Raw genomic sequence first — 72,089 nt, forward strand, 5'->3', positions numbered from 1 at the left:
AGAAAACCTTGGACCTGTCTTCTTTTTTGAACCTGTGATATTCATTTAACAGCCATAAACACACAACACAAGTGTGAGCTGTTAGTGTGCAAAACTTTCCACTACCTACAATCCAGGTATCTGACCACATCACTACATAGTAATAGCTAATCCATCCACCCATTCTCCATTTTTTCATCTGCTTATCTGGGGCCAGGTCACCGGGGCAGCAGATCAAGCAAAGCACCCCAGACATCCCTCTCCCCAGCAACGCTTTCCAGCTCCTCCTGGGGGACCCCAAGGTGTTCCCTGGCCAGATGAGATATGTAATCCCTCCAGTGTGTTCTGGGTCTGGCGCCAGTGTTACGTGCCCGGAACACCTCTATTGGGAGGCGCCCAGGAAGCATCCTGATCAGAAGCCTGAACCACCTCAAATGACCCCTTTCGACGCGAAGGAGCAGCGGCTCTACTCCAAGCTCCCTCTGGATGTCCGAGCTCCTAACCCTACCTCTAAGGCTGAGCCCAGCTACCCCATGGAGGAAACTCATTTCGGCCACTTGCGATCTCATTCTTTTGGTCACTACCCAGAGCTCATGACCATAGGTAAGAGCTGTGACGTAGATGGACCAGAATCGAAAGCTTTGCCTTCCAGCTCAGCTCCCTCTTCATCACAACGATCCGGTGCAGCGCCTGCATTATTGCAGATCGCCGATCCATCTCACGCTTCATTCTATTCTCACTCATGAACAAGACCCCGAGATACTTGAACTTCCTCTGCTTGAGGCAGTAACTCTCTCCCAACCTGGAGAGGGCAATCCACCAGTTTCCGGCAGAGGACCATGATCTCAGATTTGGAGATGCTGACTCTGATCCCAACCACTTAACACTCGACTGCAAACCACCCCAGTGCATGCTGGAGGTCATGGTGTGATGACGACAACAGAAACACATCATCTGCAAAAAGCAGTGAGATTCTGAGGTCCCCAAAACGGACCCCTTCTTCCCCCTGGCTTCGCCTTGTGATCCTGACCATGAAAATCACAAACAGGATCGGTGACAAGGGACAACCTTGGTGGAGGCCAGCACCCACCGAGTATGTGGACGCAGCTCTCACTTTGGTCATACAGGGACGGGATGGGTCATAGCAGCGAGCCTGGTACCCCGTAATCGTGTAGTACCCCCCACAAGACTCCCCAAGGGGCGCATTCGTAAGCCTTCTCCAAGTCAACAAAGCACATGTAAACTGGATGGGCAAACTCCCAAGACCCCTCCAGCAGCCTCATATGGGGAAAGAGCAGGTCCACTATTCCAAGGCCAGGAAGGAATCCACATTGCTCCTCCTCCAATCAGTCGGAGCCTCCTGTCCAGCACCCTGGAGTAAACTTTTCCCAGGAGGCTGAGCAGTGTGACACCCCGATAATACGAGCACACCCTCTGGTTTCCTTTTTTGAACTCACTATTACTAATGCTAATCATGCATCCTTAACTAACAGAACACACAATTGAAAGTTTACAGCACAAAAATAACTCTAGTGATGTAAACTGTCTACTGGTAATCTTCTGTCATCATTAGAGCCACTTACTGTATATGAACAAAAGTAAAATATTCAGTGAATGATTATTAATACTTTTTCTCCGTTTTCCCCCATGTCAGTATTGTAATGTACATAATGTACATTCTAAGTTCATGACTTTTTAGACGTAGCTTAAAGTGTCATTTCTATTGAAAAACAATAAAGAAAATGACATCATACCTGTTTATGTACTATTTTTATATGTATGTACTATTATATATTTATACTGTTTCAGTCTGGAGAACCAAAGACAGTGGCTGTGTCTGAAATCACTCACTACTCACTCCCTAAATAGTGAGTAGGGGGGAGTGAATGAGTGAATGATTTGGGACACAGACAGTGTCATGAGTCAGTGAAGGCCTCTTGTGCTGTGTGGATCCATGTGTGTAATTGCTGCCATCTAGTGGAGAAACAAGTGCAGTACAAACTACAGATTTCATTTATTCCACTGAAAGTGACTACTCATATCCTCAATATTACACGACATGATTGGGTGTAAGGCGGATCAGAAATTGATCATGCTGTAGGATGAAATAAAATCACAATGAACACAATGAAATATTACACAGCTTAGTCACCTGTTACACAACAGCCTGAGCCAAAGGGACACAAGTTTGGCTTTGACTACAATGACAACACACTTAATACCTCTGAAGTCACAACAACAAATCTGTAACATCACAGCCTGTGTGAGGTGTTAACTGATGATTATTACAGCACAGCACGTGTTGCACTAATGAAACACTGAGTAAAGAAAACTTGTATTGCTGCTGGAATAAAATGTGTACGATTGATCTAATCCATTTCTTTGCCTAAATCAGCTGTCTGGTATTAAAACAAACAACATACTGTCATTTAACACAGTCTCTTTTCATATATGCAATGTATTAAATCATATTTTCATATCCACAAATGTGCACTGTTACAGGGTGATAGTACAGCATTCTCAGTGTAATTATTACAGTACATTACACCAGAAATTATTAATGATAAAATCAACTCTCACTCACTGTTAATTGCTTTAGTGCAAATGTTGTTACAGTACAGTTTAACCAAATATTACCCACTTTCTGGTGAGGTTTTTTTTGCTATGTAATATTAAATAATATACAAATATTGCAGTTATGTCACCAAACTGAATTAATAACTTATAAGGAAATCACACTATGTACATATGCTCACTTGCTAGCAAGCTCACATTAATAAACGCATGAACAGAGACACAAAACGAAACATGAAATGCATATTTGCGATAAAATAGGTCTTCTGTCTACATTACAAGACATATACGCTACAAAATAGTTTCTTCTCCATGTATGCACTGCAACGTACAACACAGAAGTGTCACATACTGAAAGTATCAAGAAACATAAGTCGGTATAAAGAAAGAGCCAGCTCCTCCATTGTGCATGTTTGTGCATACATGTGTGGCTCAGTGTCAGCACGGCCCAGCAGGGGGCAGTGTTGTCTGTTACATTACATCACAAAGTCGGGGGACTGTCGCTCACACTCCGTCTCTCTGAGATTCTTAAATGCTTCCTATATATTGCACTACAGTCTGATCAGGAGGGTCGTACAGAGGAGAGGAAGTGGAATCGTTGATCTGCTGCATTCATCTGGTGTCAGTTACGACAGGCTACAGATACTCTTCTTCTTTTACATACAGGATCTCATGGGCTGAGCTGGGAACCTGAAAGAAATAGAGATTTAAAGAAAAGACTGGTGGCTGAGGGCCGGACATATTTCCATGCTGACATTTTATTTAATATTAATATCTTAAATAAATGAAAACTATTGTGTCTGTCTGGCTGGGAGGTGTTTACAAAAACTGCATTTCAGGACACCAATGCTTCACATAGTTAAAGCTACGGATGATAACTTTCATGAAAATAACTTTTTGTCAAATCTGCTGAAACTGTCACTACATCCACACAGTAGAACATGAGACAGATAATGAGTGAGAAAAAAACATGTTCTTCCTCGTCATAGTGCTTCTAATGACACCTGCTAGAACCTACTGCAGCTTAAGGAACATGACCAATAAGAGCCAAGGAGTCTCTGATGCGGCTGTCAATCATTGCATATAAATTTCAGTCAAACTTTAAAACTAGGCTGCACTGATCAAATATGAATGAGAGCCATATTTTAGTGTACTGTTTCAGTTTTCAAATGAGGTTTGCTCCAGCTAGTGAGCTGTGTTTTCAACATGGCGGCCAAGTCATGAACTTTCTCATTTTACAGCTAAACAGTACACTAAACACTTCTGGAAACACTTGAGGTGAGATATAAGGAATGCTGTAACACAGTTTTGATTCATATTGATCAGCGCTGCCTAGTTGGACAGTTTGACCACAGTTTACCAGCAGTCATGACTGACATGATTAACAGCTGCTTCAGAGAACCCTTGACTCTGATTGGTTGATTTTTTGTTTATCTGCAGAGGATTCTTGCAAATGCCATTTCAAACACTACAATGAATATGAAGAAACTCTTTTTAACAGATTATCTGTCACATGGACTTCTGTGTGGATATAGTTATAGTTTCAACAAATATGACAAAAAGTAATTTTCATAAAAGTTACCAACTAGAGCTTTGAAGGTACTTTTCAACATTAGTGTGTCAGGAGTAAAAAAAAAACAGTACTTCACAATATGCAAACACTCAAACAAAACTCAGTGGAGACCGGGAAGATTTAACTGAAAAAACAAAACAAAATCATTGAGACATATTCTCAGTTTCTTTCCTTTGAAGAAATACATGACACACATATAATGTGACTGGATAAATGAAACTTGGATTATACTGTTGAAGCTCTGTGAGAGTTTGTAAAATGATGTTTTGGTACAGTTTGGCAGTTGTTAAACACAGTTGCCTATGACTTCAGTTTATCAAGAATTTTCTGCATTTTTTGGATTCTTCGTCTGTGTTGAGGCAGGAAAGAAAAACAGTTTTCTTCACAAATTCAGTGCAACACAGAGTAATTGATATAAATATAGTCACTTGGGGGTCAGAGTATTCCTTTACTAAGTGGCCATGATATAAGAATTGAAAGCACTCCGAGGTCTCCTGGTTAAGAAATATTGTACTGGCCATTATTAGATATGAAGCACCTTATAGCATATACTCACTTTTATCAGGCTGCAGATTGTCCACCAGGTGAAGCTGTTCAGTCATTCTCTGATCATTTTCTTTTTAATTTTGTTGCCACCTACTGGTGAGCAAAGTGCCATAACCACTGCTGCAAGTTCAAAGCTGCAGGATTGTTGTGGCTACTGTTTTCTTTGTGTGTATGTTTCAAAATTTAACATTCAGAATATTTAGCCCTGAAAATGCTCTTGGTATTTTCTCAGTCTGTTTCTCACTATGTGCGACAGGGTCCAACATAAACAGAAACAATTTTCTGCCAAAGTGAGATTTCTCTGTTTTTTTGTCTGTGCTCTTCTCACTGTTTTGACTGATGAGAATATGAACATCTGCAGTTTCTTGGCGACTGAGCAAACTCAATCTTCTAATGAGTTTTTAAACAATATGCAGCTGATGTCAGGAACAGCCAAGTTTATAGTTCAGATGTTTAAAAGACAGAAGTTAGTCTAAACTATCGTACTCATTTTCTTTAAATTGTTTCATCAAATCTTTTGCTTGTTGAAATGGAATTTCTCCTCACTGCTACTGTTGCTTTTCTTGCCGACAGGTGGTGCAGGTTGAACTTAAACAGCAGGTCCAGAACTGCAGGCCTGACACTGTAGGACTGCTGACACTGCAGCTCTGTCACTGAATAGTAGTGTTTGGGCCTGGTTTCAAGTGCTTTGCACTAATGACACTGTGTCCTTTTTTTCTTCTGTTGAGACACTGTCGCGTACAGTATCACTTACCTAATGTTGTTCATCATAGGCAGCTTTATTTGCATCAGCTGCACTAGTCTTTAAAGCTACAGTTGGTAAGTTCGGTAAAAATATATTTTTGTCGCATTTGCTGAAAGTGTACACGAGACGGATAATCATATTCCTCTGCCTCCTCATAGTGCTCTTAACTGCATCTCAAGAATCCACTGTCTGACCAAACACAACCAATCAGAGTCAAGGAGTCTCTAACACAGCCATCAATCATGTCTATCCCTGCTCGTGTACTGCTGTCAAACTGTCAAACTAGCTGTAAAATGAGGAAGTTTGTGATCCATCCGCCACGTTGAAAACAGTCAAGCCCAAACTCTGCACCACCCACAGGCTGGAGCAAACTTTCTCATTTTACAGCTAAACAGTACACTGAAATATGTTTCTAAAAACATTTGAGGTGAAAAACACGCAATGCAGTTACAGAATCTTGATTCATATTTGACATCACAGGCAGTGATCAACATGACTGACAAGATTGACAGCTATGTTAGAGACTCCTTGGCTCTGATTGGTTGCAAATGTCATTAGAAACAACACAAAGAGGAGGGGCAGCCTGATTTTTTTTCAGAGATTAACTGTTTCATGAATCACTGTTGGTATATTTTGACAGTTTTGGCAAATACCATAAAAAGTTATTTTTATAAAACTTACCAACTGTAGCTTTAAAGACTGGTGCAGCTGATACAAATAAAGCTGTGTGGCTTATGGTGTAAATTAAGTAATTATCACTGTTGCAATGGTGTCTCAACAGGAGAAAACAAGGACACAGTGTCATTAATGCAAAGCACTTGAAACCAGGCCCAAACACTATTATTCAGTGACAGAGCCGCAGTGTCAGCAGTGTCCAGACCTGCAGTTCTGGACCTGCTGTTTCAGTCCAACCTGCACCACCTGTCGTCAAGAAAAGCAACAGTAGCAGAGAGTAGAAACTCTGATTTGTGGTGTCAGCACGCAAAAGATCTGATGAAACAATTAAAAGAAAGTGAGTAGAGTGGCTAAGAGTAGTTTAGTTCTGTCTTTTAAACATCTGAACAATAAACTTGGCTGTTACTGACCGCAACTGTATATTGTTAAAATACTCAACAGGAGAGTTCATACATGGTGACATGGTGTCTGCCATACCTCCTAATCACCCCCTCCAGTTCTCTCTACCTTTGCCACATCGGAATTATATAGCCAATAGCTGGTATCCTTTCCAGGAGACTTTAAGTGGGCTGAGGTTTGGTGCATAGGCAGCCCTGACTGTAATTATACACTGTTACATTTACAGTTGAATTTAGCACAAGTGTACCTGGTTAACTCCTCCCACCACTAGGAGGCGGTCTCTGATGACAATGGAGGAGGTGGAGCATCGGGGAAAGGTCATTGGAGCCAACCTCTCCCACTTCTTCTTCTGAGGATGAAAGGCCTCCACTGTGTCCAGTGCAGACGGCTCATGACCTTGAGAATGTATTCACATATTCAAGAGGTATCAGACACAAAGGTAGTCAGGATTCCCTATTGTTTTACTGCTGTATACTGGCATACAGGGAAGTTCTTAGGAGACTTTCATATTTCACAGGAAATCTTAACAACATAAATGCACCAGGATATACAGTACAGGCCAAAAGTTTGGACACACCTTCTCATTCAATGCGTTTTCTGTATTTTCATGACTATTTACATTGTAGATTCTCACTGAAGGCATCAAAACTATGAATGAACACATGTGGAGTTATGTACTTAACAAAAAAAGGTGAAATAACTGAAAACATGTTTTATATTCTAGTTTCTTCAAAATAGCCACCCTTTGCTCTGATTACTGCTTTGCACACTCTTGGCATTCTCTCCATGAGCTTCAAGAGGTAGTCACCTGAAATGGTTTCCACTTCACAGGTGTGCCTTATCAGGGTTAATTAGTGGAATTTCTTGCTTTATCAATGGGGTTGGGACCATCAGTTGTGTTGTGCAGAAGTCAGGTTAATACACAGCCAACAGCCCTGTTGGACAACTGTTAAAATTCATATTATGGCAAGAACCAATCAGCTAACTAAAGAAAAACCAGTGGCCATCATTACTTTAAGAAATGAAGGTCAATCAGTCCGGAAAATTGCAAAAACTTTAAATGTGTCCCCAAGTGGAGTCGCAAAAACCATCAAGCGCTACAACGAAACTGGCACACATGAGGACCGACCCAGGAAAGGAAGACCAAGAGTCACCTCTGCTTCTGAGGATAAGTTCATCCGAGTCACCAGCCTCAGAAATGGCAAGTTAACAGCAGCTCAGATCAGAGACCAGATGAATGCCACACAGAGTTCTAGCAGCAGACCCATCTCTAGAACAACTGTTAAGAGGAGACTGCGCCAATCAGGCCTTCATGGTCAAATAGCTGCTAGGAAACCACTGCTAAGGAGAGGCAACAAGCAGAAGAGATTTGTTTGGGCCAAAAAACACAAGGAATGGACATTAGACCAGTGGAAATCTGTGCTTTGGTCTGATGAGTCCAAATTTGAGATCTTTGGTTCCAACCGCCGTGTCTTTGTGAGACGCAGAAAAGGTGAACGGATGGATTCCACATGCCTGGTTCCCACTGTGAAGCATGGAGGAGGAGGTGTGATGGTGTGGGGGTGTTTTGCTGGTGACACTGTTGGGGATTTATTCAAAATTGAAGGCACACTGAACCAGCATGGCTACCACAGCATCCTGCAGCGACATGCCATCCCATCCGGTTTGCGTTTAGTTGGATGATCATTTATTTTTCAACAGGACAATGACCCCAAACACACCTCCAGGCTGTGTAAGGGCTATTTGACCAAGAAGGAGAGTGATGGAGTGCTGCGGCAGATGACCTGGCCTCCACAGTCACCGGACCTGAACCCAATTGAGATGGTTTGGGGTGAGCTGGACCGCAGAGTGAAGGCAAAGGGGCCAACAAGTGCTAAACACCTCTGGGAACTCCTTCAAGACTGTTGGAAAACCATTTCAGGTGACTACCTCTTGAAGCTCATGGAGAGAATGCCAAGAGTGTGCAAAGCAGTAATCAGAGCAAAGGGTGGCTATTTTGAAGAAACTAGAATATAAAACATGTTTTCAGTTATTTCACCTTTTTTTGTTAAGTACATAACTCCACATGTGTTCATTCATAGTTTTGATGCCTTCAGTGAGAATCTACAATGTAAATAGTCATGAAAATAAAGAAAACGCATTGAATGAGAAGGTGTGTACAAACTTTTGGCCTGTACTGTAAATAACTGATTTTGTCAGAATTTTATTAAAACAATAAATGCAACAGGTTGCTTTAATTTTATAAGCATGAGCTGGACAAATACCATGATCTCACTGGATTTTTTCTTTGTCACAGGCGTTGAACTTGCTGACAAACACACTGAGTCATATCAAGACTTATAAGTAGGTTATTTTATCCCATAGGATTGTTCGGCCATGAGTTATGTAACATGGATGCCGTAAAATTCACAATGTATCCCTCTCACCAAGTCCTCCTGCGACTATCATCCGTCCACGCAGGAAAGCAGCAGCAAAGTCAGCTCTCTTCGTTTTCATCGCCACCGTCTCCTCCGACTTCAACCAGGCGCCTACGGAAGAAGACACGACAGCTGAAATGAGCAGATGTGTGTGTGTGCACAAGCTTATGAAGTAGCTGAGGAGGGAGGTCAGTGGCACTGTAGTCCTCCTTTGGCCAGACAGGATGCTGCTGAGCTTGTTTTAAGTGTGTGACCTGCACAAACAGGTCACACACAAGCCAGCTGCAGCCAGGACATGTGCAGGACGCACACAGGCATGCCACAAGGACACACAGAGGTTATAACAAACACAAACTACAAACAGAAAGAGAGGGGACAGGAAGGCTGGCAGTGGGGTCAGAATATTACAAGGAAGACAAAGTGTTGATAGTGCTGGCCCTTTAGACAACTTTAATGAAAAACCTGAAACTATTGTGCTGGTCTGGCGATCTGTCCAGGGTGTATCCTGCCTCCTGCCCAGTGTCAGCTGGGATAGGCTCCAGCCCCACAGTGACCCTGAACAGGATAATGAATGAATAAGTGAATAAACAAACCTATAGAGTCTTATGTAGTGTGGACAGAAGTGGGTCACTACACAGGGGACACCAGGTATGCTGGTTATAGTCAGACTGTGAATACAGTAGTGTGTATGTTGTTGCACTAAATTAAGAACAGGGTAATACAATTTCCTGTAAAATCCTGTGAGGACTCTTTATGTTGACAGCTTGACAGCTATGTTGTGTGAATGTATATTTATTAGTTATTTATTAGGAGTAAATATGTTTTAATGTTTTAATAATCCAAACAATATTCTTTAAAACAGGAATGTGAATCAATTCCACTAGCTTTATTTCCTCTTATCATTTTGGACTCTCCCTGGGAGGGTTTTGCATGTTTGTTGGTGTAAAGTATGGTAATGTATTGGTATCTTTTATGTTTTGAAGCTTAGGTTTTATTATTTTCGTGCATATATCTGTTGTATCATTAGAAGAGCAGTCTGTTTAAGCATGTGTGTGGCTGCTGGTGGAGATCATGCTGTTGCCTGGTGGTGAAAGTCCTAGGAAGTGTGGTCCTTGTTCACTATATGACATAAGGCAGAGTTAGACTCACTATGTGATCATGTGATAATCTCATGCGATTATACAGATGGCTGTTAATGTGCTGATAGTTGATAATGCTTGCTTTAGTTCAAACATTGTAGGACAATGTCATTTTTAGTTTTGTCCACAGATGAAAACAATTTCTCAGTTGTAGGAACTATTTTCTTTCTACTGAACTACTCCCGCCAGTTGTATCACCACGCAGAAGGAAGTGTGCATTCACTCATGGACAAGAGGCTGTTGCTTGTGACAGCAAGAGATGTAAACATTAATGGTGTCCTCCTTTGCTGAGCTGTAGTGGTGCAAGGTGAGCTAGCAGTGGGTGCAGTGCCGGCCCGTGGCACAGGCAGCATAGGTGAATGCTAACCCCCAGATTCCACTAAATGCGTGTTGGTTGCGTCTCCGCTCCGCAGAGCTGATACGTTTCAATTCTAGTCAATGTGTGTGTTTCCACTGGCTGCGGCTGTGCTGCGTTCCGGCTCCGTCTCTGCTCCGGCACTCCGTAGCCCTCTGCAACAGATACGCAGGACTTCTATTTTTGCCGGACGCTGGAGCACAACGCAGCAATTCAGCACAGAGCAGATCGTGCGGGGCAGGAAGTCGTGCACAGAAACACAATAAAACATCCGGTTAATTTTCAAAATAAAATACACAGTGTTCACGGCGGATCATATTTCCCTGCCCTACACCTTAAAAAAACGTCATAATGGGCAGAGGCAGGCCTGAAGTCAACAGGTTTTCAGACGTCATTTCACCCCATTGACACCATGGATGAGGAGATGTTAATCATGGAGATGCACCGAGATGTCTTGCTACTACTCCTCTGGTTTTGTGGTTCTGCTTATAGAAACTACATCTTGTTATATCGCGTGATTATGCGTGAATTTGCAAGATCTCCTGGGTCCTTGTGACTCCCGCTGTCCGGCGGAGCTACACCGCTACGCACAGCAAACGCAGCCGGTGGATGTTGACAGACGGCGGAGCACGCAGCGAATAACCAGCGCTGCCATTCTGCAACAGACATGCATCCAGTGGAATTCCGGCGTAAAGGGTGCCATCATCCGTAGGGAGTGGCTCAAATGGGGGAAGAAAAAAAAACAACTTTATCTTTTACTATATTTTACTAGTACTATGACTGCTATTATTTTGAAATATAACATAAGGCCACAACAACATAACTGTATAACAAAGCCTACTACATTATAGAGAGGCTGTTTTTTTCTGGGTTCCTGTTGCCCCCAGGCCCCCCTGGTAGAGTTATCCGTTGTCACGTGAACCCTGAAACATGCTGTATTGTTATCATGTCAAAACGACAAAAGCTGGGGGGAGGCTTGCCTAAGGCACCTAATGTGTCAGGGCCACCACTGAGTACATGCACATTTCCTTCTGCGCAGTGATACGGTTTGTGGGTGTAGTTTGATAAAAAGAAAATAGTTCCTACATGAAACTGTTCACAACAAGGTCTGTGGATTATCTTGAGTAACCGGTTCATGATTTTTTTAAAGACCCACTGCTGTTGAGTTTGTCAAATGTATTTATTTTGGCACTTTAAGCAGAGTGCGATTTAATTCCATTATTTTCAAGAGAAGGCAAACATCTCTACGGCCGATACCTTACTCTGACACCAAAATAATTGATACGACTGATAAATAGCACTACAGGCTAGAAGAAAAATATCTATCTTATATTTTGGGGTTAAGTGTCCCTTTAACATTGCTACTGTCAATGAGGAAGCCCCCTGCTGGGAATTCAGCCAGGGTACATACAGGTGCAGTGGTGAGCAGGTGGTTTTTCTTATCTACCACAGCCATTGGCATCTTTCATCTCAAAGTGTTGGAAACGATGTAAGAAAACTCTGTCAAGCCAAAGGTGTCGCAGACATTACAAAAGACCTTATGTGGTTGGAGTAGAGGTGACATTTCCTTCACATTCTAAGCTGAAGAACTCCAGATGATAAAAAGTGTACTTGAGAGTGGTGGAAATAAAAACAGCCGTTCTCTTTCCCCGGCAGACTGCAGAAATTTTCTTTTTACTTTAAGGTTTAGTTGCTGCCAAGTCTTGTTTATCAGACGGAAACCCGGAGTGGAGAGAATCGTGACAGAGGAAGAAAGATAACTTCATTAGGGAGCGAGGGAGGGAGGGAGAGAGAGTGAATTAAAAAGAAAGATAGAGACAGAACAAGAGAGAAAAAGTACAAACATGTCTTGCCCTTTATTGTTGTCTAACTTTCTTTTTTCAGGATCTATCTTTGTTCTTATCTTTCCTCTGCTTAGTTTTTCTATTTTCTTTGCTCTATCCACCCTGTCCTCTTCATTCCCTCTCATTGTCTCCTTGTTCTCTTTTCATTCTCTTCCTCTCTTTCTTTTCACCTTGTTATTTCTCCCTCTCTTTTTCATTTATTCTCAATCTTTTTTCTTAAATAAGAGACAGAGAAAACAAGGTGGAGGAAAACAAATAGAGGTAGAGAGAATGAAAGAGAGATAAGTAGCCAGATGGTGAACCTTCCTGCATGGTGCAGCAGTGTGTAATGAAGAGCTGTGTTTTCCTCTCCAGCCTGGTTACACTGAAGAGAACAGAATAGAGATCACAGCTGGCTGTCCACTCTGCTCTCTTCTCTCCCCAGAGGGAAGCCCTCCTGGTAGATATTTCACACTGGGATGTAACATCAGGCTGGATGTTCATTTTTTTGCTAAATGAATACAGGGTTGTGTATTTAAACTTATTTATATCCTTAAAGGAAACAGTGGAAACGATACCCAACTAGTCAAGTGTCAAGAACAACCTGAAGTAACTCTGTATTATCAGAACTTTATCCGTCAGGTCCAATAAAATAAGGTAAGGTGCGCTTATCATTAAATTACGGGGAGACAACAGGAAGTCAGTTGGCTCAGCCAGACAAAATCTCAAACATGCCTGCTCTCAACTCTAGTCCTTCCTTCAACCCCCCCCCCCCCACAAAACGCACAAGCCTAAGAAAGTTTTTTGGGGTTTTGCTAGGAATGAATCTGGCAGTACGTCTGAAAATGCTATCAAGCTTTACTTAATGTCGGTTCTGCTTGCGACACTCAGAGCATTTATATAGCAGCAAACCACTCCTTGCTATGTAAAGACATAGAGGAGTAATGACATCCTGAGCAGAGAATGAAGTCATGTTACCTCTGTGTGTGTTGTAATCCGAGCTTCTCTGTGTTTTGTTGTGGCTATCTCATCAGCGCAGCTTTTGCACTGCACTGCTATCATGGTGTTGTTGTGGAAGCATAGGGCCCCCTCTCTGGTTCCCCCCGTTAACACCGTTAGCTTTGTTAGCACTGCTGCTGTTGTTAAGCTCTATTTATGGAGTTAGCACCGCCGGCTCAGCCGCCACCATGCTGAGAACCATATGCAGACAACTCATATGCATGGGTGCTGGTGAATTTTTTTTTAGACTGAACCTCTTTTGCTGGTGTCCAGGTTGTGCAGCGAAGCCCGGGACATGCCCCCCTCTGGTGCTAAATGGTGCGATTTGGTGCATTCTGGTCATGATTTTATTCCTGGAAAAGGCACCAATTTCTGCATGGAAAGTATAAAATAAAACATTTCACCTTGATGAAGTAGTCTAGTAGCAGTCTAATCCTTTTTCATAATGTAACAGGAAAATAGGGATGGTTATTGCTATCATTTTATTGATACTACCACTCCTGCTGATACTCCTTATTGGTTTGGATCTTTATCAATACTCTTATCCATTCTTTTCCGTTACTAAACATTTGCTTTTGTAGCCAAGGGTGACAAGTTGCATCTATACTTATGAAGGTAACAAAACAAAACACGGAGGCTCCACAGGCCGAACCAAGATAGCAAAAACCCCAGACATACGCACTCACCACTTTGAATGTGCACAATTTGAAGCAAATTTGAAGGAACTATGCATAAAATGTTTTTTTGCATTAGTGATAACAATAAATGGACTATGACAGGATACATAATTCAGTGTTGACAGAAATCTGTCTGTAGATGGAGCTCTTATACCAATGCAAATGCTCTGAATTTCACTTAGAGACCCTGTAATCTAACAGTTTTAGGGGCAAAAGATTACACCATGGAAGCAAATTATTATTGGCTGTTTTGTAATTTTGGATATATAGTCTAATTTTTAAAATTAATTTTAAAATATTCCCAGTGTACACTATTTATAACAACATGGGCTGGCCTTCAACAGGGATGACCCCTGAATCCTACTAACTTTGGTGATCCCCTCTAGCACCCTAATCCCCTTCTCCTCCAGCACCATCAGCAGGTCAACATTGTGGTTTTAAGTTGGTCTTTACAATTATTGGATGGATTGCCAGGAAATGTGTTGCACACATTGAATTCGTTCAATATTTTGGTCTAGGAGCACATACCTGCATGCCTGATGACATTCTCAGCTCATCAGCCTCAGCTGCACTTTGTGTTTAGTCTACTTAGCAAATGTTGGCATGATAATGTTAATATTCATACCTGCTATACATTATCATTTGTAGCATGCTGATGTTAGCATTTAGGTCAAAGCAATGCTGCAGACTCTTAGTTGCATTTTTACATGCAAGCAAATGTGTTAAATATTCAAATTGAGCTCCTTGGTAAGGACACGCTGCACACTGCGTTGCATTCTGGTCAATGTAGGCCATTGCTGATTGAGACATTTGAGTATTTGCCTTTACTGCAATGGATTTTTTCTTTTAATGATTATTAAACGTTGATATGAGATGGTGGACCTACATGAAAATCTGCACTTTGGTTCTGAAACCAACCTTATGTTCTTTCTTGGATTCTACCTCATACCACAGTAGATACTGGGAACATGCTGTGATGTCATCTCTTTCTAAAATACAACATAAATCTACAAAGTGGACGCAGAACACAAGCTACAACATTAGTAATTCTTTTATAAACAGTGCTTACAGTGTCACTGGCTGGATTTTCCTCTTTAAATTACAGTGTGTGTCAACACATCACACTGCAGACTTATGGTTCAGTCCTCTGAGACTGAGTTGCAACTGCAAGCTTTATTCCTATTTGCTTTGGAGGGATTACACAAGTCTTTGCGCCAAGATTTTCTTTGTAGGACTCAGGGAAAACACCAGCATGCATTATTCTAGTCTGGAGGGAGACGGCAGAGGAGAATAAAGAGATGGAGAGACAGAGAAAGAGAGCATAGACAGAGAGAGAGAGCGACAATAGAATGAGGGAGATGAGGCGATTCTCTGAAGACTGGGCTTTGTAGTCTGTGTGGTAGTAATTTCGTCCACAGCTCTCCTCTGTAATTGTCCATCGTGATTAACACTAGAAAAGGATGGTGATTGCTTCTCAGCCTTTGATGAATTCTGTCTAGTCTGTCACGTGTGAAATCTCAGACACTGCTGACCACACAGACGATCCTTTTGGACACAATCTCACCATTATGATTCAGTAATTACATATTGGCCCACAGTCATGGCCAAAACAAGAGCATATTTGCTCTATTCTCATTTCTGCTTGATTCCATCTGCTTTGAAGTGTTTTGGGTGGTTTTAACCATCTCAAGCAGGACATAAATCAAATATAGACGATGTGGGAATACATTTAGTTACTAGTTGGCTCCAGGGGGACGGCATCATTTGTGGGTTTTGCTACTGTTGCCTGAGCCCTACATGCCTTGGAGAAGCCTCTGATTAAAATGTGTTTTTGTTGGATACAAAGTAGAATTCATAATTCTAGTTACTATAACAGAGAGCGGCTTTAAAGGGTTAGTCCCCTAAATCAGTTAAAAACTATATTCCCCTATTCAACCACATAGTTCCAAGTACCAAGGAGCCCCAGGAATTCACTACTGTTTTTTTTCTTGTCTAGCATGAAGAATACAGCTGCATTTGGTTGTGCAATCCACTGTTGTAAGGTGACAATAAATGAACCTTGAAATAAAGTCAGGAAATAAATCAGCAACAAACAGTGCCCTTTGTGCGTTCGTCTATTAGTTTTCACTGCATCTAAAAAGCCATGAAATTGAGCTTAAGATGCAATTTTCACACACAGATACTATGACTACAATTTTAGTATCCTGTAACTGAATCAAAGAGCAAATTAAAGGGACAGTTCAGATCTTCTGAAGTGGTGTTGTGTGAGGTACTTATCGATAGCCAGTGTATTACATACAGTTGATGTTAGTCGGCACACTCCTTGTTTGGAGAAGCAGGCTGGAGTCTGACACAGAAGCTAAGCTATCTACTGCTGTGGAGGGGTCAGCAACAAAACGTATAAAAGGCCCACCTAAAAAAATCATACTCAGTTTAAGTGTTTACTATATGTAGAATATTTTCACAGCTTTACCTCATCATCAGATGCTGATTTTGGTTGGGGAACTTAAACCGTTTCATCACTTTCTGCAAAGCCAGGCTTCATTGAAATAAACAGTAATTTAACATTGCTGAACACAGGAGCTGCTGGTCTACTGCTGCCTCTATCAGTTCGTTTGTTTGTGTATCTTGTGACCTTGGCATTTAGGTTAGTTTGGATTGGGCTGGCATATTATTGGATAAATACACTCGTGTTCAGACAGCCAAAATAACTTCCTCTGGTGGCTGTGACGGGAGCGTAGATGGGGAACTGAAGCCATTGGAACACGCTATCTGTCAATAGCAGTAAAAAAAGCAGTAAAAAAAACTCTCAACATAGCGTAAACATAAACTGTTACAGACTTTTTCACGTGGCTAAAATATGTTTTTGCTGCTGCCCCCATCCACAGCAGTACATTGCTCAACTTTCATGTTGGCACTCTAAACTGGGGGTGTGTCGACCAACATCTACTGTATGTAATACACTGACTATGGACCAACCCCACTTTAGGAGATTCGAACTATCCCTTTGTCTTGCTTTTAGACCTGTCAGGAAGTCAAACTATACATAACTTTGTTTTTAATGTCAGTTAAAGGAAAACAGACCCTTGTTACTTTGATTGTAATCCATATAAGGGTCTTGAGTTCTTAAAACAGATCCAAAGTCCCTGGAGAAAGTTGCTGTGGTAGAATCGGGCAGTATCCAGCAAAGCTGCAATTTATTTGTCCGAGTTTTGAGATATCCATTTCTGAGATTACTACCTCCCCCACACAATGTAATAGAGGTTAATGGAATTTTGTTTGTGGTGCTCACTGCATTGAAACCATTGTATTGTTGTTGGGACAAACATTTCAGAGACAGATACGGACATATAAAAAACTGGGAAACAGATCCACAACTCTCTGAAAGGATTGATACCACTTGAGGAAACAGATTTTTTTTTTCCAAGTAATTTGCACCAGCTGACCCTTTGAACAGTTTCAAAATCCGTTGCTATTCTCCGTGTTAATTTTCTTTCACAACTCCGTTCTTTGCATTTTTGGTCGTACTTGTTGCAGCATGCCCACATTGCCGAAACATCACCTAACAGGCGTGTGTGTCTTAATACCAGCGATATGGAATGGAACAGTAATAGAATATCACTGTGTGACAGCAGATTGCATGACCACGCGTGTGTGTGTGTGGAGAGATATTGCTGCAGATGGATAATAAAGCAATCTGTTTCTGGATCTTGTAATTTAAAGCGCTCCTCATCCCCAGCCCTCCCTCCACAGCTCATCTCCAATCTCATCTCCACCAAAATTAGATTGGAGAAACGGGGTACGGCTGCCTTCCCCGTATGTGTGTGTGTGTGGATATGCATCAGCATATGCACGCCAACGCATGCGTTGGTGTCTGTTGGAAGGCATTTTCTTTCCTTCTTTCTTCCTCTATCTCTCGCACACAAGGCAAACTTTCTCCCCATTATCATACATTAACATTATCACTCCCACGTTCTGCTTTATTTGGCTTCCATTCGACCAATCCCAATGTGCGACCGTATATCCAGCTGTCTAAAATGACTTATCGATTCTTGCTCCCATTTCTCCTTCCGGTCCCTCCTCAATTTGTTCACCTGTTACTCTGGGGTGTCTTTGCGGGATAGAGGGATAAGTCATTTCACTGTGTTGTGGGACACAGAGTGTGCACAGAATTAAGAGGGGAACGAGCCTGTTTGAGTGGAAAACCATTTCTCTTCATGCTGTGGATGATTTTAATGGATGCTGGGTGTGACAGCAAAATCGAAATGAAGATGAATGCTGTCAGTGAAGGAGATAATGAGACATTTGCTGATACGAAAAAATGAATGTCTGTGTTAACCAACTCTATCATAATGACTTTAATTTTTTGATTACAGGTCTTTTATTCATCTAAAATGTTGAAGAAACAGCTTTGGAAATATATATATTATTATCTCTGAGTTTGAGGTGTCTATGCGTTAAGGTGTGGGATGGCGCTGAAGTCAGGATTTATTTAACCTATCTTCACATAAAGACTGAAAGCAGGGAGAAACATATTGCTTTGTTAGCTAATATGGCTGTCACTCTTTATTCGTAATTCAACCGTTTGTTACTTATCGGCGCTAAGATAGCAAGATTTGTATGCAAGGATATGCGGCCCCTTGGTATTGTTTCCTGAGAGGGGTTTCAGAATCCCATGATCGAGCTGGAGCCAAGATATAAAATTTCAAGATGCACCACAATCTCAAAATGCATAGTGCGACTGTATGATACCACACAGGAAAACACATGGGAAATTGCTGTTACCACAGGCAGATGGACATCGCTGGCCACACATTAGACAGTCACAGCTTGCTGTATTTCAGACTCATGGGAACTTGACAGTTATGTTTGGTGTACTAAGAAGCTGAGAAAGCATCGGCAGCATGCTGGATGAATTTGACATCTCCTGTGAAGTGTTTGTACAATGTAGCTGTCGTGAATTAATGGAATCACTGCTGATATTGATGGGGGACTTGGAAGAAAATTTTAAACAACCCTTTGTCATCTGGCATGTGTTGTGTGCATGTGTATGTGTTCTAATTCATGACTTATGTCTCAAATGGGGAGGAGTGGCAGGGTTTAATCTCTTTCTCCATGTGCAAGGCCTTTACATATTAGACCAAATACAGATCTTTTATCAAAAGACTAGCAGCATAAATGGAAACCTGTGAAGGTAAATGTGTTTCTGTACCTTGGTTGGTGTCAAAAATGTTGACGTTCTTGGTGAACTTGGAGCTCTGGTGCCCTCCTCCCTGCCGCAGTCCTCCGAGCAGACACAACCTCCCAGTTGTGTCCCATATCACGCCCCCGTACGAACGTTTACAAGGCATGGCGGGTAGAGTGGTCCAAGATCGCGTCTCTGCGTCGTACACCTCAAAGGCTTTCACTGGTCGCTTACACTGGCGACCGCCTAAAGGTTTGTATAAAAAGAGCACTAATAATTAGAATTGTACAAATGCTGATAGAGCGCATATTAGAATATTGAGAAATAATATATGTTGTTAAATACACACACAGTTAAACTATTTTAGTACACCTACACTGGTGTGTTTGTACCTGCCACATAGAGCTTGTTGCCCAGGAGATGTGTGTTTGCATCGTAGCGTGGGGTCGGCATGGGAGGAAGTAGCGCCCACACGTCCTTTCGAAGGTCATACTGCTGCAGGATGCTACGAGGGAGTAGATCAGCACCCATTCCCCCCACAGCCAGGGCCCGGCCATCTACACACACACACACGCAGAGCCAGAGTTTCCGTCTGAGTGCTTTTATGTACTAATAATTTATCGGATGAACAGGCCACAATTTTCACCAAATGCATGGATTTTATGGATTTAAGTTTAGTGTGTGAAATATCTGTACATCACAACCTGCCTTAAAATGCTGCTAAAATGAGTCAACAATGCTCAACAATGATCAGCTTGTGAAAGACCAATCCCAGCAGATGGAAACACCTCACTGGCACTTTACTTTATGAAGTGCTAAAAATCTACAAAACCAGAGAGCTGGCTGAGAAGTTCGTGACGAGGCAGGAGACTGTGGCAGACATGGGAAGGACAGGGAGTACAGCAGCAGAATAATAAAATGCATGAGTCCACGTCTGGCACTTTGGCATGATACCTCTAGCATAAGAATGGAAGTGGGTGTGAGAGTGTTGACATGAGGGAAAACACAGTACATGAGAATAAAGAGAAAGGGAACTGCAGGGGAAAAGTCTGCATTTCTTATTTCTTTATTGATTTTGTAAGTTTTTTGTGATAAATTATACATATTTACAACAATTTCTAACCTCTACGCATCTACATTTCATAAATAACAAAGGGAAAAAAGTTTCCCACATACTTTATATTCATTTTGGGGAGTAGAAAAGCTCATTACCTGAAGTTCATTATCTAATATCTGGAAAATAACGATTTTAAAAATGTCAATAAGAACTGCGTTATTTAGTCAAATCGGTGACTGACTATCCCTTCAGATATACCATATTTGTTTTAATTTGGCCCCATTGATCATTTTGTCAGGCTATTTGTCTCCTTTTGAGCTGCTGGGGATGAGTTTGGGGATGAAACTGCGAGCAAAGGCCTGAGGATTGAAGATTGTTCAGGGCGATGAAGAGAGCTGTGCGTACACGGCCAATAAGTCTGTGTGTTTACAGCATCTATCTGTGTTCCAGCAGACACTGACAGATGCACTGCTGGACTGAACACAAACCCAACCAAGGCTGAAGAGATGCTCTCTGAAAAAACTGTTTATTTATATAGACTGCTGGACTGATCCTAAAATGTGAGAATAAATGTGAGTGTCAGACCCCGAAAATTGCTCAATCGACATCAGATAGCAAAACTTACCTTGAACTTTTTGGTTACAATTATATACAATACAACAAAGTGTATTCAGGTGTTGTTTGAAGTGCTGTTCATACAGTGTGGAGTGTAGTTACTCCGATCACCTTCTCTACACTCACACACAGGTGATGGCACATAAAATTTACTAGTTACATAACTAATAGTTTAGAGAATGGAGAACTCAAGTGATTTAGTATTGCACTTCCATGAAGTTGGGTGACTCACAAGCGACAGATTTAGGAAACAGTGGTCAAACCAAAGCAGCAGAGCAAAAAATAACCTCAATGGGTTATTTTTTTAAATGTTGGAAAGCTCCTCCAGAACCACAGAACATACTTGGGTGTAAGCCTGGAGGGGATCATGCATTTGGTCATATGTGTGAGTGTATCCTCCTGTCTGTTTGCAGCTAAACTCGCAAACTACTGGACCAATCAGCCTAGTACTTAGTAAAATAAACTTTACTTACTTACTTTGTGTATACATTTATAGCTGTGTGTTGAAGGACGTCTTGCAGTTGCTGTGATTCACAATTGTTGAAAAACCTGTTTGACTGTTTTATATTGACTGGAAAGTCTTTGCTATCTACATTTACCTACCTTCATTATGGTTCGAAAACTGACATCTTCTTTTGAATGAATTTGGTTAATTATACACCTAATTTGTTAAGATCCACTACAGTTAGGTACGGTACGACATGAATCTGTCAAAAGTTTTCGTTATCTTCCCTGCCATCTTGACTGTGAGGGAGCCGGGAACCTTATAGAAATAAGTTAAAACCCCTAGAGATATTCTGGTAATATTATACTGGATTTAAAATGACAACTAATGTGAGCTAATGCTAGATTTTTATGTCCAGTACTCACTTCCACAGAATGCTTTTATTTCTTATTGCAGTCCTGCTGCATAATGTAGTACATCTGCTGCTGCATCCATGAAATATATTTAGCATCATCAGTAACATATTTTATGTTTAGGCTTGATTTTTTTCATGCATTAGGAGTGGTTAGGAAAGAGACTTGATGAAATGAGACACTCTCTTGGCAGTGGACACATTTCCTCATTTTAAGTACCTCTGTGATCTTTGTTTGGAGCTGGAGATAAATAAAAGTTTTTATGAAAAGGGATTATTTGCAGTGATTTCAAAGTTCAGCAGTTACAGTTTATAGTTCTTGTGTTTAAGAGAAGTTCTGTTAAACCTGTTCCAGATTCAACCCACACAGCTAATCAACTGTATTTGGTCTTATAAATGGCAGCTTTGCACACACCACCATACCACACTGCAGTGACTAGAAGCCTACATGTTTAAGTATCAGAGTGTGATAAGGAGACAACTTTTGGCTTTGAAGTAGTAACACTGTCTTTCAAAATGTTACTACTTATTATGATATACTGGTGTTCCGTACCTTTCACAGTGATGGATACACCCATCAAGGCCTCCCGCAGAGCGCTCCTCTTCCTCCACCTCCCTTCCTCTGTGTTGTATATCTCCACCACCTTCAAAGGGCTCTGGTCCTCTCCCACTCCTCCGACCACCAGGATCTGTTTGCCCAGCACTGCCACGGCTGCCCCAGCACGCGGGGTGGGCATGGCAGGCAAGCTCATCCACCTGTCTCCCTGCAGACAGGGACAATCAGCTGCATTCAGGCAAAGCAGTCACAGACAAACCCACAAACCATGGAGGACAGAGCAGCTGTCAAAACATCTGGTTATGTTTTATAATGCAACTAAGTTACATCTTTGTTTAAAAAAACAGCAACTAGTTTTTACTTTTCTGATCTACTGCACCTGCTCAGTGCTTGGATTTGTTTTATATATAGGGCTACTTATTTTCCCATTTAAATCAATTTATTTGTGACAGGAGGCTTAAATGTATTTCATGTTTAAGTAAAACATGATACATTTGCACAGTGGAAATTGAAATGCAGATACTGTACAGGAAAACTTTATTAATTATATATTCTAGCTTCATTTAGTATATTCTGCACACTGGGGAAATGTAACATTTCATTTGTTACATTTGAGCAAATGTGTGAATGCGTCAATTTCATAATAGTGTTTATATAAAAAAAAATCTATATACAGTATATATATATATATATATATATATATATATATATATATACATACACACACACATATATATATATATATATATATATATGTATACATATATATATGTCCATATATATATATATATATATATATATAGTTCTGACATCACGAGTAGTACAACTTAATCGGTCATGCACTGTCTATTCCTAGTTAGGAAAAAAAATGAAACAGACACAATATCCATATTGCATGAGTTTGTTACCTCAGGGGAGTAGAGCTCCAGGGCAGGGCAGGGCCTCCCTGCAGCGTCGCAGCCCCCTAACATGTACATTTGCCCCCCCACTTCAGTCAGAGTGTGGTAGACGCGGCCGCTGGGCAGTCGTGCCAGGCTCTGCCAGTGAAACTCGTGGGCTGAAGGTACCGCCATGGCCTCAGCACCCCAGGGGAGACTCACCGAGGCAGGGAGGGATGACGAAGAAGGAGGCCCAGAGTCAGGGAAGTTTTGGTGTTGGACTGATTAGGGAGAGCTGAGAAGATGGAGGTGTGGGAGAGCTGGGAGACTGGAGTCAGGGCCCTTGGGTGAGGGGGAGGTTCTTTATTGAAAAGGTGAAGCGGAGGTGAGCAGTAGGAGTGTGGGATCAGTAAAAGGCCAGGCTGAACTCTCCTCTCCTGGGGATGGTCCGCCGCCTCCTGCAGGGCCCTAGAGAAGATTTAGATTTAGAGTGTGAAAAAGTGAACACAATTTTAAGAGCGTCAATGAAAAGCAGCGTACGCAAGAGTGGGCATTTACAGCAGCCTGTAAGATGTTAACACTCAGAGGCATCTACAGTAAAGAAGATAAGGTGTTTTAAAGTGTTTGTCATAGGAAGGATCTCATCAGCAGCGGTGCAAATTAACTAAGTACATTTACTCAAATACTCTTTTAAGGTACTTGTGCTTATCTTGAGTATGTCTGTTTTATGCTACTTTAAACTATTGTCTAACTAAATTTTACAGGGAAATGTTATACTTTTAAAGCAGTGATTATCTGGCAGCAGTGGTGTAGTGTTTAATGTGTTTTAGACAGACAAAAGAAAATTAATTGAAATCTACTCCATCAAGTATTTTTTAAAGTAAAACTGCCAAACATAATGTGGATTAGCTTCTCCAATGCGAGGATTTCCTCCTTTGCTTTGTTTTATAGCAGATCACTGATGAGATTTCACCTTGGAGTCTGGGGAAAATGTGACGGTGCATTCCTCATTATTTTATGACATTTTATAGACCAAAGGATTAATCAATTAATTGAGAAAATAATTAGCAGATTACTGGATAATGAAAATACTCAATCATTGCAGCCCTTTCTGACAGCTACAGTTGCTTTGATAATTAAAATTGCACATGAAAAACATATGATGACCATATAAAACCAGCAAATAATTTATTTATTCTATAAATATATACATATATATATATATATATATATATATATATATATATGTGTATGACTAGTTTCAATGTCCCTTCCTTAAACACAAACAATGGCAGAGTATGAACATATGAACATGAAGCTCAATGACAAATTTCATACTGATCCTCAGAACAAGAAAAGCCACATGTGTAAAGGAGGAATGAAATGATCAAAACTAAACAAATATTTTATTAAAGTGGGATCGTCTTTAGGATCTTCTCATATTGATTTTCTATTTTCAGTCCCTCCTTGCACCACTCTCACTCTCTTGTTGTTTATCAAATCACCAATGAACAAGATATGAGACAAGTTAAATGAGATAAGCTATTGCTACTGCAGTGGTTCCTCTGCCTCACTCCCACCGATGTGACTACTTCATCAGGGAAGAGCAGGCTGCAGCTCTGGAGACGGACATTCAGCTTGACTGTTGCAACTCAAACCCAACATAAACCAAAGCACCAGGGGTCACAGTGGGTGGGTGGCCAGCGGCAGCAATAGAGCTAACCTGTGTAACAGCAGCAACATAAAGTCCTAAATGAAACATTTTGATGGCTTGACAGATATGAAGCTTATAGTGCACCACTTTGTCTTGCTTTTAATCCAAAGAGCAAGAGCATCAATGTAAACATAGAAAATCACTACAACTAAACTCCCATGATGAGTGGCCTCTCCCCTCCTCTTGCCTGGGCCATATCTACTGCACTGCCCGAGGAGAAAGGGAGAGACCCCGCGCTGATGGCAGAAGAGCTGTGGACCTTGATTACTCTGAAGCATGCATGGTAATGAACTGCAGTATAATATATTCCTCTTTTTTCCCCTAATGGTCTGAATAAGTTCCTAAATAAGGGTCTGAAAAGTCATTAAGCCACGTGAGAAAGTCACTAAGTTGGCAACACTGCGTCCAGGTTTAGACCCCCAGTGGTCCTGGGGTTAATCTGGATGAAGTCAAGTTGCTTTAGGACGCGAACTGAGGGTCTGTGCGCTGAGCTACCCCAAGGTTGAATTCACCACATAAGGTTAGCTAAAGCAGCAGTAAGAGTAGTCGATCCATCTAAAGCTAACACTAAGTCAGCCAGTAAACGTTATGTAAGCTTAAGTCAGTTGTGACTATTGTATTAGACTTACATGAAATGGCGTGAATGAATGTGACTAAACGTTATGTGATTAAAACTTTAATTCATTAACTTAACGTAATTTCTGCTTAAGTCACGTCATAGATTTTCATGGTGGTTCTTTAACAACGTAGACAACATTCTCGGCACCCATCGGCTGTATTCGGCGTCTGACTTCCGGCAGACGGCGATACAGCCTCTGGGGGCAGACTCCCGATTTTTTGGCATTCTGGTTTGATTCTGGCTGAGGAAGCGAATTTCCGTTTCCGACTTCCGTTTATATATAATGACTGCTGCTGACATGCTGACGTATTGCAGTAAGCGAGTTGTGTCATTTCCGGTGTTTCTGTGACAGCGTCTCTGTACTGCTCTGGTGAATTCTACTAGCCTGCTTTCTGCTTTCTCACTTCAGTTGCTTTAACGTCTACTTCAAGTCTTAACCCACACTGGTTCTGTTTAAGCACTTATAGCTCTCCTCCTTTCTACGACTTTCTTGCTAATCTCTTAGCTGTTGTTTGCACGTTACTGGCCTTGGTAGCTACATTAGCTTTACAGTTAGCGATGGCTTCTCCTTCTGCTCTTTCTTGCTCGGTGTGCCAAATGTTCAGTTGTGCCTCTGCCTCCTTTAGCGACAGTGGTAATTGTAATAAGTGTAGCTTATTTGCTGCGTTGGAGGCGAGGCTTAATGAATTAGAAGCGCGGCTCCGCACCATGGAAAACCATTCAGTAGCTGCAGTAGTTAGCCAGCCCCCTGTAGCCGGTGCGGAGCCACATAGCATAGCCTTAGCCTCTGCTAGCGGTCCTCCGGTAACTCCCGTTCAGCCGGGAGGTTGGGTTACGGTTCGCCAGAAGCACAGCTCCAAGCCGAAGCTCACGGCTCACCACCAGCCTGTTCACGTTTCCAACCGCTTTTCCCCACTCAGCGACACACCCGCTGAGGATAAAACTCTGGTTATTGGCAGCTCTATTCTGAGGAACGTGAAGTTAGCAACACCAGCGGCCATAGTCAAATGTATCCCTGGGGCCAGAGCGGGCGACACTGAATCAAATTTAAAACTGCTGGCTAAAGCTAAACGTAGATTCAGTAAGATTGTTATTCACGTCGACGGCAATGACACCCGGTTACGCCAATCGGAGGTCACTAAAATTAATATTGCCTCGGTGTGTGAATACGCAAAAACGATGTCAGACTCCGTAGTTTTCTCTGGACCCCTCCCAAATCTGACCACTGATGACATGTTTAGCCGCATGTCATCATTTAATCGCTGGCTGTCCAGGTGGTGTCCAGCAAACGATGTGGGTTTCGTTAATAATTGGCAAACTTTCTGGGGAAAACCTGGTCTTATTAGGAGAGATGGCATTCATCCCACTTTGGATGGAGCTGCTCTCATTTCTAGGAACCTGGCAAATTTTATTAGTAATTTAAATCCCTGACAACCCAGAGTTGAGATCAGGACTCAGAGTCGCAGTCCTATATGCATCTCTGAGCTTCTAGTGCAGTTACCCAGCCATAGTTTTCATAGTTTTATACAAACGGTGTCTGTCCCCCGACCACCTAAATTATTTAAATCTAAAATTAAACAAAGAGGAGTTGTGCATAACAACCTCATAAAAATTAAAACTTCTTCTGTGACAGAAAGACAAAACAGGAGAATTAAATGCGGACTGTTAAATATCAGGTCTCTATCGTCTAAAGCAGTGTTAGTAAACAAATTAGTATCAGATAATCATATTGATTTACTCAGTCTCACAGAAACCTGGCTGTGTCAAGATGAATATGTTAGTCTAAATGAATCCACTCCTCCCAGTCATAATAATACCCACATTCCTCGAGGCAGCGGCCGAGGAGGGGGAGTTGCAGCCATTTTTAACTCTAGTCTGTTAATCAGCCCTAAACCTAAACTAGATTATAATTCATTTGAAAGCCTCGTTCTTAGTCTTTTACATCCGACCTGGAAAACCTTGCAGACACTTTTATTTGTTATAGTGTACCGTGCTCCTGGCCCGTATTCTGAATTTGTATCTGAATTCTCAGAGTTTTTATCCAGTTTAGTTCTTAAATCAGATAAAGTTATTATTATAGGCGATTTTAACATTCACGTCGATGTTGATAATGACTCCCTGGCTACCGCGTTTATCTCATTATTAGACTCCACTGGCTTCAGTCAGGGTGTACATGAACCCACTCACTGTTTTAACCATACCCTCGATCTAGTTCTGACGTATGGAATTGAAATTGATAACCTAACAGACTTTCCACAGAATCCCTCGCTATCGGATCATTATTTGATTACTTCTGATTTCTTTTTACTCGATTACACGCCACTCAGCAACAGTTACTATACTAGATGTTTATCAGATAGCGCTGTCGCAAAATTTAAGGAAATGATTACTCCGTCGTTAAATTCAATACCAAGTCCTTCAGTAACAGAGGTTTCCCGTACCGACTTTAACCTCTCCCGAATTGATCATCTTGTCGATAGCGCCGTAGGCTCGCTGCAAACAACACTCGACTCTGTAGCTCCTCTTAAAAAGAAGTTAACAAAGCAAAGAAAGTTCGCTCCTTGGTATAACTCTCAAACCCGTAATTTAAAACAAATATCGCGAAAATTTGAAAGGCATTGGCAATTAACCAAACTGGAAGAATCTCGTTTAATCTGGGCAGACAGTCTCAAAACGTATAAGAGGGGCCTCCACAATGCCAGAGCAAACTATTACTCAGCGTTAATAGAAGAAAACAAGAATAACCCCAGGTTTCTTTTCAGCACTGTAGCCAGGCTGACTGAGAGTCAAAGCTCTATTGAGCCTTGTATTCCTTTAGCCCTTAGCAATAATGATTTTATGAGCTTTTTTATTGACAAAATTCTAACTATTAGAGGCAAAATTCATGACCTCCTGTCCGCAGATAGTACCTATCTAACCTCAAACACAGCTGTAAGACTTAATATATATTTAGATTGCTTCTCCCCAATTCCTCTTCAAGAATTGACGGCAGTAAATTCTTCATCTAAATCATCAACGTGTCTCTTAGACCCCATCCCAACTAGGCTACTTAAGGAGGTCTTACCTTTAGTTAACACCCATATATTAGATATGATCAATATATCCTTATTAACAGGCTATGTACCACAGTCTTTTAAGGTAGCTGTAATTAAACCTCTACTAAAAAAGCCCACCCTGGATCCAGAGGTGTTAGCCAACTATAGACCAATATCTAATCTTCCCTTTCTGTCAAAGATCCTTGAGAAAGTAGTCGCAGACCAGCTGTGTGATTTTCTCCATGATAATAATTTATTTGAGGAATTTCAGTCAGGATTTAGAGTGCATCATAGCACTGAGACAGCACTAGTTAAAATTACAAATGACCTTCTGATTGCTTCAGACAAAGGACTCGTCTCTGTACTTCTTTTATTAGATCTTAGTGCAGCGTTTGACACTATTCACCATCAAATTCTACTGCAGAGAGTGGATCACTTAATTGGCCTAAAAGGTTCTGCACTAAGCTGGTTTAAATCTTATTTATCTGATCGTTTTCAGTTTGTTGACGTTCATAATGAATCATCCTTACATACTAAAGTTTGTTTTGGAGTTCCGCAAGGTTCTGTGCTCGGACCAATCCTATTTACTCTATATATGCTTCCTTTAGGTAACATCATTAGAAATCACTCTATAAATTTCCATTGTTATGCGGATGATACACAGTTGTATTTATCGATGAAGCCAAAAGAAAGTAATCAATTAACTAAACTTCATAATTGCCTTAAAGACATAAAAACCTGGCACCAATTTCCTGATGTTAAATTCAGACAAAACTGAAGTTATTGTTCTTGGCCCCAAACAACTCAGAGACTCTTTATCTGATGACATAGTTTCTCTAGATGGCATTGCTCTGGCCTCTAGCACTACTGTAAGAAACCTCGGAGTAACATTTGATCAAGATTTGTCTTTTAATTCTCATTTAAAACAAACCTCACGGACTGCATTTTTTCATCTGCGTAATATTGCAAAAATTAGGCCTATCCTGACCCAAAAAGATGCAGAAAAATTGGTCCACGCTTTTGTTACCTCAAGGCTGGATTACTGTAACTCTCTATTATCAGGTAGCTCTAGTAAGTCCTTAAAAACTCTCCAGCTAATTCAGAATGCAGCAGCACGTGTACTAACAGGAACTATGAAACGAGATCATATTTCTCCTGTTTTAGCTTCTCTGCACTGGCTCCCTGTAAAATCCAGAATTGAATTTAAAATCCTACTGTTAACTTATAAAGCTCTAAATGGTCAGGCTCCGTCATATCTTAGAGAGCTCATAGTGCCTTATTATCCCACCAGAACACTGCGCTCTGAGAATGCAGGGTTACTCGTGGTCCCTAAAGTCTCCAAAAGTAGATCAGGAGCCAGAGCCTTCAGCTATCAGGCTCCTCTCCTGTGGAATCATCTTCCTGTTACGGTCCGGGAGGCAGACACCGTCTCCACATTTAAGACTAGACTTAAGACTTTCCTCTTTGATAAAGCTTATAGTTAGGGCTGGCTCAGGCTTGCCCTGTACCAGCCCCTAGTTAGGCTGACTTAGGCCTAGTCTGCCGGAGGACCCCCTATAATACACCGGGCACCTTCTCTCCTTCTCTCTCTCTCTTGTATCCTATTACTGCATCTTGCTAACTCGGCCATTCTGGATGTCACTAACTCGGCTCCTTCTCCGGAGCCTTTGTGCTCCACTGTCTCTCAGATTAACTCATATCGCAGCGGTGCCTGGATAGCGTGACGTGTGTGGTTGTGCTGCTGCCGTGGTCCTGCCAGATGCCTCCTGCTGCTGCTGCCATCATTAGTCATTAGTCATACTTCTACTGTTATTATACACATATGATTATTGTCACACATGTATACTGCCAGATATTAATACATACTTTCAACATATTGTACCACAGTAGCCAGAACTATAACTATAATACTTTACTTTCATTAATGTTGTTGTAAGCTACTGTCATTACCGTCTGTCCTGCATCTCTCTCTGTCTCTCTCTGTCTCTCTTTCTGTCTCATTGTGTCATATGTATTACTGTTAATTTATTATGCTGATCTGTTCTGTACGACATCTATTGCACATCTGTTCGTCCTGGAAGAGGGATCTCTCCTCAGTTGCTCTTCCTGAGGTTTCTACCGTTTTTTTCCCCCGTTAAAGGGTTTTTTTGGGGGAGTTTTTCCTTATCCGCTGTGAGGGTCCTAAGGACAGAGGGATGTTGTATGCTGTAAAGCCCCGTGAGGCAAATTGTGATTTGTGATATTGGGCTTTATAAATAAAATTGATTGATTGATTGATATAAGTAAATATGCTGAACCACTGCGATGGAGTTTGCAGTGATGCCAATTATGTTCCGCCTCGTTAGTTCACTGCACGGACCGTTTAACTTGGCAACAACTGCAGCCAGCTCAAACATGATTGGTCAATATGACGCGGACTACAAACAGTCTACAACCGGAAACCAGGGCTCTTCCGCTCTTCTTCCAGAGGCAAGATCTCCGGGGTTTGCCTACAGACTCTACATTCACTGAATGTAGAGTCTGTATAGAGACTACGTAGACAACAACTCCTATGATCCCACACTATTTCACAACGTCATCAAAGTCTGTCTTTTGTTATTGTTTTGAGACCCTTAGCAGCAAAAATTATGTATTATGCGTTTAATCAAATTCCGAGCTCAAATCATAGTAAATATCAGTCTGATGCATGTTAAAAATGAGGAGAAGAACAAAGCAATACACCCACTGGCCAAACTATTATGTCACTCAAAGTATTGGTTTCATTCATTCAGTTGCCTAAAGATTTCTTAACTTCTAGGAAGAAAATCTCCATCCTTATTAATGTCCGAACCAAATCAGTAGCTCAAAGCTCATATTTCCAACATTCTGTGTTAAACAACACCCAACAAGAGTTCGCCTGTTATGTCGCTGAAAGTTCTCTTTTTTTGTCATATTATTTAAGCAGTCATTAAAATGAATCATCCAGGCTTGGAGCTATGACAAGGTCTCATCTTCTAATTTAAAGAAGAATGCTAATTGCTAAGTGAACATACTGGATTGTCTTGTCACACAGTATAATGAATTAAGACTTTTGCAGTATGGTGATCATTGCCAACAAGTTACACTTCACCCACCTTTCCCTTTAACACTACATCACTTTGCCCGTGTGTAACTGTGAATCAAAACATCCTCTTCTTCCCTGCTCTGCTCACGAGTAGCAGCTGTAGACTAGTGGAACCGAACTGACACGGCGTCTATCATGTTTAAGTTTCTCTCCTCGTCGCTGTGATGCCTGGCGCCGCTGTTGTTTTTTTCCTGTGTCATCCCTCAGGAGCTTTCTGTTTCCTGCGTGTAACCCACTTCTCCTGCCTACGAACGGTTTCCAGCGAGGAACGGGGGAGGAGGATGTCACTGATGTGGGAGGAAGCATCCAGAATAAACCCACGATGCGCTTCAAACCAAATTCTGACTACATCACACACTACATCACCTTAAATGCACCCTGTATCAACCTTATGTGTCATCCAGGGGGGGGGTAACACGAGTCATTACTGCCAGAGTCAGGTGTGTTCTGAGGAGGTCACAGGGAGAAGGTTTAAGTGAAAATGTACCTGCTGTTAAATGACCAAGCTGTGATTTAACACATTCTCTCAGCAGTTTATCTTTTAAGGCTTCAAATCTCTTTTTAACACATGCACCCCCCTCCTTCCAAACCTCCACCCCTTCTCCCTTTACTCCCCCTCTGTGTCCGTCTCCCTCTGTTTTACTGCCACGCTTTATCTACCTGTCATACCTTTGATCGTCTCACAGACGGAGGAATAAAGGACGGAGGCTGAATATAAAAAGAGGATCGTCCTTCAAAATAAAATCTCCCCCATTTTAGTGTGTGCGGGTAGGTTGCCATAGCAACAGTTGGGCTTTTCCCGAGAGGCGCAGCTTTTGTTTTTTTCATTCCATGTGCACATGATTGCTTATCGCTTGGTTTGCTGTTAATAACGGCTCATGAAAAGGATGAAAAACAAATAAAAGCGGTTGCTCTCCTATAGGCTGACCGTGGCAGGCGCACGCTTGCTAACGAGGCAGGGTAGTTCTCTCCCGACCCGGCTCACAGAGTGCATTAATTGCAATCTGTAACCGATTTGGTTCGCCACATCGTTTTTTTTTAATTAACTGCTTCAACAGCTTGAGATCAACAGTAAGCCCACCAGCATCATCTGAAGTCATTTACAATCAGCATGCCTCCAACTTGAAACTTTTAATTAGGTTGCATAGTTCCTCTCCCTCAGCTCCCTCCGTGCAGGGACCGTCTCTAAATGTAAAGCCACAGAACGCTTCATTCATTAAAATGAAGCATAATGAAGTGCATGTTAATTTCATGTCGTGTCTTACCACCGATTAGAGCCTTATCAACCTTCCATCCAAGTCTGAAAGACAATAACCATCATTTATGATAAACAGGTTGCAGTGTAGGAGGAACATCTGAACTCAGTCTGTTGGTTGTTCTGCTCGTGGACTTCAGACGCATCAATATGCAAATAGTGAGACTGCAAAAGCTAACCTGAAGCCAAGGCACAAATCCAGCCAGTAATAACATTAGATACAACAAATTGGAATATTTGAGATGACTAAACTGGATCCAACTGCACTGCATGTGAGTTAATCCCTTATTAATCAGACCTGGAAGGAAGAAATCCAGCATTACTTTTCCCCAGGAAAGACTCGCATTAGGGAATCAGATATTCATTATTCGTGTTGTTTTCAGATGTATCATGAACAATATTTTCCAAATAAATGTTCTTTAGCTAAAATTTAATTGAATTGATTCAATTAATAGATTAAGAAGGTGAACCTGCTGATAAGTTTCCTTTTCAAATGCTACAAACTGCCTAGCTGGATGGATTTCAGTCATTAGGTGCAGTAACATGGGCCCTAATATTCAGAATAAAAATGCCTCATCTAACAACGTCAATCTGAGGAGACTGGCTCGATTGAAACAAATTTTCAGTTATGTTGAGGGGGAACCTTTGACCCCTTTTACATGGACAGTTCCAGGTGGGAATGTTCCACTGTTATGCTGCCTCTCGTTTCTGTATTAAAAAAAAAACATTGAATGAGGGGCCAGAGTCTCACTTTTAGTGGTGGAAGTATCAGTGTTGGTGTCTGTGCAAAAGGGCCGGCCGGCAGGACCACACCTCGTGTGGGATGGGTGGGACGTTTTGACGACATGTTATGCATGTGACCCACCATGGAAGATTTTAAAGGCAGCTAGCAGCACTTAGCAGCTAATTCAAAGAACAGCTGTTAAAAATGTCCGCAAAATGGGAAAACAATAAGGTCAGGGAGCTCCTTACCCTCTGAGCAGGGGATGACACCAGCTCAGAGTGTGGATACGAGACCCGAGCCTGACAAGACCCGTAGGAACCTGACCGGTCAGGCCAGGTATGGATAACAAATCAGAGATTTTGCTCTGGTTCGGCCCACTTGGCATGCTGCTGTGTTGTGCTATGGCCTATTCAAGTGCTGGAATTTGTTATTTACATGACAACGCCTGAATGCAACACAGGCTCCGCTACAATTGAGTGTGTACGTTGCGCTGCTGTGCATGCAGCGTGTTTGACTGTGCGTAACAGCTGCCTTTTGATGGTCATTTACACACTGTCCATGTGTGATCACAGTAAACAGATAAGCTGTAACCATGATAACAAAAACTATATCAGGTTACAAACTGCTTCGGGCTCAGGTTGGGTTCGGACGAAAAAACAAAAAGTCTATTGAGGTTGGGCCGGGCTCGGTTATAACCGTCTCGGACTCGGGTCGGGTTTGGTCAGGAAAATGCGGCCCACGCTGGGCTCTACCTCAGCTGCCATTTAACAGGGACGGTAAATGATTGTTATTGCCATGTTATGCCATTGTTATTGTTTAGGAAACACTGCTGACGTGTATGTGATATGTCACACTAGAGGCTGATGCTGTTGTGTTATACATTATGCCCAGCATGCCTCTTTCGCTTCCCTGATGCCGGCATGCTGTCTGAAATCACTCACAGGAGCAGCACGATGCCACCATTGTTTGATTTTGTGTAAAAATGCAGAGGAGGCATAAAGAAGGGACTTCATGTCAGCCCTATAGCATAGCTTTCTATCTGTCTCAAATTTAGATAGTCTGCATGTGAGGTGTTTGTGGGACGTCTGTGATTCGTAGGTACAGAACATAACCTGGATTATACTTCAGTTACTTACTACTAAATTTACTCAATAAGGTTGGAAAAAATAAACTTCCTCTTCTTCTTCTGTTATAGTATTTCCGACAGATTAAATGCTTTACAGTGGGCAGAACCACTTTGCACAATTAAACAAAGTTATATTCTGATTAAATGCTTTGGGGCATGTAAACTCACACCTTTATTTGGCATCAGTGTAAACAGTTAAAGTGGAATTTCTAATCAGAGTGATTTCAATCACACTGAAGGAATATTATTCATGTAAGCAGAGCTATTGTTTAGCAACAATGGGAGCCAAAAAGAACTAGGTCTAGTTTAGTCAAAGGGAAATACACTGCATGTAAAAGGCTTTTGGGGATTTCAGAGAGGTCTGTGAGGGCACTACTGCCAACAAAGTCCAAAAAAAAAACAACAAATCACTGCTGTTTGCACTTTTGTTTGCGATAAGAGGTAGTCTACATATCTGGTGCCAAAACAACTGCCAAAATTGCACTGCTCCTGTGCCTGACCTGTATTTACATGTTTGTTTCAGCTTGTTTTTACAAGATAATCTGCAAGTAAAAAATCCTGCAATTGGAACAAAAACAGTATTTATAGACATCATGGTTTTGAGAACACAGTGAGGTTTGAAAATATGGATGAAGAGGACCGGACTACTGCTTTGACAGCCACATTATAGCTTGAAATACAGCAGCAATCTTGAATCTGCTGTATGGTCTGAATCAAACAACCTCTTTCCCTCAGTCTCCTTTAATCCCTCTTTCAAGTCTTACAGGTTGGGCTGTGATTTGGGAAAAGGCTTCAATAACCTACACAAGGTATTTTTAGTGCAGTAACCTATTTTTCATTATTTAGAGGTCAGATGAAACGCCTGGTGTGCTTTACTCTGTTCTACAACTGTCCCTCTCTGGACTCTCCCTCTCTCCCTCTGTTGGTGCAGGCAGTTCACCGAGGGATCATTTATTGACTTGTATTTAATTAGTCTGCAGTATTTAAATAGCGCATCTGTGCTGCAGTCTGTAGCTGACCTCAGTACACCGCCAAAGTTGCCAAAATTTGTTAGTGTATGCATGTGCGTGTGTGTGTGTGCTCTTATTTGTGTGTTTGTGTGTGAGAGAGTATAAAAATGCAGAAGAAGGTACCAGAGCTTTATCAGACAAACAGTATTTCACACTGGCCTGGTTTTAACAATGCTGAATCCGTCCCCCAGAGCTCCAACAGCAGTTCCACCTCCCTGAGTCTGATACAATCAGTACTGTTTTGGCTCAAGCAAGCCTTATCTGGTTAAGTTCAGCACAGGCCAGCCACTTCATGGTAACAACCTGCTATTGAAACAGATCCATTTAACTTTAGGAGCGAGAAAAAGTCTTTGCAAAGTAAAGATAGACACAGGAAAGTGAAAACACAGTAGTTCTTGTTTTTATCACTACAGGCCTCTGAGTAATTATCTGGAACATTTTCATATGAATAAATATGTTTTGTTCACCTCACTGAGGTCCTGCAGTGAGCTCACCTAAACTCTAATGAGCAAGAGAGATATAGCATTAAAATAAGGGAGAGACAAGTATGTGATGCTTATACTGACACTGCTTATGATCACATCTATAAATATAGTGAAATGTATCCACGTGCAACCTCAGTTCAACTCTGATGACATCTGGATCTGATAACATTGAAATCGATCCCCTTTTAGTAAACTGTAAAAGTAACTAGCACTACAGTTTACCAGGAGCTGAATTTTCTGCAAAGGTCTCCTACTCTCCACCTTTAACATAAAAAACGTTGTTTTCCCGATTCTCTTGTCAGGGTGGGGCTGCTTACTATGGTGGCTAATGCAAAAATGCGAATGGCCCTATCTCGAGCCAGTGTTTGGTTTGTCCATTCTGGGCTACTATAGAAGCATGGTGGTGCAACATAGCAATCTCTAGATGTGGACACATTGCCTATGTAGATAGAAATGGCTCATTCTAAGGTAGCAAAAACAGGATTCTTATTTTTAGCTCACTATACACTAAAGAAAACATACTTCTAATATTAATCTGCCAAAATATTCCCCTTAATCAGCGGTAAGCTACCTTTTTGTCATGAAGTGTCTGTTTCTTGTTAATCAGTGTGCCATATCAATATAATGTCAATCCCTCTCTCAAAATGCTCAATAAAAACTTTGGCTATGTCCTCCCACATGAAAATTTTGCTTGGGTAGGGTCAAACAAACACAGGACTTTGACTCAGGAGACAGCTATTCGAGTCCTGCGTGAAGCCTAAACATTGATTTACTTTAACAACCTAACATTATGGTATTAGTTTGTTATGTTAATAACAGACACAATTATTTTAAGCCAAACCATAACTGTCTTGCTAAACGTAACCATATAGTTTATGGTGCAAGTGTGCACTTTTTACATTAAAATTACGTTAACATTTTTAAAATTGCGATTATTAACAGTTATGTACAAGCTACTCTGTCATCTGCCAATAAGGGTGCTAATTTTGGGAAATTTTCCTGTGGGTTGTATTAGAGCACTGTCACACATGCTGTAAATGAACTTTGTTGAATAGCAAAGCAAAGTCACATCTTTGCACTGCGTGGTGCTCAACTGAACTTTACCAGCGAAATTACAGCCTCAACCAACAGCAAAGAAATATGTGTGCAGGAGACATTGATTATTGTCGTGTCTGACCAGCCGGTATTGTATAACACTGGTCATGATAAATACAAACTGCCTCACATGAGAGATGCTGCATGGCTGGCAGTGAGTCAGGAGAAAGGCGTGGAATGTAAGACTCACCTGCATTCTCTCATGTGTGACCGTGCCCTTGGAAATAGACCTCATATAATTACTTTTCACTGTTTCCACAGTATTGTTCTCTCTTTCTGCTCCCTCTCATGTAAAAGAGGCCAAATATCACCAGAGCATTATCTCTTTCTGTAAATCTTGCATCATGTCCGAATAAAGCCGTGAGGAACAGTTACAAACAGTAACAGACATATATGTTAGCCAGTAACGTTGCATATCCCATGTCAGTCATGCAGCATCTCAGCCACGCCTGAAAAGCTTCTACACATAAAGTATTATTCCAAAGAGGTTTCAGGTTGTGCTATCCTGGAGAATGGGAATGGATGTGCTTTTGTTTCTGCCTTTTCTGGAATTAATAGAAGAAGAATTGGCAGTGAGAGCTACCATGGATGAACAGGCAAAGTAAAGAAACCCAAAGAAGCTGAAAACTTTATTTGTAGGAAATGCAAAAAAAGAAGTGCTACCTACACAGTTTCATTGACAGGTGAAGTCTGGAAAGTGCAGAGCAGAAACACTGCAGCAAAGTGAGTTGAGCACTAAAGATAGAGCCAAAGTAAAGAAGAACTTGTAGATCACTTTTGGATGAGATTTACAGGACAGCATGCTTCATTTTCTCTGCTTTGCTTCAGACCAACACAGTATATTGTACATGACATTTACACCGCCTCTTAGCTGTAATACCTCAAGGCGCGAGAGCTCTTCCTCACCATGTGAACACACAGCACATTTCACCGTCAACACATTCAGGCTCTCTGGCTGACAGATCCACAGCTCAGCTCCTCTCAACCAACTGAATCACCACCTTGTTCCCAGCAGCAGCTGCAGACATCCTGCCGCCGGTCAGCTCCAAGATTAGCTGGAGCTCTGGGTTACCTGGCTGCCCAGCTCCAACCGATCTAATGGCCCAGACAGGATTAGGCGAATGTGCTGCCTTAACAGAGTGGGGCAGGAAGCTAAAGTCTGAAGGTTTGTGGGCTGCAGAGTTGCTCAACCAAGAAGACTCTCAGAGTCTGAGCTGACCTCCGGATCAATAGGCCAGAGGGAGAGACGGCATCCCTCAGCCTCCAGAGAGCAAACGGAGCCAATGGCTGCTCTCTCTGGTAATCTTATCTCTACTGTGCACACACAAACACACCGTGTGCTATCTGTAATAAATCACCATCAGCAGACAGAGACTCTATGGTAAGAAGAAACAATGCAGCATAATAATGTTGCCACAACCCGGAGCATGAAAATTACCTGCTGCTGTCATTGGAGCTTCTTTTAGCTCTGCTGCTGTGGCTGCTGCTGCTGGCCACCTCACTGTGAATGCTGTCATTTACATATTTTACACAAGATTAAAATGGCAAAACGCTCCAGCCCAGCTGTTCCTATGTCTGTATTGGTACTGATGAAGTGAATTAGCAGGCTAAATCTGGTCCAGGTTCTATAATGAGAGAGCTGAGACTAAATAAGTTGTGGCTGATTGTTGGCTGAGGCTGTTGCGCAGCAGTTGGCGTTTCTCTTATCTGCCTTTAAAAGACAAACAACTCACTCTGTTTCGCTCGCTCGCTTAGTGTGGCAGTCCGTATGTGTTTTTGTGTGTGTTTTATTTGTGCGTGTATATGCGCATGTGTCTGTGTTCAGCTGACAGATGCTGTAAAAGTGAGTACACTGTCACCGTAGCAACTCAAGTGTGCCATCACGTTTAAGAGGAAAGAATAGAGCGCCCATGTCTTTCTCCTTCTCTGATTTTTATGTCACTATCAGTACAATGCATGAACACCCTTACCATCTATCAGCCTGTGCAAAGAGAGGCTCCATTGGGAAATACACGACAGGCCAAGAATGTGATAGATGGAAAAAAACACTTAATCTAGAGTTACTTGCCAATTCTATGTAAGTCTTAAAGCGTATTCTTTACTTAAACATCTTTATGAGGTAAATATAGAGTTCAAAAGTGGGTCTATATGAGGTACTCATCTATAGCCAGTGTATTATCTATAGTAGATGATGGTAAGTGTGCTCCCTGTTTGGAAGAATAGATGGGACTAGTGCCCCAGAAGCTCAGCTATGCACTGCTGTGTATTAGGATTAACAGCAAAGCATATTTTAGCCACTGTCAGACAGCCTTTTCCTCTGGTACATTTTCTGAAACATAACTTCCATATTCCTGAGCAAAAACGTCTCACTGTGCTGAGCACTGTTATACACCGCAGGTCTGCTGTTCGGGTCAGACAGTACTGTTGCACGAGCCAACTGAAACAAAGCTTCCCTGTTCTATAAGTATATAAAATAGTGTGTGCTTGTGTTTTTCCGAGCTGTTCAAACAAAGAAATGAAAAGAGCTGTGGCAAGATACACTGAATAAAGACATCAACACTTCACCTGCAAGATGCCTGAGACACTTGCTGCAGAGCACTGCTGTATGTGACTTATTAAACAACCGGTATAAGGTTGTGTGTGAAGTGCTGGCATTTTCCAATTTAGAAAGATCATGAGGTTGTTTTGTAACCAAGTCCAGGCAGCTGAAGCTCTCTGGGTTGGTGAGCATGCATTTACAGTTCACAGTGAGCTTCTGCTCTTTCTGGGCCTCAAGTTTAATCTCAGTCGCTGTTTTTTGGCTTGTTCTATCTCCTTCCACAAAGGTTCTTCTTCTCTATATACTGGTCCACAAGAATATCCTTTTGTCTCCACAGAGAATGGCATTTCACAGTCGCTGTCAAAATCACTGCGTTTTTTTTCTTCTTGTATATGTTGTCTCTTCCAAAAACCACAGAGAGCGTGACCCGAACACCTGACCTGCAGCATAATATCTTGCATGGCATAGTTGAGTATTTTTGCATAGGAATATGGAAGTTAAACTGTTGCAAAAATGTAGTGCCAAAGGAAGGAGCTGTCTGACAGCAAGTAAAGCCGTGAAAATATTCCCAATATAGCTTCCACTTAGACTAATATTGATTTTTTTTTGGCTAAAATACATTTTGCTGAACACCCTAATCCTCTCCGATGCATAGCTGAGCTTCTGAGGTGCTATTCGTGTCTGATCCTCCAAACAGGGAGCGTCCTGGCAGCCAGTCTACCGTACGTAATACACCTACGATAGATAAGTATCTCTTACAGCTCCACTTCAAAACACCCCAACTATACCTTTAATAGAAGTTTTCACATTTTTTCACACCTGCTATCTGAAAGTGTCACATTTTAGTTAACCCTTTGAATCAGAGGCTGTTTTCCCTCAGTCTTCACTCTCTGTTTGCTCATGGTACAATCACATGCCTCTAGCTAGTCATACCACATATTATTTTCAGCACAGAGCAAATATCAAACCTAAATATACAAATATGTGTCAGTGTAGCAGAGATATATGTGGATGAGACATTTCATGCCTGAGTAATGTCTGTCTATATTCATGTCAGTCTGTCAAAGAGATCGTGTGGTGCCCTTTTTCTTGTGAAAAGTCATCAAATGCCGTTAAAATGTAAAACACTTCAGCTTCAAAACTGTTCAACAAAAGTCAGTCTAGTTCAAACAGACAGCTAGACATCTTTTCTGGTCTGTGCTGTTATTAGCTGGTAGGCGGTCAGAGGTGACTGAGCAGGAGAAAAATCTAGAAGGACGTTCATCTCATCTCTCCTCTCACTCTATCCTCCTGCCAGTTGACCTGGAAATCGATCTCAGCCCACAGTGTCCGAAATTCAGTTTTTGACTCACCAGCCAAGGGAACTGGTAGATAAAAAAAATCCACCAGCCAGGCATATTTTTTACCAGCCAAAATAATAAATTGTTAAACTTCAGATCAAAATCTTGAGCAAAATTAGTTAAATATATTGAACAACTCATCATCACAGCCTCAGCATGTGAGTAAGTTCCCTCTGGTAAGCAGTGATGCAGTGTATATGTCTAGTGAATCTGTAATGTGATGCTGCTGACAATGTGGTAGGTAATTAAGAGTTTGCCGTCATTGTTCAGGCGACGAAGCCTTCGTGTTACTATTTGATTACCTTCATAAGTATGGGCGCAACTCATAACCTTTACCTACAAATTAGCCTAATGGGGCTTTCTGGTCATTTCAACAAGGGAAAGGCAGCAGAGAGAAAGTGATAACACAAATGTAGGGGTAAGAGTTCACTGTACTGAACTTCTGGCGATTGCCGCCGGGTTCAGGCCGATATAATAGCGGGCATCGTAGAGACAGAAAGAGGATAAGATGGAGGAGGTGATAATGTTGGTGTCCGAACACCCAGGATTACAGCACTCGCAACTTGTAAGGACAACCAGAAAAAAAACTGGGCCTTGGACAACATTTCAACCAAATTTCAGAGGACAAAATAAATTGTCCAAAAATGTAGAACTCTTTGGTTATTTCAGAGACTCTCAAAATAGTCTTTTGTTACATGACTAATTTGGCACAAACATACCCGCCATCATGGTGGATAGCCTCTTGAGGTTCACTTGCCAAATGGAAAATCTATCTGCTTTTGGCTCTTGGCGGTGGTTAAGTGCACCATCTCAATTCCTAAAAAGCATCTTGAGAAGAGTAGAGGCTTGCTAGAGTACTAGGAGCTAGGATGCACAGGTGTGTCCTTTGTGGACGTCTTTTCAGCATCTGTGACATATGAAAGAGTCGGGACATACAGCTGATGATGCAGCTGTGCCACACGTCGTATCTAGTTGCTTTAAAATGACAGCTTTGAGCAAGGATGGCTCATTTTGTATAATGCCTGTTGCACTGACTTCTCTCTCCTCATGTCTCTTTTAGTGTTGTCAAAAATGACCATTTATCGATTAATAGTGATTCTGAATGTTTAAAACGGTTTCAATAGTCATTTTCTTCTGTATCGATAAACCGGTACCAGCTGTGCTTTCTCACGCTCTCTTGTTGGTAATGTTTAGTACAGTCATTGTGTTGTTCTCTGCAACTAACCAGGAGAAGAAAATTCATCTTTCTCATGATACAGCCTTGCTACTTTCATCTGGTATCAACAATGTTATCAAATATCTATATTTTTCAAGTTACTGTATCGAAATTAGAAATTCAAGTATTGAGACAACACTAGTCTCTTCCTTGCCTCCTCAGCTCGCAACTCAGGTGGCAGAAACTAAGACATATGGGGAGAAGGTGAGGAAAGGAATCAAGGAGGTACAAATTGAGAATTGAGAAAAGCCTCATCTTTGAACAGAAACAAGGGTTACCATCTCCCGTAACATTCAACCACCTGTTCACATAACCAAAACCCTATACTTAGGTCACATGATGACAACTAAGCCATCAAAGACAGTTGAGTAAACTCCATCTATAGTGGAACTGTGAGATACACATGTAAAGCTACTAAGTGGACATTGACTAAATTTGTTTACATTTTGGGGGAATCTTAATTAACTCCCTATGCACCATGGAAACTAGCAGTTCTTGTTTGCCCTGTTTGTTTTTTGCATGATTAGAACAGCTATAGGAGCATTACCCTGAAAAGACACTACAGAAACATTCATCTCTTGTTGTGCTTGTTTCAGCAGTATTCATAATAAGGGTTTAAGAGAACAGCACAGGATAAATTACTGTTTTTTTTTTTCATATAGAACTGGATTTCCATGCTTTTCCAGCGTCTTAAGGTCAAAGTTTAACCATCTTTTGAAAAACAACACACAGTATTTAGCTTCGCCACACATACTCGTGCTTTTTAATGCACAGGTGCACAAATGATCTTAATGAGAGAGTGGAAGTGGCTGAGAAGCTAATGATAAGACGCGGCTGCATCGTGCATGTTGCTGCGCCAGGAGCCATGGAGACGAGACGGAAATAGATACAGGCGCTAAGGAAAAGAAGCAAACATTAGCAGAGCTGAGAAAACAAAGCTTGATGTATGCATGGACATGACGTGCCTGCACCACTGAACACGCTTGGTTACATAAGGACAATGTATATTGAGTTTCCACTGTACTGTGTTGTGTCCCTGAAGCACGGCCCCCCTCCCTGGCTCATCCACTCGTACATTCAGGGCATAGTGGTTCTGCTCCCTTTCACTGACTGCTGTGTAGGAGTCAAATTAGAGTGAGCTGATCTAGTGTGGCAGTGCTGTGAAGGCTTGAGTGAAGAAAAGAGCAAAGGAGGGAAAAGCGTAAGGAAAGGAAAGATGGAGGAGAGGCAGAGAGAGGAGGGGGAATAATGGTGAAGAGTGGGAGAAGTGGGCTAAGTTAATGGATGGAGGATATTACATGGAGGAGATAATGAGAGGGAGGGACAGCTTAATGAGGGGGGTGATAGAGTCTGGGTAGCAAAGCTAACGGGTTATATGGAGCACTAGCTCTATTACAGAGGGGAGTTAGGGACATCATAATCCCTGTGGCCTTATAAGTAATTACTATGTGATAGAGAAAGAGAATGGTAAGACCTATCTGCTGTCAGCAGAATTGGAATGAACTCCCTAACGGTTCTTTCATTGCACCATGCTTTTATGTGTGTGAGTGTTGCTGTACTGCTACCCTTTAAAGATCTGAATGGTTGACTTTCAGAGTGAGAGCATTTGTGCATAGTGAGGGCATTTTCGCTTCTGTAACAGAGTTAGTTCAGGGGTAGGAGGTGGGTTTATGGGCAGAGGCATCTATAGATAATATAAAGAGTGTGTTTATCTCCTCTCTGTGAGGATCATAAGACAGCAGGAGGTCTGGACAGTGTGTTCTGCTGGCAGGCTCGCTTTTATCCACCAGTTCTACAGCTACACAGTAACCAGGCTGCTCGCCCTCAGTCTGGTGAGCTATAAACACATTCACATTGTGAAGTTAAGCAACAAGAAGACAAACACCAGTGTTATGTGTCCCTGTAGATCACTAGCTCCAGTTCTGTGTGCCAACACTTTAGCAAGCAATGTGTTGAGAAAAAGCAGGCCACCAAGACTATCTAAACTAAGTCAGCTGACCTGAGGAAATCATTTGTTACTGTTTTGTTATAAATTATAGCTGATCTAGGCAGGCCTATTATTGGACCTGCTGAGCAAGCATGAATTCATAAGCCATGCTGTGATTATTAGCTGCACACAGTCTCAAACCTTTCACTGCAGCTCTCTGTACATACACGTAAAGTAGTCCCTGCTTGGAAAAAAACATTATATCTGTATCACAGTTTCAACACATTTTCACTAATCTTTCTATGTGACTATGTCACCTGACAAGCTCAAGCTCAGGTTTAACTTTATTCCAAGCAACTTCTGGGGCTGAAAAATGAGGCCAAAGTGGGAGTGCCAAAAACTGCAGTTCCTCGAATGGCCACTTGAGGCTGGCTTCAGAAGCTAGTCAATCCCCACAGACCCCCATTTTAAAATCCCCAACTGTACACCTGAAATAAACATGTTTACAGCCTGGTACAGGCAGATCATTTCCCCATTCATGACAACTGTAGCGGGTGAATTCTTAAATAACTCACTCATTCACATTTTAATAAGGCTTTAAGTTATGCATTAGTAAGGGCAGGCCGCTTTGAGTGACTGCCCATTTTGTCCTCAGCCTCTCCATCAGATCCACCCCTCTGACCCAAATATGGTCTCTTCTGGCTCCAAATGATGACAGCCAATATGCCAAACTTAAGGCTTCAAAATGTGAGTCCACAAACCAGTGGGTGATGTCACAGTAGCTACGTCCATTATTTTTACAGTCTATGGTTTACTATCATCTGGATAGCAACCAAGAATTCATATATTGGAATTCACTTGTGCATTGCCTGTTTAAAATGTGCCTATTGTAGAGTTAAAACAAGGTGGGAAACTGAGGGAGACCTGACTATCACACAAGGTGAATGGGAAGAGATACTTAGACAACAATGGAAAACGACAAGCTCTCCATCCTGGAGAGAATTTGGCTGGAAGAATGTCATGCGTTATTTTTGTACTCCTGCCCAGAAAAAATCTTTACAAAACCAAATGGACTGTTGGCGATTGTGTGGGAATTAAGCAGCAAATCACTTCCATATCTTCTGGGGGTACCTTTTGGTTGCTTCCTTTTGGACTAAAATTCATGGCATTCTTGAAACAACCGAACCAAAATAACCTTTAATTTTGAACTGATGTACCTGATCAGTCTGGAGGAATTCGAATGGAGAAAAAAGGATAAATATCTGCTGAGAATACTATTGGTGGCAGGTAAGAAATCCTTAACCAAGAAATGGCTGAAAAGAAATATGCCTAGTGTTGATGAATGGATTGACTTGGTTCATAATATCTATGTAATGGAGAGACTGACTTCCTGTTTGAGAGCAAGCCGTACTCAGCATGCTGTTTGGGGATGTAGCAGTTAATGGAGTCCTCTTTCAATACACTACACACTACACAGTGTGTACTTAGCACACTACCGATAAATATGTCCGATCTTAAGAACTCACACTCGACACTGCACTTTCTTGGGTCCTTAGTAAAACACCAGCTCAGTGTGAAGTTGATCGAATGAATGGTTGTCAAGAAAAATGAAGGACAGTCATACAGTACAGACAGACAGAGGTTAATTCCATTGTAGTTAAATGTACTGAATATCACCACATATAAATTTAAGAATGTTTTCTCTTAGGGCTGCTATATATTTGATTTTTTTTCATTATTCTAGTGGTTAATTTACCACTACCACTGGGCTCAAGTGATGTAGCACTCAAGAGCGGTCTTGATCTTAAAACCACCTTTTCAAGGTCTCAGTCTTGTCTCGGAATCTACAGCATTTTTACTCGGTCTTGTCTCAGTCTAAAACAAAAAGGACTCTTATATATATAGTACTAAATTCCCTGTGTAAAAAGGGTTCTTGAATAAGGATGGTTACATTGATTTCAGCTTCTTAGTGCTTGTCTTTGTTGACTCATAACAAAGGAAAATTTCCTACACATAAAATTCACCTCTGCCTTTTGAATATTTTATAAAAACGTCTTTCACACTTATACGACACACATATATATAATATATGGCAGTAAAAATAGGTGAATGGAGAGTAATCTTCAGTTGTTTTTTGGGGTGTTTTTATGGGAATGTGTATTTCACAGATCAATTTGAGGAGGCCTGTGGTTGTCATGTTGCACATTTTATTCCAAGTGTGTCATGCAGTGTGGGACTTGCACTGGTCTGGTCTTGACTTGGTCTCAACCCCTCAAAAGTGTGGTCTTGTGTTGGTCTAGATTCACTCTGGATTTGGTCAGGACTCTCAGTTTAGGTGGTCTCGACAATGCCACTAAGCAAACAGCATATACCAATGGAGAGTGTATACATTCTGTTAATGTAAGCAGTACACTTTGCTCAGCAAGTATACAGTAAATTCATGCAAGTTACTGTTTTGTACTAAAAATATATGATATAAAGTGTGTGCCACCAGTCATCAATCAAATCATGATTTTGGAGCACCGCTGCCAATGCAAAATTTGAAAATGTCACTCACCTTGTCAGAGAGAGATGGCCTGTCATCCCAAGAGCAGTGTTTGACAGACATACGTTATATCACTTTTTAACTTCCTCCTAACTTTGACAGGAAGGAGCTCCATCCTGTTTGTCTTACGAGAAAAATGAGCAGGCTAACGTTACACTGAGGCCGGCATCGAACCCCATCGATTTAACGTAACGCTGCACACTGCGCACAGCAACTGGCTTAAATGGTATTTATGAGTGTGTATGTGTAGAAGGAAGTAATCAATGCTCGTGGAATGAGAAAGGATGAGGGCAGGAAGTAGAAAGTGAGGAGGGGGGAGTGAAAAGGAAAGCATGGGGAGAGGAGGTGAGGCTCCTCAACCAGAAGAAAATCAATGACACTACTGTACCGTCAGGTGGGAATCTCAGACAGGAAAGCCTCGATGATTTCTCAGCACTGCGATTGAGTTATCTGTGAAGTCAAGAAGATGACACTATAAACTCTACACCACAGAGGATTATCACATACCAACACTGCAAGCATTTCAGCTTTACAGTGCAAATATAATGTATGGTTATTTCATAATAGGGATAGGCAAGTACTTGAATAATCGACAGGGACAACGTATAGAGTAATCACTTCCTTGCTCTGCAACTTTAAAATAGAAAACTGCACTTGTGCCCTTCTTGCACAGGACTAGTATTACCTTGTGACCTTTGGTAATATTTGCGCCTGTGATCTTAATCCTGTGTGACCCTGCCATGTCCGTCATTTGTCATACCTACCATGTTTTACCAAATGTGGAGGTTGTGTGATAATATTAGTCCCGTGTGAATCAGCATCTCGGTGATGTGGGACCAGTTTTAGGTTTTTGTTTTCCCCTCGGCATGTTTGTGCCTCTTTTCTGGTCAAGAATTACGGAGGCTGTGTTGGCAGTTATAAAGGAAAGTTTGGGCAGTATTTATGTGTCCAGCAGGCTCACAGCATGGAGACCTGTTTGCAGAAAAAGCAAGCTCAAATCCATCAGAGGAGCGATATCCTGAGAGATGATGAGATGGGTAACGTGACCATTTATGGCAGAATCAGTTCTGTTTCTTTAAGCCACATTTAAAAGAAAAAAGGAGGTTAACACTGTGCATCACCACTAGTAATGTTGTGAAGTGTTTCTGTGTTGTGTAGAGTTACAGATGACTATGTGCATCATAGTGGGGGGATAATGTCATTAAATTTGAGTAAAATACAGACTTCACTTATCCTGTGCATCCCCAGGTACTACTAGTCCCATGCGGTATGGTTTTAGTTGCTCAGATTCTATAAATAATTAACTAACTTTATCAAATATTATTGACAAAATAGTTTTACAGTTGAAAAAGTAGTTGAAATTTAGCAAAGTTGGCGCCCACGTCCCTCCCCTGGAGTTTCTAATGGGGACTGCTTGAGTATAAAGAATAGAGTTTCCAACTTTGGAGCAAAGTATGACAGTAGAGGAGAGTGACAATCTCCCTGGGGGAGAAAAGAAGACAAAGAAATGTCATTCTTCCTCTTGTACATCTGCGCTCAGCCTGAACCTAGACAGACTGAAGACAGACAAGTGTGGTGAATATTGAGTAAGTGACCTTTCAGATAAGGCCTGGATAGTCTTTATATTCACTGTCATCACTGTCATGAGGGCTGTAACAATAGATCCATCATCATCAATCATCGCTTCATGAGCTGGGTAAGGAGTTTAAAAAACGTGAATGATGACAAATGATGTAAATAATCCAATAATATTCAAACAGGGACTTCGACTCATTTTCCAGTTTATGAGGTTCAGCTAAAACTTATGCAATCTAATACAGCAGCCCTGCAGTAAATCCTGACTAAGTGAAGATTATAATGTTTCAGGTTTTTTAATATTTTCTCCACCCGTTATATAAGCGAGAATTTCACAATAAAGCAGGACATCTCTGCCTGTCTATCTGTATGTATGTGTGTGTGTGTGTGTGTGTGTGTGTGTGTGTGTGTGTGTGTGTGTGTGTCCTTCACATATCTCAAGAACCTTCCACCTAATCTACTTCACACTTGGCGGGCGTACTGCCGGGGAGCCAAGGATGTGCAGTGTCGAATTTAATGTGATTTGGACATGCGACACGTTCAATGTTAATAAACTTTGAAGGGACAAGTGAACAGCACTCTGTGGCTCTGTGCAGCAGCAGGGGCGGGGCTTCCAGGCTCTTCAAAGTCGAGCATGTCCGCTGTGTGTTTGTGACCGCCAAGTGGCTACAATCTTGTGTTTTTCTCTGCCATACTAACTTATAACACTAATAATGTTACCGCCTGCAAAATAACTCCACTAATTAAATCCATGCTCTACTTAATAACACCCCTATTTGGAAATTAACACATCTTCTAAGTGTATTTCACCCATGTTTCTGACCATGAGTAGCTGTGATTTGGGTGTTTTTTAGGGGCAGATTTAGGCAAACGGAGTCTCGCTTTACTTTCACCCTTTCTTTAACTGGCAATGTTGGTATTGGTAGTGATACAAGACATGCTCAACACTTTATTTTGTTTCTGAAGTAAAACTTTTAACTATTAATAGTAAAACTACGAATACTGCACAGTAAATGTCTTGCCTTCTTACTTGAAGTGAGGGGTGAATCAATGTACCTACAGTTCACTTACTTAAGGTCTGTTTATAGTGGAACTTTCAATTCTAATATAAATATAAGAGTAATAATGCATCATGTTTTAATTGTTAGATTTTGTGAACAAAATCTGAAACTGCAACATAACCAGTAACATTTATATGCCAGGTATAGTAGTATGATTTCCTCTAAAGTAGAAGCAGAAGCCCACAGCAGGTAAGAAGTATGTGAGCTGCACATTTTGCAAGTGCTTCGGGGCCTTTTGTGCACCATTTCGAGGTACAATGAGTTAGAATAGCAACAGAATTCAACATTTTTCCTATCTCAACAACATAATAAATCTATAGCTGTTTGGGGCCCAGGTGTATTGTTTAGGACCCATGGTTGCGCAGTGTTCTGTGGGAAGTTTTTTGTGCAAGCTGCAGCAATACCACAGGCCGAGCAATCAGGTATGTGTAAGCAAGCACTAGAAACACCTCTAAAACAAAATTAAATGAAACACTGGAGCTTTCATGAGGCCAGGATTTTTGCAGGAGTGTAGTAGTTTTAACTAGGTGTGCCTAATAAACTGACAAGTGAGTGTTTACTGTATGATGGATCTGCTCTGACCTTTCAGCACTTTGTTCTCTTTTGTCATGGCTCCCTATGTTATCACTCAAATACTCCGTGCCTGTGACACTAATGGTGTGTGTCACTTACTGGCACTTTGTGATAATACTTGGTTTCGTATCACTAATATTCCTCATGTATTTATCTCCATCACTCTACAGTGTGTTTTTCACATTACCATATGTCCCTGGTCTTCACATAACATCTGTAATAGAGGCTTGTAAGCAGCTTATCAGCACAGTGTCACACAAAACCAGACACATGAACTCACAGGAGTGTCTGGTGTCATAAAGGCTTAGCATGTGTAAAATATTAAGTTTAGTTTAAATTCAACAACAAAGCAATGTGTTAAAGCAAAAAAGTGTGTCCTTCTTGTAGAGTAGTTGTAATATTAGCCTGAAATAACCTTTTCGCACCGCTAGCTTAGCACTGTCTCACCAACTAGCCGAAGTTACTGCAGGAAACGTTAACTTACTCGATATTTCCCGAGTACCGTGTAGTCAAATGTAACGAGTAACGAAATACTGCTCGCTAAAGTACTACCATTACTTTTCAACTCAGCTGGGAGTCACGTCAAAGCCCTCAAGTGGCTCACCTCTCAGGTAGACCGACTACGTTTCCATTCATATCCGCTCTCGAGCTACTTACTTTGTCCGTTCCCGTTGCCGCTGTCTCGGTGTGTGCCGCTGCTCCTTTCCCCTCCGCTCCTCTCTGTGTGGAGGCGAGATGGAGAGAGGAGTCGGATCCAGGCGGAGGAAGATGGGAGGCGAGGCGCGCCGCTAATAGCTCCCGCCGCACCGGGAGCGCACAGCGGAGGAGCGGGCTGGAGCACGAAAGAGCTCCGCTTACCGAGCCTGAGATATTAAGTGGGTCAGAGATGAAGTATTCATCTCGAGCTTTCATCGCACAAGTTAAAATTCATCTCTTCGATGGTACAATCCGGAGAGAGAGGGAGAGAGCCTGTGTGTTGTGATAACCTATATTTGGTAAAGGGGAGTCTACTGACACAGTTTCATGTGTTTGAAATCAGAGAGATATGTTTGTGGGCGTTTACTGCTCTGTCAATTGATTTGAGGTTATAGTGTAAATATTTAATAGATGAAATAAATACAAAGGCATAGGGTTAAAAGGAATTGCATAACATAGTTCTTATAAACCTGGTGACAAAGCAGGAAGCTGTTCCCACATCATCAGGTGACCTCCCCTGTGGTTCAATACACTGCTAACCAGTCTGCACATTATTTTGGTGACCCAGGACAGACCTAGGTCCACACTGATACATGGACAGCATTTGTCCTGTAACATTTTAGAACTATTAAAAGTATTATTATCATCGACGGATTTTTAGTTTAATTCAACTTCACTCAACCTCCAGTGGTGCCCCCAAGAGGGGGGCAGGGGAGGCCATGGCTGCCCTAATACAATTGCTGACTTGCCCCCTACTGGCCTTCCCTGGCGAAAATAAATGGAGGCTGACATTACTGTCTTAAGTAGGCTGTGGACTCAGACAAGTTTATTAATCCCACCAGGGGCAATTTGTTTGTGGCACACTCATTTTAGCCTTGTTTTGACCAAGCAGTATGGTACGGTACAGATCAGTATGTTTTTTTTCCACTGCAAAAAGTTGTGAATGGTACCGACGGAACCGTTTCGTACAGTTACTATTTTGGTCCCCCCTCTGTTGGGGTACCTAGCACACAGATCTGGTACTAAAAGGTGGAGCTGTGGACACTGCAGTCTGTTGATTGGTCAATAGCAGATGGTCACTCTGCTCAGGGCTGAGTTGTGGCTGGTTTTGAGGCTCATGTAACCACTGTTCATACCATGGAGAGTTTTGCATAGTAAACCATAACTATAATATGAAAGGATGTTTTGCTGCCTCGCAGCAGCTGTAGTCGGAGAAAAAAATAACTCAATGGGCCAAATGCAGGCAACTTTTAAGGTGGAATGTTTACTTGTAATGTTACTCGATGCATGAGTTGACGACATGAATCCATCAACAAACCTTAAATTTCAATATGACAACTTTGACCATTCCATTAGTTTTTATTGTCTGTCTTGGATGACATACACTTTTTGTAATGAGTCGATCTTCAAGTGTAAAAATATATATTAATTTCGACCAGATTATTATTATTCTAATCCTCACTCGAAGAAAAAAAGCATCATGGAGCATCGCTCCTGTGGGCTAAACCCCTGTGCTTGCCTGAGAAGGACTAAATGCACAAATCCGCTTTTTTTAAATATCCCATGGAGAGGGACTGTCAGTCTGCCTGTTCTTTTTTGTTCTGAAAATGACGGCGTGCAGCCCTGTTCCCTGGATGATAAATGAGGTGCAGACTTCCCTCTGTGTCACCAGTGATGAGGAAATACAGTGAGTGCTGCATGGAGCAGTGACTGACAACACCCCCACCCACATTTAAAAGTACCTAGTGTTTAGGTACCATGTCTGAAGGGTTACTTTTGGTTACAAAGGTACCACACCGAAAGTGTTTGGTGGAAACAGGGCTTTGTGGATAGTGAAGATAGTGGGATCTTATGAAACCATAACCTAGGGCATCCTTTGGTACCAAGCATGTCATACTAGCTTGTCGGAAATGCGATTTTTAAAGGGGTCCCTTGAACTCTCACCTCAAGATATTTTAATGAAAATGGGTTCAATGGGTGCCCATTAGTCTCTCCTAAACTTGAGAAAGCTTGGTCCCAGTAAATGTTTTGTTCCTTACAAAGTTCTCCTTCAAATTAAAGCTGCGTAACGACAACCAGCCTATTTGAAGAACAAAGAACTCATTTTTAACTAGCCTATACACTTCATCACCATTGTGAATCCTTGAAATTCAGTTATGGCTTTTGGTTTTGGTGTGCCATCTTGAGATTTTCAGTGGCCCCATCTGGCCACCCCTATGAAAAATGTCTGGAGGCACCATTGTCAACCTCTGGTCTATGTCATCAACAACACAGTCTGTAACCAGTACAGACATTTTGACATGTCAAAGCAGGAAAGCACAGGTGTCATTAAAATGTATGAGGCTGTATTCCATTTAGATGAGCCAGGTCCAGGTAGAAAAGCTTCATGATTCATACACAGCTGTGTAAGCATGGAAGTGAGTGACAAAGAGTGTCAGCTCTCATATGTCCCCTTAGAGAGGCGGCCTGCAGACTCAGCTCAGCATTATTGTATGGTCCAGTGTGTGAACAGTGTTTTTCTTGATAAGTAAAAACACTACTTGGACATTTATGTTAAATGGCTGAAAATTGAAATTCACCGATATGTCCTCCTGTGTGGTGCCCCACCTTGTGTCATGTACCTTATTGATCTTGGACAGGTTCGCACTCTGCCTATAAACACAAAGCAGAAGGACACAGTGTATTTTGCATTAGCTGCTATGTGTTGTTGCAATATTTGATTTTGATTATAGTCAGTGTATCTTTTTATTTTATTTTATATATTTATTCTTAATTTTTAAAAAGAATAGTTACAAGTTCCATTCTGTGTCTAACAGGTTGGAAGTAGTAAAGTTCAGTCAATGCTGGTAAGTCTGACACTCGTGTCTGCTTTCAACACAGTTTGAATTTCACTCTTTTCATTTCCAATCTATAATTTTTTCAGGCTTTGCATTCACATTTGACATATTAAATTATTCAGATTATTCTGATTGTAATAATTAATGGAAAATACATTTGAAAGATGCTTTATAATTTCATTAGCTTTCATTAGAGCTTGTAGTTGAATTAGACTTTGGTTTCTAAATAGGTTTTTATTAACAGCTAATTTACAACATGATTGACATATGTACAAAGAAAACCAATTTCATTACAAACTTTACAAATTTGCAGTGTTGAGTTGCAAACTACCACCATGTACCTCATTACTCTGTTTTACAAAGCCACAATGCTACGCGTTTTATTACTGACTTTCTGACATGTCTTTTAACATATAAGAACACAATGCTATAGAAATGTGTCACTTTGAGAAAGGAAAAAAACGTGTAGAAATTTGATCTGAATCTCTGGGAAAATGAATGTATTAAAATAGACAATGCATTTCCCTGCACCATTTAAATTGTTCAGTACCTAAATGTTTATTTAGATTCCATGTTAAATTTATGACAATGATTAATAAGCAGCCTCAAAAGATATAGTTAAGGTTTTACAATGTATGTAATTAGTAAACAATATCGGAACCCATCGGTTATGTGTCTGACAACGATAAACCTCTGAAGGCAACAGCCAATATTTCAGAAGATCGTGAAGAGAGCAGATATCTGGGCCAAGGCCTCCTCTTTGTGTGTTACTCATTTTGGCTAATCCCTATGAACAGATATTTGCAAATGAATACAGATACATTTTTATAAAAGCATGTGTAAAGCTAACTCGTTGTCAATTGCCAGTGGCAGTCCAACTCTTATACTCTCCACATGGACTGTTTAACTGCTGCTCAAACATGATAGGTCAATACTATTCAAACTACAAACAGAAACCATAGTGCTTCTGATACCAAAATATTGTATCGTTACCCACAGATTCTGCATACATATGCCGATATCTGTTTCTAGAGATTACATACAGTATGTTACACAGTTTGGCTAAGATTGGAGGTACAGTATACTTGCTGCACTGTGAACCAGAGCATGTGAGCGGAGCGGGTGAAAATTTCTGCTCCTCGCTCGCAGACCTGTCACTTTGCGCCGCTCGTCCGCTCCGCTTGGTTCTGCGCATTCTTCGCTCCGCTCCGCTCCATCATAAATTTTATCCCGCTCTACTCGCTCACCACTCTGCTCAAAAAAACTGCGTCGTACTACCCTAACCTGTAATCTTCTATTCACAAATAAAACATGAGCTTGGTAGATTCTCCAGGGAAGCCCTCTCGCCTCTCCCCGCAGTTAGGGACCGTTCTCCAAGGTACCGCTGCTTCTCTTCTCAGTTTCTTTTCTGAAGTACACAGTAAACTCCATAGTTTTGAAAGAAAATAGTGTGGGTGTGCGCAGGTGCAAAGATGCATTCTGCGTGGGGCATGAGCGACCGGAGTGAAATTGGAGCGAAAGATAAGGCTCCGCTCCACCTTTAAAAAAAAATAGCCGCTCCTCGCTCAACACAAAATCCTTCCGCTCTCCGCTCCGCTCCGCTCACATGCTCTGCCGTGAACAGAATTGTTTACATACGTGCCTATGCACTAAACATTTTACTGGAAGTTTCCACTAGAGAGCACACCAGAGAACTTAGACAGTATAGAAGTTCCAGATTTGTATAATGTAAACAGTAAACATGATGACAGTCGAGGAGGTTACTATGGGTGAGTTTCTGTCGCCTAGTACTTCCCTGCAAAGTGGACAGCACAGGGTAATCAGCCATGTTTAGTAAGATTCCAAACCACAGGTAGCAAAAAAGGTTCAGTTTAAAGGGAACTTTGAACACTTGAAAAATGTTTATTAAACATTAACGTGCACAACATTAACAGTAAAGCTGCTTTCATATCTCCAAGGGGGTTTCCCCAAAAAACAGCTGCTGCCACTACGGTCTGCAGCTGTGACATCAGGTAGGTACCTTGGTAAGAACGGGCAGATGTGCAAGCTAGCATGTAGGTGTATACTGTAGCAAGACAGGAAAATCACTGAAATTACCAAAGATTTCTACATATTTGACCAATTTACCATTTAGGTCATCTATAGTTTGGTGGAAACGTCATCCCAGGCCCAGTTTTTCTTCTGGCTCTTCTCATAAGTTGCAAGCACTGCAACTCCAGGAAGTCAGACACCAACATTATCAGCTCCTCCATCTTGTCTTCTTTCTGCTAGAGTGATGCCCAAGTTTGATCGGCTAAAGCCAGACGACAACTGCCGAAGTTCAACATGGTAGATTCAGTGCAGCACAGCAGAATCTGTGTGTGTGCAAGCTGGCGGCAACCACTTCATACCCCTACAAACTTACTGTTCCCCTCTGCCACCATCCCCTCATTGAAATTGACTGTAGGTAGCGAGTTATTAAGCAGTGGTGTGAAGGCAGTTTAAAAGTGATGAAATTTGCACCTGCATTGCATTTTTGTTCATTTCTATTTGTGTGTTAATGCTCTAAATAAAATGTAATAGTTTTGCTCAATAACTTTGCCATAAATAATAATAAACTCTGGGTAAAACCATAGTAGGCCATGACACTGTATATCCTGTAGATTATTAAAAATATATCTATTCCCAATTTACAAACATTCCAATAGAATAAGTCTTATAGTGGTATGTCTTTGTTTCAATATTTCAGTATTATATTTCAGTGGTTTGAATTTTTCTAGTAGCAGTAACAGGTATGTGAGGTGTGAGTGTTACCAGGGTAATGCATGGAGGAAGTGATGTCTGTCATGTTGATATTGCCGGAGGTTGCGATTGGAGGAATTTTAACAAGGGAAGTCCCTTAATCAACATTCCTTGGACAGGCAGCAGGGAGTACTGCTTATGTACACTGTGAAACAGAATGCAGATAATGTTGTTCAATTCTGAGATCACAGCAGACAAAAGCAACGGCAGTGCCATTGTAGATGGTATGTAAGGCCCCTAAATCAAGAACGTCTTGAGCATGGTAAGTATGTCCACACTGCCCCTACCATTCATGTGCTCACTGCTTCTTGTGGACGCATAGTGTTAACCTCTGAGGACATGCACAACCAGCGCTCCAAACGGACGAATAGTTTTTGAGGCAGTTATCATACGCATGTGAACGCGTGGTTAAAAGCAAGGATATCTTAAGGCTTGATGCTTAAGAGCCATCCAACTTCAAACTCTAAACTCTGCTGTTTCTGTAATTACTGCTCTCTGCCTTTGTAAGGCAGTAATGGCCACTACCATCCCTGTACACATCATTCCAAGCCCGGAATCTACACCGTGTCAATTAGGCTTTGTGATTTAGTCTTATAGACAGTCCAGCTTTTGTGTTGCTGTCATTGCCTCTAGAAAATCAAGCCCCCCCCCCTTATTTTCTCAGCCCGGGTCATTTTTTTGCCTCCTGTCTGTGCCTCAACATTCTCTGCCCCCCTGCTATTTTTTAAGAGCCAGACAGAGGGAGCGTGGCCCAGAAATCCTGCTCTGAAGATGAGTACCAACTCGCTGTCAGCACTGCTGTCTGCCCTCCTGGGACCTAGCCTGATTACAGCACCATCATTCTCTCTCTTTTAGTTCTGGACACACACAGAAACACACTCACACACACACACACACACGCACTGTTCTCGATGCACATCTGTACTTTACAGCTCATTGAATATGCCTTTTCAACTGTATTATTATTTTCTAAGAGCCTTGAATCTGTGTGGTCTCCTGTCATTGTATTTGCAGGCTCTCTGATGTCTCAGAGTCTGAGACAGAGATGACTGTAGAGATATTGTTGCCGATGACAGCTGGCCAGTCACATAATTGGCTTGTCGACATGTCACTCTCTGTCTCTGATGTTTCCATTGGAGCAGAACACTGGTCTGGGAGAAAGGAATCCACTTCTACATCTATAATTCAGCTGAGACTCAAACTGTCTACAGCCAGCAGTTTTTACTTGGCAAAACTTACAGCTTATAGTACTTGGCACAGGTATGAGGGTTGCCAGAATATGCTACTCTGGGTTTGTTTCATAGCAGTTTAGCAGGAGCGGTAATTGGGTCAAGGTGGGATTTTTGCACTGTGCAAACCAATTGCTAAATCAGAGGAACACAGAGGAAATGCTCTATTGGTCAACTCAAATTATGAGATCTCATGAACCACAATGACCCATCTGTTCCTGGCACATCACTCGCTCCACTGCTGTCACTTCAGAAAACACTATATTGTGTCAGTTTGTTCCAGATGAACTGTCTACATCAGCATTTCCAAGTTCCATCTTCATGGACTCTCTGTTACTGGATCAAACCCGCTCCAGCATTACAACTGGTGTCTGTGGCTGAATGCTTCAGTGGTTGCTTGGAGTAACGGCAGATGTTGGAAATGGGTAGAGCTTTTTCCTTGAATGCCTTATTGCATTCTATTTTATAACAAGAAAAGGGCACTCAGTAGAGTGCAGATCTTTGCCAAGTGGCCACCGAGCTGATCTATTTTTTAAAAAGCTGCAGCACGTTGCAAAGAGCAGATCAAGATTTTTTGCTAGCAGGTACTGTATGTGAAATATAGATACAATATAATATATGAATGTAATGTTAACAAATAAAACACAGCCACAAATCTTTGATCCATATCATTTATAACCAGACTTTTAACAGTATTAACTTAATAGGCTACAGCCAGAGATGGGCAAAAATACATCAAAATGTATTTTGATACAAAATACAAAATACCCCTCAAATAAATGTATCAAAATAAAGTACAAAATACTGGTGCCAGAAAATGTATCAAAATAAAATACATGTATTTTGTATTTTCAAATACAGAAAATACTTTTTTTCTTTTTCTTTTAAGCAGCAACCCGCAGCTCTATAGGTCACTCTGTCGGTCGGTTGGTTGATTGGTTGGTCGGTCGGTTGGTTGGTTGGTTGGTCGGTCCACAAAGCTTTTCGTGAATAACTCAAAAAGTCCTAGACCAAAAATGCTCAAAATTTGCATACTGCAACTAGAGACCGTGAGTAACTATACCAGAAAGAATGCCCACAATTCGTTCATAGGTGGCGCTATACTAACCGATTCAAATCTTTTTGTGAATAACTCAAAAAGACCTTGACCAAAAATGCTCAAAATATACATGCTGCATTTAGAGACCGCAAGTAACTAAGCCAGAAAAAACAACCATGATTCATCCATTAATGGCATGATAGTAGCAAATTTTTGTTGCAGCTATTGCAAATTTGCGCTTGTTTTCTCACAATTTGGTATAGGCTACCCTAAAATATTATTTATTGATTCAGATTTAGATTCAGACAACTTTATTGATCCCATGTGAGGCAATTCATTTGTAGCATACTCATCCCAAGCATCAACCACATACAATTTCCTATGTTATGCACAGTCCAGTAGACCACTAAGTCATTGAAGGGCACACTGAATGGCCCAAGTTTAAAAATATTTTTTAAAAAAATGAAATAAAATAAGTAAAAAATATTGTTACATCCAATATTACAAGAATGTGTAGCCTATTATTTTTGTATTTAAAATTTTGTATTTTAATTTTGTATTTAAAATACAAAATTACTCCACTCAAAAGTATTTTGTTCCAAATTACATTTGCTTTTTATCGGCCTTATCAAATACAAATTACAAAATACTCAAATGTAATTGAAATACATATTTTAAATACAAGTAATAGAAATACTGCCCATCCCTGGCTACAGCACAACAAGGCAGGAAATAAAGTAACCATTTAACTACATAGCCTACTTACTTCGTTACTACGTTTTGGTAAAAGCATAAACATCAAGGTAAATTGAACCAAATCAACTAAATCTGCTAGTCTACAAAATTTGGCAGACAAAACAATCTGCCTCTGAAATGCTTGTGATGTGGTACGACAGGTATAGTATAAGGCCGTGATCGGTTGGCAGCCATGGCAGCCAGAATGTGGCACAGCTACGCACAGTGGCATTGTCCCCTCCAGACTCCCTCATTCCCTTTTACCCTTTCACTCAGTGGTTGTATTTCCATTGCTGCCGGTCGAAGCTAGTGAATGATGTGCTAACGTTGCTTAAAGTTCAACTATACTCAGCCCAGCAACCAGTAAAAGTAAAGCTGGAGAGAGCTGAGGCATGCCCTGCGTGAGCTCTAGACAATGCATATTCTGCAGAGTGAAGGCTACAAGGCAGAGAAGTCTTTCCCCATCCACAGAACAGAGTGAGCCCCAGGCAGCGCTTCACTTCTGGGCCCGTCTTGCTAACCGCCTGCCTTCATCCACTTTGATCATGGAGGCGAGTTGAGGAAATTCAGGAGAGCTCGACTTCAATCATCCAGCGGAGCTCCGTCTGTGAAGAGATTCAGTGTAGTGTAGCGTCGTGCGCTGAGAGACTTTTGTATGGTAATTTGTTATGGAGGTGGGGGGCGAGGGAGAGTTGCTTTTCAAAGGAACGCTTTGAAGTTTGCCAGAAGTGTACATGGATGCATAGTGAGATTAGAATATACAGGAGTAATTGTTCTGTCCCAGGCAGAGATGAAACAATGAATAAATTCCTCAGTTATGACCTTCAAGTTTGAGTCAAACAGCTTTTGTTCCAATCTGACATGAGAGAGTAATTGACAGTTGAGACTGCGCTGCCTCCGCCTGTGAGGACCGCGGCAGGCTGGGATCTGACGTCCTCCATTACATCGCAGCCAGCTGGGTGTCTACACCACTTTCAGATATTGTATGTAGAAACTTCAGAGGGCACTAAAAGTTATAAGCACATTGTGAGGCCCTGGCCCCTTCACTCTGGCTGGAGGTGACTCTGGCTCAGAGGTAGGTACAGCGCGTCGTCCACCAATCGGAAGATTGTCAGTTCAATTCCCAGCTCTTCCAGTCCGCATGCCGAAGTACACCAAGGACCAAATTGCTCCTGATGGCTTTTCCATCGGAGTATGAGTGTGTGATGATTACTGAGTAGCAAGTGGCATCTTGTATGGTAGCCTCGGCCACCAGTGTGTAGCCCCTTTTACACTGCCAGATTTTCTGCGAATGTTAGGGCCGTTTTGCCGGCAAGCTGCAAGCGTTTAGACACAAAGAGCGAGTTGATCCGAGGTGCCCAATTTTCCGCCTCGTAGGGTAGTCATATTGGTGTAACCCTTTTAGTTTAAAAAGACCCAGGCAGCCCTCTGCAACGGGAGGGGCTGTTGATGACTTGTGGGAAGAGCTGTTGATGACACCGCACGTGCAACCCACTGGCGGTGGATAAACAGGAAACAGCTGATAGCAGGAATTAGCGAGCAGCTAGTAGCAAGAGGGAAATGCCAATGCTAGTGTCAGAAGTCGTCATGTGGCCTCTTAAGACTAGGTTACACTCACCAACCTCCTGTTTCAAGGTGTCCATCCACATAGCTGTTTCTAATACCCACACTTGTTCGAAAGGGTGTAAGGATGCACAATTCTGGACAATTTTCCTTAAAGGTTTTCATGGCATTGCATTTGATTGAATTGTACACAGGAAAAGTCACAGAAAGAGTTTTATAAAGAACGACAAAGAGAGCTTGAGGGAGTAGTTCAAACCTTGCTTACAAAGTAGGGAATGGATCTTGAATTGTTGTTTTCAGAAAGTTAGAAAATATTTTGGACGTTAATTGTCACCACCCATGCTTCATGATCTGATCTTGCTCTCTTTATAGGTTTATAGCTTAGATAGCTTGGAGCTGTAGAAAACAATGACCTTCCCTGATTGGTGTTTAATGTATGCTTGTATTTTAAATTTGTTCTTCATGTGGGATCAAGGCCTCCAGTAAATTTGCAGAAGACGAAAACAAGTATTTTCACTGTTGGTACATAAAAGTTCAGTTTCCTGTGCTTGTGGGAAGCGGTTGGCAGTGCTTCAGATACATTCCAGCAGTGTTCAGTGTCCAAAAGTTTTATTTTCTAAGAGACCATAAAAAGAAGCTAAGTTAAAGGAAGAAAGAAAGAAAGAAAAATGTGAAATAATGCACTATTACTGTACATTTTGCTAAAGAGCATGCCTCATGTCACCTACTGTGTAATTGGGGTAGCCCATTCAGCTGGCCATGTGCAGCACTGATCTCAGTGGGTTTGTACACGAGTGTCAATCAGAGGCAACCCCGTCAATGACCAAGATGCTTGATCACACAACCCAATCAACCCTGAAGCCATCTGTAAGTACGCCCCACACCCAAACAGCTTGATGCAGCGCAGCAGCATCTGACATTGTGTCCTGACCCTGGTTTCCTCACAGTTGACAGTATGATGGCTGTACAACTTAATATTTTTCACTGTGTACGATTGTTATGTAAAACTGCACTCCAACAGAGTGTCCCATTACTACTGAATGAGATGCTATAAATTCAACCTTGTTCAATTTAAATTTCTGAAGTCATGTACAGTATGATGCCTGCCCTTGAGAGGTGATGAATCACGACTGAAGAGCAAAACAGAGGGCAAAAAACCCAACATGGGTGAGGGTTTTGAAAGCTGGACTCGAAGTGCAGTGTTTTCTATTAAACTAAATGTCTTAAAAGTGGACTGTCTTAATATAAAAAATATAATAAAATAACTGGGTGAATTAAAATAAGAGATTTAGTAAAATAATCAGACTGTAATTTAGGGAGATAAGATTTATATGAGTAAACAGTTACATAAAAAATGGGGTGTTGGGTTGTTTTTAACAGTTCACATAAAAGTTCGGCTGGTGTCTGGTCAAAACTTCCTCAGTTGAGTGGGATTCTGCGGGAGGAATTCAGACACATAACCTCCATATTTTAAAATCCTGGCTACTGTTTATGCCACTGTTCATATTGTACGCTCAGGTGAATTAAAAATCCATGTTTACAAAAGCAGATACTCTTAACAGCCTGCACCAGCTTCAGGACCACCTGCTGCCTGCTCACCATAACAACTCCATGTTAACACACACACACACACCAACACACCAACATATCCAACTCATTTTTCCTTTGATATCATCTTAATTATCTGTATATATTGAATAATTAAAGGTTCCCTGTGGCGTTTTCAGACCATTAGTAGCACTATGGAGCTGTTTTTGTATGTGTGGGTCATGCACCAGCATGCATGTGAATGACACAGTACATGGTCTTACTGGTGATTTCACATCGGTCCACTGATCTACAGGTGAAGGCTACAGAATGCGCCAATGTGTGCTGCAATGTTGTATACATTTTTTGTGAATTTAATCCAATAAATCATATTTCCATATGTATTTTGTATCTGCTTGTACTTCTATGTCCTGTTAAGTGTTCTTATTTTGAAAAGCAGAGGTAGTCTCATGTGTGTCCTGGGCTGAAAGAAATGTCCTCCAAAAATGATTAGAGAAAATCAAACACTGATTTTATGCAATTCCAAGACTGTTTAGAGACCCCAGCATGCAGAAATATTTAAGTACACCATTTTATAAAATGGCAATATTTGTTTTTCCCTTGACAAAGTGTAGCATAACTTTGGAGCGTTATTTGGCCCTCCTTCCAACAAGAGAGCATAACGTTGTTGGTTCCAGTGGATAGCTTTAAAACTGAGCCTGATACATCAGGTTTTATTTGCTAAAAATGACTCTGCCTAACTTCTCACCTTCAGCTCTGCCTGTCATAGCTGCTGCTTCTTCACATTTTTTTGTACCCTGACTTTGCCTTTACTGGTCCCTGATTTTTGGTGACTCATTCTGAGGCTAATTAGGCAGCAGTCTGCCTCACATGTTAACAGCAGCCCCTGTGACTTATGCCGCTAATGCACACCTGACCCATGTCAGATGGGCTGCACCATTTCATAATACCTGCGGGGAGGGGGAGTATTGTGTATCCATATGTTTTAAAGGGCCAGTGTGTAAAAATGGTGAGTAACAGTGACATCAGCGGCCAAATTCTAGTTTGCAGGTCTCACTTGCTCACCCCTCCCGTCGGGTAAGTGATGGTGGCCTCGTAGGACAGAAAGCCTTGCGCAGACAGAGATGGCATCGTCCACGAGTTTTTCAAGTTTTTCAGGAGTAGGCCTATCTAGCGATGAGGTGAATATATATTTAGGAATCTAAACCATGTTACGATATTGTAGCGACCCTGCAGTAAATGTTCTGTTATAATGTCAATGTTCTGTGAGTTAATGGCATGTTTGGGATTGAATGAGTATAGGTAGAGGGGCGGGGTGCGAGTGTGACGGGGATGAGAGCTGTGTGAGTGCGCTTGTTGGCGTGTGTATGAGCGAGCTGGAGGAGAGAGCAGGAGTGCACAGTTGGAGTTACAGCTAAGTTCTTGTTTGTTGGTTGTTTTGGCATGGGTAGGGCCAACAGTAACCTGTACTGTTCAGTAATAAACGGTGGTTTGCCGAATAACTGCGTCATCCTTTCCACACGTCCTGGCGGACGCTACAATATGTTATAGCTTACCAGTGAGATATAGGTTATGTGTGAGATATATGTCAGGAGTGTTTTATCTCTAATTGTTTTGGTAACACGAGCAAACATTAGCACAGTAATGCTAAAATAACACGTTTTATGTGATAGTCATGGCACAGTGCGGCAAATATAGGTTGGTACGATTATAATATATGTGAGTGTTCTTCCACAGGACACAGGGAGAGGAGGAAGAGGAAGAGGAGGAAGACCAGGGAGAGGAAGGGGGCGAGGGGGTAGAGACAGTGCAGGAACCCTTACCTAACCCTTACCTGTCCAGCAGAAAACATGCCACTTCAGCATCGGATTGAAGCCCTTTGTCCTTCATGAACCCCCTCCATTACTGAAAAACATCACCAATGTTTATTCTCTGCTGCCGCTTGACCCATTTTCTTTGCCCCTCTTTGCGTCTTCTTTTCCTCGCAGATGACAATTCGGGTTCATTCTCTCCTGTTGCGTGGTAAGTGTGGTCCATTCCCAAACTTTATAACTAAAAAAACTTTTCACTACTCTCCATCGACGACCTACTAACACTCTCTGCTGTTTCCTCCTCCTTCTTCCTTCCTTCCGCTGTCTTCTTTGTTGGTTTATTTATACACGCAAAACGTGTTCTCTGGCTGGCTGGACTGTCCGCTCGGGCTGCCGTACATACATGGCGGTGCAAGATGGCGACCTCTCTAAAGCAAGGCCCTTGCTATAAATATATATATATATATATATATATATATATATATATATATATATATATATATATATATATATGTATATATATATATATATATATATATACAGTACAGGCCAAAAGTTTGGACACACCTTCTCATTCAATGCGTTTTCTTTATTTTCATGACTATTTACATTGTAGATTCTCACTGAAGGCATCAAAACTATGAATGAACACATGTGGAGTTATGTACTTAACAAAAAAAGGTGAAATAACTGAAAACATGTTTTATATTCTAGTTTCTTCAAAATAGCCACCCTTTGCTCTGATTACTGCTTTGCACACTCTTGGCATTCTCTCCATGAGCTTCAAGAGGTAGTCACCTGAAATGGTTTCCACTTCACAGGTGTGCCTTATCAGGGTTAATTAGTGGAATTTCTTGCTTTATCAATGGGGTTGGGACCATCAGTTGTGTTGTGCAGAAGTCAGGTTAATACACAGCCGACAGCCCTATTGGACAACTGTTAAAATTCATATTATGGCAAGAACCAATCAGCTAACTAAAGAAAAACGAGTGGCCATCATTACTTTAAGAAATGAAGGTCAGTCAGTCCGGAAAATTGCAAAAACTTTAAATGTGTCCCCAAGTGGAGTCGCAAAAACCATCAAGCGCTACAACGAAACTGGCACACATGAGGACCGACCCAGGAAAGGAAGACCAAGAGTCACCTCTGCTTCTGAGGATAAGTTCATCCGAGTCACCAGCCTCAGAAATCGCAAGTTAACAGCAGCTCAGATCAGAGACCAGATGAATGCCACACAGAGTTCTAGCAGCAGACCCATCTCTAGAACAACTGTTAAGAGGAGACTGCGCCAATCAGGCCTTCATGGTCAAATAGCTGCTAGGAAACCACTGCTAAGGAGAGGCAACAAGCAGAAGAGATTTGTTTGGGCCAAGAAACACAAGGAATGGACATTAGACCAGCGGAAATCTGTGCTTTGGTCTGATGAGTCCAAATTTGAGATCTTTGGTTCCAACCGCCGTGTCTTTGTGAGACGCAGAAAAGGTGAACGGATGGATTCCACATGCCTGGTTCCCACTGTGAAGCATGGAGGAGGAGGTGTGATGGTGTGGGGGTGTTTTGCTGGTGACACTGTTGGGGATTTATTCAAAATTGAAGGCACACTGAACCAGCATGGCTACCACAGCATCCTGCAGCGACATGCCATCCCATCCGGTTTGCGTTTAGTTGGACGATCATTTATTTTTCAACAGGACAATGACCCCAAACACACCTCCAGACTGTGTAAGTGCTATTTGACCAAGAAGGAGAGTGATGGAGTGCTGCGGCAGATGACCTGGCCTCCACAGTCACCGGACCTGAACCCAGTCGAGATGGTTTGGGGTGAGCTGGACCGCAGAGTGAAGGCAAAGGGGCCAACAAGTGCTAAACACCTCTGGGAACTCCTTCAAGACTGTTGGAAAACCATTTCAGGTGACTACCTCTTGAAGCTCATGGAGAGAATGCCAAGAGTGTGCAAAGCAGTAATCAGAGCAAAGGGTGGCTAATTTGAAGAAACTAGAATATAAAACATGTTTTCAGTTATTTCACCTTTTTTTGTTAAGTACATAACTCCACATGTGTTCATTCATAGTTTTGATGCCTTCAGTGAGAATCTACAATGTAAATAGTCATGAAAATAAAGAAAACGCATTGAATGAGAAGGTGTGTCCAAACTTTTGGCCTGTACTGTATATATATATAAAAAAGCATAATTATAAGGCTACGAAAACCAAACGAATTTTATTTAATAGCGATTCCACACTTATATAAACATATTAATGGGTAGAATATTCAGATTCAGATTCAGATTTGACAATAAACCATGCCAAATATTACACACTGGCCCTTTAATTGTAAAATTACATTTATTTATCATGTAAATACATAGAACCTGTACTGTCAGTGCTTTAAGTCAGTAAATAAATTGTTGTACTTTTCATGGGACCCCCCTTGGCCTTGGGCTGAGGTCATCTGTACCCTTTGCACACTGTAGCTTTTTTGTAGCTTTTTGCACATTTTCTACAACCTCTACCTCACTTTCTTTACTCCTGCAATTTTGATATTGATTTTTTATTTTTTTATTTTATTCCTGTTTATTTCTCTTGTATATTTTAAATTTTAGTGCTACTTATTTTTGTATATATTTTATATTTTTATATTATAAAAATATTTATAATTATACATTCTGTTTGATTACTTGCTGCTGTAACAAAATAATTTCTCAGTTTGGGATCAATAAAGTACTACCTACCTATCTATCTATCTGTCTATCTATCTATCTATCTATCTATTTAGATGTCACCCATTGGTTTGTGGACTCCTGTTTTGAAGCCTTAAATCTGGCATTTTGGCCATTGTCATCTTATGCCATGTCCACACGGGACTAGAGATTAGGTGTATCTGCAAAGGTTTTTTATCTTATAGACCTTTCATAAACACGGAACCAGTGTTTTAGAAGCCCAAATACGCCAACTTTTGAAACCGGGTCCCAGAGTGAAAAAATCTGAAGACGCCACCTTCGCGTTTCCGTATTTACAACACAGTGTGTCTCTTTTCTGAAACGATAAGGCCATAACCCCACCTCTCCCTTAACTCGCATGCGCTAGTCAACATTCTCCTGCAGTTTTGTAGTTTTGCAATCAAGTGTGAACCTAAGTAGCTGCTCTATCTCGTCGTCAGTCCATACAAAGTGGGCTCCTCTGGCATTTGTATTTTCCGCCATCTTCTTCTTCGTGTTTGTTTACATCGCACCAGTTTTATGCGCATGCTCCATTTCTTATTCTCTGTTTCTGGTGTACTTTGTGGCAGCGTTGCAGTGCCACTTATAGGCCTTGCATATGTACTACAGCGTTTTCAGTGGCTTCATGTTTACGTACACATATCTTGAGACGATTCCGTGTTTATGGAAAACTTTTAAAAAAGGACATCAGTTCCATCTTTGTGTGGATATGGCCTTATGCTTTTGGAGCCAGAGGTGACCATATTTGGAAGAGAGGGTGGACCTAATCCTAACGCTAGCTGCTAGCTTGGTTAGCATAGTGCATTTACAGGTATGTTTGACTGTGATAATGATAATTGCTAGCAAAAAACAGGCCTACAATGATTAAAATATAATGTACTTACCAGACAAACTGCTTATCTGACTCCTTAGTGGGTCTTTTCGTACTACAATACGCTAAACAAGACTAGCCTATTTATCTGACCAAAACATTGAAATTAACTTACATGAACTAAAAACAAAAGCTACGGCTACACCTGTGGGGTTATGCCATGGTTACATTACAAGACCAACGTTGTCACTAGGGTAGTGACTTGTCGATGGACAGCACCCACCTGTCACTCAGATCAGCCAAACCCTTAAGTATGCATAACTTTAAGCCGTAATAACATTTAAATGAGAGAGTTATATAAAAACTCACCCTTGTACAGTTGACATGAAAGGGGAAAGTAGCTGTGGAGACCAAATTGTTTTTTGTATTAGGCTGTAAACATGTTTAATTCTCTTGTGAAGTTGGCCATTTTAACATGTGGATCTACAGGGATTGACTCGCTCTTGGAGTCAGCCTCAAGTGGCCATTGAAGGAACTGCAGTTTTCGACATTGGTTTCACTTGCTCTTACCACAGCCGCATATGCACAAATCCAAAGCTTGCCATGCCTTGCTAAGCTACGATTGGACAAATGCTGTTTGGGCACAGGGTTCAACAGTCAATCGGTGCAATATAACAGATATTAGTGACTTCTTAATGTATTCATAAACATATATTAATTACAGAAATTTCTACCATTGTCATACAATGTCCCCTCTGTATTCTGTCTTGTATCCTTTGTGCAAAGAAATAAAGCTCAATAAATATGCACATGAACCTTTGTTTACATACATGCCACAGGCATCTTATAAAAGCAAGCATCTGCTTTCTTTCCAGTGCTGGATATTTCATTTTGAAAAGCACTGGTGTGTACACCAGGAGCGCTTCCTTCCGCTGCACCAGTGGATGTGGATGTTGCTGTAATCCTCGGGATGCTGAGCAGAATTCATCATGGGATTTCACGCCTCCTTCTCTTATCTCCTTGTTTCCTCACTTCCTCCTTCCCTCATCCCCTCGTCTCCTCTCTTTTCATCTCATCTCTCCTGACCTTCCTACCCAGGGCACGTCCCCCATTTCCATTGGAGAGCAGTCGTGATGAGCTCCAGCGTGTCGAGGGCCAGGCTAATCACTAAAACAAGTAAACAAGTGGAAAGGTGAACGGAGAGCAGCACAATCAATAACAGTACTGTGGCTGATTGGTGTGGAGGTAGCGGGTGCATGCACACGCAAACACACACACATTCACACATGCAGGGTCATCGAGGTCAATCTGAACAAGACAATGAGGAGGTGGGATCAGTGTTAAATGGTGGTTGCTTGACATTAACAAACGAATAGGAATCTCTCAAAGTAGGTCTGCACTCTGTCTGACCTCAATTCCTCATTTTCTCTCTCTCACACACACACACACACACACACACACACACATACATGAACACTGATCTGAATGTGCACCCACAAAGACACAAGCAGCTTTTTACAAGTTATTAGCAGTTTCTCTCCATTAGGGAGTACAGCTGCCGTCGTTGTGCATTTCGGCTGCTTTTACTTGATCAGTTAATGGCACTTATTTTCCAGAAAGAGCTTCCACCTGGCTTCCGGGCCACTCCATCAGCCTCTGATTAAAATCAGTGTTAATACCAGCACTCTGGTGATCTGCGGTACTCCTGTGAGTAAAACAGGGCCTCAGATTGGGATGGAAGAAGGATTTTGAATACTTGAAGAAAGCATCTGCTGGTTATGACTGAAAAGCTCCCAACCAAAAGAAGATTCAACTTGTCTCAAAAGTGTTTAAAAGACACCTGTCACACCATATTGGGGGTTGAATGGCTCAGAGCAGCAACTTCCACCTTTCTGAATAACTCTATGACCGGTGCATATGATGGACGATGTTGCATCTCGTGCACGTAACCTGCAGACGAGGCTGCATCTGCTTTTTCAAGGTCACCTCACAACAATTCAGAGCATCTTCATTACTTCTGTTGGCCCTCTGTCGTTCCCATAGCAACCCTGCTGCGCTGACAGATGAGAGGCGCGGGAGTCGGCTTCCCACATAGTTACAAAAACACACACACACACACACACACACACACACACACACACATGCAAGCACATGAACACACATTAAAACAATGAACGCACAGCTTCATCTGAGGAAGCACACTCTGCATTGTTTAAAATAAACCAGGCATCAGAGGCGAGGTGTTGGAGTGAGATTGTCGTACACAAATAGGCCATTATGGCAAAAGTGGAACAGAAGGAGTCTCCTATGAAAACAGAGCGTTCTCTCTCTACTCCTGACTCTCTCTTTTTGCTCTCTGTGTCTGTGTCTCTCTGTCGCTCTCTCTGCGGGCAGGCCGTGCGTGCCTCTATGCTCGTTATCAGAACAAACAGAGATGAGGGTGGAAGAATGGGGTACACACCATGTACCAGAGAGGGGAGGATGAAAGAGTACAAAACAAGAGAAAATCAAACACCCGGCATGATGGAAACGCCGGGGAATTGTTTCTATCAGCACACACCTACTTCCATAGGGAGCTTTACCATTTTAATGCATTAAAGGCGTGCCACGCCACAACACAACCCACCAATGCACCAGATAGTCAGCTCATGTAAAAAAAAAAATTCCAGTCCATATCAGATATACATTTCCCTCGAGGGTTTAAAAAGAAAACAGAAAAGAGAGAGGCTCTCCAAAGGCTGCAATAGGCTTATAATGAATAAGACATTGCATCAGAATTGGAGAGAGAGTGAAATCTCCTTCCTGTCTGCTTGCTGTGAGACAAGGGATGTATCATTACCAACTCTGTCTTTTTATGTCCTTGGAAGTGTGAATCCACAGTGTAACGAGTGGTGAAACATTCCAATAAATCCAGCAGGCACAGCGCTACGAGAATCGGCACAATAAAATCCAAATATCAGCCGTGTCCGAATGCTGAGGATTTGGTGTTTCGATGAAGCTATCAGGTAAAGTTTCTGCACAAATGTAGGTGTATACACTGATATAGGTCGATGTCCTATGGTGTTTATGGCATGTTGTGATGTGTTTGACTATAAAAACTGATGATAAGGTTTAGGGTTCATTTATTGTCATTCTACAACACAGGGTTGCACAACTCAGATGCAACTTGTAGTCATTTTATGATACACAAGAGAAAAAAAAAGAAGAACTACTTTTTATTGTGGACTACTGAAGATGAGTTGAGGAGTCTCACAGCCTGAGGAAAGAAGCTGCTCTGCAGTCTGGTGGTATGGCAGCAGATACTTCTGTATCACTTGCCAGACGGCAGGAGGGTGAACAGGCTTCAGCGAGTATTGTCTTTTAGTATCCTTTGGGCACAGGCACCTCACCTCACAAATATCACTGATGCTCAGTATATGGGTACCAGTGATGTTCTGGGCGGTTGTAATCACCTCCTGCAGAGCCATCCTGCCCTGTGTCGTGCACAACCTCTGCCAGTTTGTAATGTTTCCAGTTACTTTCTGTTGCTCCTCTGTAAAAGTTGACAAGAACTTGGCTGGGGAATTTAGCTTTCTTAAGTTTCCTCTAAGGTCCAATGTGTAGAATTCAGGGGCGTCTATTGAAAGAAATGGAATATAATATCCATAGCTATGTTATGAATGGTTGTATTTTTGGCTAGATAGGGTTTCACCACTGTAATTCACACTTGGCCAGTGGTGTAGTGGTAGTTGATGAGATGGGTGTACTACTGGGTAGATGGTTAGGTTACAGAGGAGTAAGTAGGTATACTGTCCTATGTATTCAAATGACTTTTTGGCTGATAGTTGGGTATATTGCAAATGGCCAGAAAAAGAAGAAGGTATGTCCCATATACCTGTGTATTTCTTCCACTACACTACCACGCTTGGCACACAGGAGAAGTTTTCCGTTACTTGCAATCTGCAACTTCACCCCTAGGTGCCACTAAATCCTACACAGTAGACCATTAAGAAATACAGACATTTTTAAGCTCTCTAAACCGGGATGGAGACCATGTCAGACTCTCTGTGATGCTGATTCCCAGGAACCTAAAATTGTTGACCTGCTCCACCTCAGCTCCGTTTATGTAGGCAGGGGTGTGCGTCATCAACTGCTTTTTGTTCTAAGGTCAGAAATCAGCTCCTTGGTTTTGTGGATGTCCAGCAGTAGGTTGTTCTCTGAGCACAACACTGCAAGATTCTTGATATACTCCCAACATTAAGTCTCTCTTAGTTATCTGGCTGATGACGATAGTGTTGTCCACAGACTTTAAAGCAGCAGAGTCCATGTCGGACAAACGCCAAAATGTTT

The 72,089-nt window shown here is 41.6% G+C and overlaps 1 protein-coding gene across 1 annotated transcript; it reads right to left on the reverse strand.

Annotated features, from left to right (window-relative positions):
• Nucleotides 1-1,971: 1,971 nt before the first annotated feature.
• klhdc8a (kelch domain containing 8A) lies at nt 1,972-50,908 on the reverse strand. Its single transcript, XM_033626081.2, has 9 exons — nt 50,649-50,908; nt 47,171-47,232; nt 23,080-23,517; nt 22,169-22,379; nt 19,479-19,643; nt 19,114-19,332; nt 8,918-9,019; nt 6,739-6,887; nt 1,972-3,243 (listed from the first exon to the last, which is right to left on the reverse strand). The coding sequence occupies exons 3-9, from the start codon at nt 23,242-23,244 to the stop codon at nt 3,190-3,192; spliced, it is 1,065 nt and encodes a 354-aa protein (XP_033481972.1). The 5' UTR covers nt 23,245-23,517; nt 47,171-47,232; nt 50,649-50,908; the 3' UTR covers nt 1,972-3,189.
• Between the last annotated feature and the right edge of the window lie 21,181 nt (nt 50,909-72,089).

This window comes from Epinephelus lanceolatus, chromosome 1 (assembly GCF_041903045.1).
Source record: "Epinephelus lanceolatus isolate andai-2023 chromosome 1, ASM4190304v1, whole genome shotgun sequence".
In the NCBI taxonomy this organism is placed as follows: Eukaryota; Metazoa; Chordata; class Actinopteri; order Perciformes; family Serranidae; genus Epinephelus; species Epinephelus lanceolatus.

Bases quoted from the DNA above. Each gene is read 5' to 3' on its own strand.
- klhdc8a (XM_033626081.2), bottom strand. From the start codon at position 23,244: ATGGCGGTACCTTCAGCCCACGAGTTTCACTGGCAGAGCCTGGCACGA. The intron at 6,888-8,917 runs GTGAGAGGGATA...TACATTCTCAAG, and splicing joins GATAGTCGCAGGAGGACTTG to GTCATGAGCCGTCTGCACTG. The intron at 3,244-6,738 runs GTACACTTGTGC...TATTTCTTTCAG, and splicing joins TGGTGGGAGGAGTTAACCAG to GTTCCCAGCTCAGCCCATGA.